General features: G+C 36.1%; 1 long non-coding RNA gene across 1 annotated transcript; it reads right to left on the minus strand.

The window, feature by feature from the left end:
• Positions 1-816: 816 nt before the first annotated feature.
• LOC311432522 lies at positions 817-40,704 on the minus strand. Its single transcript, XR_014690115.1, has 3 exons — positions 40,632-40,704; positions 4,112-4,189; positions 817-2,395 (listed from the first exon to the last, which is right to left on the minus strand). It is a non-coding gene; the product is annotated as an uncharacterized lncRNA (long non-coding RNA).
• Between the last annotated feature and the right edge of the window lie 31,385 nt (positions 40,705-72,089).

Below are 72,089 nucleotides of genomic sequence, written 5' to 3' on the forward strand. Positions count from 1 at the left end.
TGAGCCCATTCTTAAAATTAGACCTACCCCCTAGAGTACAATATGGTATCATATCAGTTGTTTTGTCTCTGACATTCAGTTGAAACTAGTCCCTTCAGTCCATTTCCATTTAATGAAGTCCCTGAACTGACAAGTTGTGTAGACACTAAATATAGTAGACACTGTCATGTAAATACTCATACTAGCCCCACATTTCTCCTCTCATTATATTTCCATCTATGACTCTCTGGCACTTGGTTCACTACAAGTAATGTTTAATTCCTGTTAATACACATCACACAAGGACCAGAAAGTCTGAAGTGTGTGTTTGAAATATGTTAGCAATCATGTTAAAGATTTAAGTGTGATCCAAAATAGAGCATAATCAGAAAAAAAAAAAAAAAAAGAAAAAAAAATCATTTTTTTTATTCAGGATAACAATTTTGTATTTTGGCCAGCTATTTGGTTACTAGCACAAGGGGCTAAGCGTAGTGCCAAGACATCAGATCTTACCACATTATCTTGCTTGTTGAAAGACCAGTGGTATAGAGAAACCTTGTGTATCAAGATAGACAAACCAGCTCAAGGAAGCATGCTGGGCATTCTGATGTCTTCCTTCAATGAGCACCGTTCCCAAATTCCAAAAGTTATTCCAGACAAATTAGTATAGTATTTGGCCCATTGTTAGAATACTATGCTTAGCAATCTCTAGCATATAACAATACCCAGTGGATTTTGTGGGTTCAGCTTTCTACAAAACTATTTCTTTCCTTCATACAAAAATGGACAAAAAAGAAGAAAACACACAGGCATGGGAAAGTAAGTTAGGCAGGAAATAAGTCTGTATTCACATTTATTTTCCAGAAGTATCTTGGGAAAAACAAAACAAAACAAAAAACAAACAAACAAACAAACAAACAAAAACTTAAAAAGCTGAACATTTTAGCTTAATTTTAATTAGTATTTATTCAGAGTCCGGTGGGAAAGAATGAATGCCATATAGCAAATCTGAAAGACCTGATATCCTGAAACTTGTTGATTAAAGTAAGAGCTGAAAACATGGGAATTGAGAGTCCTTTCCTATTTTTTAATTTGTGCATTTATTCTAGGCCACAATTTGACAATAGTTAAATAAAGCATTAGGGAATTTATATCATGTCAGAACTCCTAGGAGAGGAATCCTATGCAGAGTTATGTTTAAGGCTCTGGAGGAGATGAACCTCTTCTGCTTTAACCATTGTGTGCGTGGTCAGTATGCTTGCAGTATATAGTTATCTCTTTTATAACAATAACCACAGTTTTGCTGTAAAGTAGAATTTTCTAGTTCACATCTACAGGATCTATAAAAGCAAATTCAGTGATTATGGTAGACAGGCCTCTGTTAATTTCACCTTTAAATAGAAAAGTAATTTCACGGTAGTTCTGTGTTAAACTATATAATTTGGAAAACTCATGAAACAGATGACAGTTCATAGAGTGTGGGTGCAACACAATTAATTGATATTCATTTCATACTTGCAATACATGATGAAAACTAGGATTCAGAACGTTCAAAACTAAAAGGACACAGGAACTAAGAGTGGTTCAATGAAGTCATAAAAAGAAACAAAAAATAACATATGAACTGACTATATATGATAATAAAAATGAATGCTGTTAGCTTCACACAAAATTCTTATTAGTTTCTTATTAGTAGCACTAGATCAAGCCCTAGAGCTTTAGAAAGTCCTCCAGTGACAAAACATTCATTTTTACCTCTCCTCCACATAAGTCCCCAAAAGACTTCTAAAGTTTCAGAAATCACATTCACCAACCACTATCATCAAAGGAAAGGTAGAGAAATACTCCATAGTCACTACCTCTTTAGGTTCAGAAGAGAGTTTATCATCTCCAACAGATGATGAACAGGGAGCTTCCTCTTGGCAAAACTCATTACTAAAATTATCTGCAACACCATATCATTAAAGAATTATATCTCCTAAGAATTATGACCCCTATCACTCAAAATCTTTTTTCTTCCTTACATTGCACCAGATGGGAGGGTGTTGTTCAGTGTTGGCTATGGGTTGGAGCCCCAGTGCCATAAACTGGTGCTTTGACTTAGATTTCCAGAACTCAATCTTATCTATACTGTCAGGTGCTGATAGTGTACAAGACAATTTCTGCTTTTTTTGTTTGTTTGTTTTGTTTTGCACAAGCCAAACCATGCAAAGGGATTAAGTAGTGTGACTAGATCAAGTAAAGTGAAGGAAGAGTGCTATGCACACACACTCCAAACAGACTGTTACATTTCTGAGCAGTTTACACAGTCGGCTTTCTGGCTGGGAAGGGTTACAGCGTGGATCTTACTATGTTGTTCATGAAAAGAGTGCAGGTGAGAAAAAGAGGTTCCTCTGTATCACTCTTCAGTATATATCTGAAAAGAAAGGAAAAACAATTCCAGTGAGGATCTGCTTTATGCGACATAGCAATGCTAACAAGATATTGCTGAAATGGTGCCTTGTTGATGCTTAGTGGGATTTATTTTTTTTTCTAGTTATGGGTTTGTCAGTAAGATGGTGGAACTATAAAGCTCAAACTATTTGCTGAAAAATTTCAATGTTTTTAAAAATAAGAGACATTTTCTGTGTGTAGGAAACTATTTGATACATATTTCCATTCAAACAGACTTCAGCTTTGTAAACAACATAATTATCAGCCTATTCTCCAAGCCTGTAGCAGACTGAAAGGGTGGAGATAGTGAGTTACTCTTTTATTGTTCAAAATTAACTTCTCCACCTAATTTTGAACAAGTAGCTGAGAATAATTTTACAAAGCCAATTTCCTTCCAATTTTACTCTTCTAAACACATTTGTATTAGGCTGACTCTCAGATACCGTCTCAATGTAAGGAAGAACATACACGTACATCTCTCACTTAAATCATTCTAACTCCCTCTCAGTGAGCCTCCTGTGTGAATAATAAAATCAACTTTATTCTATCCTGGACAGGATGCCTTATTAATTGATTCCTAACTTTCAGATGTTTTTGAACACACCTACGTTTCACACTGAATGCAAGCCCCCAGATGCCTATCTGTATTACCTTCTAGGGTAATTAGGTTTTAAATTCACGCAAACTGAAAACTTACCAGGTTTTCCAATATCAGCTGTTTCAGGATTTCTAACAATATTTTTTTAAATTTATTGCTTTGATTTATATCATTCCAAAGGTCTGCATTTTTCCTTATCCTATTTCCTTCCAGCAGCTGTTAGCTACCTTTGATCTGGGAACATAACTTGATAGACTAGGTTGCAGCATTCTGGTTCCTCTCTCCTAGTACCAAAGAGGTCAGCCATCCACATGCGTTTACTTCTTAAATACCCAAAGGTAAATAGCCATAATTTTGACAGTCACTGCATATACTATCTTTCTGCTCTTCAACCTTTGGTAAAGCTTTTAGATAATATTCTTTTCCAATTAAAATAAAAATATTTTCCTACTGATTAATTAATTTTCAGGATTAATTTTCTAACTTACTGCCACAAAACAATTTTCTTTTTTATTTCGTACTAAGAATCCAGACTTTCTTGAGCACAGAAGAGAGAGAAACAAATTTTTTTAAGCTCAAGATCTAATTTGTGAATATGGGGGGGGGGTATTTTATTTGTTTGTTTTTTTCTACAATCAACTGTGACGACAAATGTACAGAAGTGAGAAGAGAGATCAAGAGTCGAATTTTAGTGTGACAATCTTACAGCACTGTCCTTTGGGATCTATTGATCAATCCCAGCTGTGAAACTAGACTCCTGAAGAACAGGTTTATACCTGTTCTGTGAAGCAATCCTATCCTGACCACATCTCCTTTTTACTTTCCTTTCTTTGTTAGACTAAAACAGAAGTTATTCTTTTCCGATTCATATCCAGTTGCCACATGTACAATACATTTATTCCTTGTCTTTCATGTTTGCATAAGAATCCTGTAGCACTCAAGTACACACATTGAAAAATAAAGATTAATCACATAAACTGAAAACTCAGAAGAAAAGAATCAACTGAGCTGAAAATGTTTAAAGTCCTGCAAGGGTTTAAAAGGTTACAAGCTGAAAGGACAAGGGTTTCTGAAAGCAGACTTATGAGTAAACAACCTCACCATGACCTCGTGCTCATGTAAGAAGTGAAGAGGAGGAGATGGACCCATCAGGCAGGAAGTTACAAGAAATCTGCTGAGCTAAAAAACAGCAGAGAAAATAATATATGAATATCTGCAGTTGAATCTGAAGAGGAGGAATCTCCAAGGACTAACTGGAGAGAAGAAACTACATTACAACATTTTCCTGGCCTATAAGCCTTAGTGAGGAAGTAAGCAGAGCCCAGACCCAGTGCCAGATCACCGGGATTCACTGAAGCTTTCTGCCTGCCAGAACATCCTCCAAATTGAGCAAGAGGGAACAGAGGCAACAATGACCCTTTTTTTTTTTTTTTTTTTTTTTTTTTTTCTTAATCTTTGTTAACTAGGAGCTGTAAAGCAGCAAGACCTAGGGACTGACCTGGAGATGGTCCACGTGAATCTGCTGAGCTGTCCACAGGAAGAAAATTCCCAGAACAATGCACAAGAGGGCCGAGCTGAAAAGGATTTGGATGGCTATCTAAACATAGAGAATGAGGTTCAACTCTCCTACTAGACAGGATACCCAGTAATGTTTGAAAGGAATTTCTGCAAACTGACCTTATTATTTTTCTAGCGTGAGAAAACATGCCAGGTACCTAACAAGTGAGGAGACAATACCAGTTCAAAGAGCATCTGACCTCAATATAATGTGACACCAGAAGCAATGACTGTGGAGAGAAGAGATTGGAATGGAAATCTGTACCTATTTATATTCAACCTAACTGGAAAGGGGGGCCAAAGAGCTACTGAGGAAATGTGGTTAACTACAGCACTATGCTGAAGTAAAAAGGAAGTATGAGAGCCAGTTTAAGAAAGAACAAGAGTTAGAAGTGAGCAAAAAGCCTGCAATGGAAAAAAAAATGTTTTTGCAAGAAGCCAGAAGGTGTTTATTTTAGAGAAAAAGCAAGAAGACACAGAAATCCAGTAATGAATCCAGTTACTGTTTTAAGATGCAGAATCCCATGATGTATGAACTTGTAAATAGTTAATATAATTAAATAAACTCAACATTCTTGGAGCAATGGATTGCTTTCATATGGTGATCCAGACACATAATAGTACATGTAACAAATTCTGCCTAGAGTAATGTATAGGTTCATGTCATCCATTCCTTCAATTTCAGACAGGTATTATACTAGAAGGACTCATCCAAAATACTTGCAATGCCATATATGCCTGTGCTTTCCAAGCTGAAAATAAATAAATAAATAAATAAATAAATAAATAATAAAAAAGAAAAAAGAAAAAAGAAAAAAGAAAAAAGAAAAAAGAAAAAAGAAAAAGAAAGAAAGAAACACAGGCAAAAAAAAAAAAAAAAAAAAAAAAAAAAAAAAAAACAGAAAATAAAACAAAAGAAACAAACAAAAATGCACAAAGCACTTTTGTGTTTTTTGTCTTCTCATATAATTTAAAGTTGTGAAAGAAAAAATTAGAACTGACAGAAGACGGTGTGGGAGCATACAGGCGTTTCACACTACATACCTTTAGCCTACTGACTGTCTTCCTCCCTGATATTTCCACATTGAGTAGAGCAGGCAATCCTCAGGTAAATCAGAAGTGATCACTAGACGAGTCTGCATCCTCCACTGAGTATATATAAGGAGTTTGGAAGGGCAGGTCTTCCAGGGTGGGTGCTTCAGTCCACTGCATGACTATTCCCAGATGATCCCTCATCCTAGCGGTTCAGAGACTAACATAGGACAAGGTTTCAGGAGTCAACTTTCTATATACCTTAATTTCCCAGACTTTTGTCTTTATTTTGTACTGTAAATATGAGGAAGATTCCTATACATAGAGACAACATAAGGTCAGCATTTATGTCCCGCAAATGAGTCCCTTAAAAATTCTCCTCTGCTCTTGAATCAGTTTATAGAAATATTTGTTCCACATGAACATTTGCCTCTCCATACTTGTCCCAGCTTGTTATTTAATTCTTTGTTCAAAGGCTTGGCTTCTCATTTCACAGCAATTGTTAATATAAAATATAAATATAAAAGCTACAGGGTGTATGATGTATAATTACTTCCCATACTTGAGCTGGCAGGTTTCTTCCCCCCACACACAGTTATGACACTCATTTAACAAAGAGATAAAGAGAAAAATCATCTTCGTGGAACATTGTAAATGTCACTGAAGCCAGTCAGCGAGACAGAAGAGCTGGTATGAGATTAGAGTGTAAATAATAACCTCACAAAGGTGAAGCACATGGAAGCTGAATGGAGAAAGTTCATAGAAGCTCATCAGGATGCAAGTGGGTCATCAGGTTGGTACAGCATACAAAGGGAGTAATGTATGTGCACACATACACATGTGTTTGTTTACTGTAGATGAAGGAACAGAGTGATTTCAAAGCTCTATAACTCAAAATAAAATGAGCTGAATTCATAACACTTATTTGTGTGGCAGTCTTTACTGCACATGTCATTTCTGCAATGGTCTGGGCTCCAGATGGCTGGATAATGAGAGTCCACTGGCCTGTCCTGGCCAAGGTTCCCAAGTCTCTTCTCACATATGTTAACTTAGGGAGCTGCAGCTGCTGTGTCAGTAGGCACACAACAGTGTGGGCTATATATATATGTTTGAAACAAGTGCAACCTCTGCAAATTACAAAATCAAGGGCAAGCATGAATGCTATAGCAAAAACTGGACTAACCTGGACTGGAGAGGACTTCCATTACAGGGAGGGACTTTCTTAAAAGAAGCATTTCACTGTTAGACTAAGAAAATTGTGTTACAGTTCACAAGAAAATTACAATCTAAATTTCAATCATTCGTTCTCTATTAATTGCCAATAGTTGACTGCTCAGCAGTCAAAACTATGGGGAACAGCCATAAAAACAGCATATCAGTACTTGGGTACTTTAACCCCATTCATTCTTTTTCAAAAATGCTGTCAGGCTGTTGGCTCTGCTACAAAAATAGTATGAGCTAAGGAAAGACATGTGAAATCAAGCCTGAAGCAGTATTTAAAGGGAAACAGACTATACAAAGTATTAAGGCTTGTGGTGGTGATAGAGACATACATGTGCAAATTCTGAGTCTGTTGGCTAGCACAGAGAAGAGATTTTCTGGAGGCAAAATAAATGCCAGTCCTGCTATTAATATTAGTAATTAATTCTGGATCATCCTTTGCGCCAACTCCACCTATCATTCACACTTCATGGGTTGTTCTACTTAAAACACCAACTGCCAGCTTTATAATGTTAAAAGTGAACAGTTGTTATTAAAATAGAAAATAGCAGCAACTCATATCATCAGACTACCATAGCATTGCACAGCTTGGCACAAATCTTGAAGTCTCTGCTGTACTGAGGCCCAGTCCAGACCACACACAGAGCCTGAAATAGAATATAAATAATAAATAATATTTTTTTTTAAATGATAAAAATAAGATGGTTTGTCTTAATCAGAATTTGCAATATAGCCATCTGCTTTGCCTAATCTGGAAGTGGCAGAGCTGATCAAATATGAACTTTCCATCCCAGGGGAAATTCTGATACTTACTTTTATAATTAACTGTGGCAGAAGTTTAAAATTTCTCTTTATTCTTTTTCATCTTTTTCAGCTGAATTATTTCAATATCCCTGAATCAATGTATTTTATCTGATCTGTCAAATCCAAACTGAAATAAAAGGATCTATTCTCTCTACTAACAGGGATCCCAGGGGACTGACTGCCAGGCTGCATGGAAAACATAGTCCAGATGCACAGCATCTTTTCTATTGGGAAGAAGAGAATATGAAAGATCCAAACAATTTCTATATGTCTTTTCTAAGCTTAGGCTGAGACAGAAATTAAACACTAATTGACCTTAAATATTTCCATCTCCTACGGAATCTTCACACACCAAAAAAAAAAAAAAAAAAAAAAAGGAATTTTGATAAATCCACATTTACTGATGAGGAAAATCCTGTCCAAATTTAATCACCTCACAAGTTAAAATTACTGTCAATTCTATATAAATGCAAATAACAGATGTTTTAGTACATGTACACATATCTAACATCAAAAAATACAATAAAAAAGCAATGCTGACAATTTCAAAATCAAGTATGCAACAGTTAAACCTGCAAATCAAGCTAGTCTTTTCAACTCTATTACAGTTCTATCATGCTTGTGCATTAAGATACAATCTTTAATTACACAAATGTTTAGTATTTTTTCCACAGATCCCCCTGTTTCATTCAGTGCATGGAGTGAAGGTGATGCAGAAATGAATCAGTGTTCTGCAGTGAATGAGCCCATTGTCTGTCAGTCCCTTGCCTCACTCACTGCACAGCTTAGATGGTGTCCAGTAAATGAGGCAAAGGGCTGCAGGAAGCGGATTGTTCATCCTGTGCTCAGTGTGCCTACTAAAAGTGTGTCTACAATTACGACATTAAACATACTAATTGTAGTTCTCAAGCACAACTAGCCCAAGCTGATGTTATCTATAAAAACAAATGATTGTTTTCTAACCTTTGAAGAGCTACATTTACAATGTTCATTTATACACAGATCAGTAGGACTTCTGCACTTGATATCAGACTTCATCTGGCTCAAGCTTTCTGCAGAGAAAGAGAGCATTCACCGAGAAACTTTAATTCACGCACAAGAAGGAAAAAGAAGTGGAAGAGGGTTTGAAATAAATTCCTATAATACTTGAACAAAAGTTACTCAGCCATTAAAGAAAGTGAAATCCAGTTTATACCACTGCTGCTAAGAAGGCAACTGTTCATTTCAGTATCAGAAAGCTTGTTATGTTGTGTCAAGCTGACGTTGCTGAAGACTACTGAAGTGCTGATATGTGAACCTAATTTGGAGGATTTGCAAGCTGTGGAACTAGTAAGATCACAGATAACAGGGGTATGGATCTATTACACACTTTCTCTGGTTTCATCATGACATAATGCTCCAAAACTCAGAAAGTAAAATACAGAGTTGGCTCCAGTCCAAGCATCCCAATATGTTAACTACGGAGTCAGTTTAATGGATGCAGTATCCAATCAAATTCGTTTTTCATCATTTCATTCATTTAAATAAACAAAATAAAGAGTATTGAAGGCTAGAAGTCCTTGTCAAACTCACAAAGCAAGCTTCTTCATAGAGATTGACTGCAGTGTAAATTCAGGAGGGCTATATTGCCTTTTTCCTTCTCCCCTCCAGTTAGCATCATTTAGCACACCACAAACTCTGGGTCACATACAGTCATATGGTTTGCAGAACTCCACTCCTTTTCCCTTCTACATATCACAACTTTGCTTAGCCCCTGCCTTCTGCTGCAAAGTACTTCTGGCTTGAACAGAAAAAATAATGTCTGCAATCAAGCAGGATATTCTGGTTTAAAGTTCATTTAAGCTTTGGCTGCTTTAGAAAAACTGTCAAAAACTAATAGAAACATGTTGTATTTACTGTAATGATTTTTATGTTGTAAACACCTGGTCTTGATGGATCAGATATTTTGTATAGGCTATATAATGATGATTTTGATTGCAGCTGGCTTTGAACTTCAAACATTTTACTAACAGACTATTACATGATCCATATTAGAAGTTGGGTGAGAAAGGATTTATTCATAGAAAATAATAATAATTTATTATTATTATTATTTTCCCTGTGCATTGTTCAGATGAAAAGACAGTCTTTAAAGAATTTTCCAAGCAAACAGGAAGAGAGTGGCACCAGAATAACAGTGTCCCAGGACTATGCAAAGCAACTAGGCTCAAATCACAATCCTGAATCTGATGCATCACAGGCTGAGCATCTGCCCACACCAGGGTTACCCTCAGCACCCCAGCCATTTGGCCACCATCATATCCAGGGTTTCTGGCTTGGGTTTCTCTTATAGAAATTCCATGTTTAACCTACAAAGCCTCTCATGAGAAAAATTTCATTGAAACTTGCATTCTTCCCTGAAAGGCTTGATTTGGTTTCTGCACTTTCCACTGAAAATAATCATGGTAAAGTGTGAACTGCATTATAATTTTTATCTCATTTTTTATCTTGGCACCTGAATTACAAACAAATTTACTTGCAAGCATAAGAATCTCTCAACTCAATTTACCAGTTTCCTCAGCAGCCAACCTCCTGAGTTTTGTCTGATTTCAAATCTTGAATCTGATGACTTGGAATAGTGATATGAGTAATAAGACATTTGGCTTCTATTTCCAATTCTGTCACTGAGTCTTTATTGCAACTCAGAAAAGTCATTTAACCTCCCTATCCCACAATTGCTTGATCTGCTAAATAGATACAGCAGTATGCAATCTGAGGGCATTAAAAAGCTAAATTAAAAGGCTTAAACAAAAGTTTCTAAGTGTCATTTCCCCTCATCCTCCCCCCCCCCCTTTTTATGCTAGTTATAAGATCAAAGAGAGAGATAGAGAGAGTGTATTGTGTTTATAAGCAGCGAACATCTGATGAGATTTATAGTGATTGCCAATATCACTGTAATGCCCTTTGAACCCAATGTCCCCAATTACAAATATATTTATAAAGCATCCTATGAGCAAACAGCAGCACAAAAAACTTCCCAAGGTGCAAAGTTAAGTATATTCAAATCCTGTTAACTTTGGCAGGAGTGCGACAATTACTGAGAACCACAGTGAGCTTCCCAGTTCCCAAAGTTTTCTGATTATTGCTACCACACATTTTCAGTGACAGAGGTAGACTTTTTGTTACTGATCAAAACCATTTTGCTTTTGTATTTATGCTTCTTAGATTCATTAATACCTCCCCTAAAATTAAGATGACATGACAGCATGAACATGCATTTCTTAAGTTCCAAAAGTAATTGGTTGTGCCAGGCCACACTGATGCCACAGTTGCGTATCAGATCTTCTAGCAGTATGCACAGATGGAAAATAAGCAACATTACTATCAAATCTGCAAGGAGTCATACAATTGAAAATTGTTCCCATACATCTTCCATCTCTGATTTAAATGTTTGCCTTATGTCTTTACAGTGCATGTCAACAGGATCTGGGAGCATACACTTATTCAAACTGTCATCATAATGCTATCAATGCTATCAGAAGTTCATACCTCCAGTGAAATAACTAAATGAAATAACCTTAAACATTTTTCCCAGCACAAGTAATTTCTCTCTTATTCAGCATTGCTACCTAGTGAAAAATCTTGCATACTTGTTTACCACTATACAGTACACTGGAGTGATGATTTTTTAATAGGAAAAATCTTCTACAATGTAATTTCATGTTGGTTTTCTATTCCCCTTACATTGTACTTCCAATGCACACCCCCAATCCACTTGCCATGTTTCCAAATTTTTCATATAACATATACAAATCAATGTCTTATATCTAACCATACTGATCAGCTTAGACCTAGCTCATTTTCATAACTGCAGATTTCCACAGGTTCCAGCCTAATTACTGTGAGATTGCAAGAAGATCAACACTTTTCAATGATTATTTTTTTTCAAACCATATGTAATATTTATTTAAAGGAAACCTTCCTAAATTCTTCTTGGAACAAGAGCTAATATTCTAGTATTAGTATATAAGGACCTCAAAACTATCTTTGATTTGATGAGAATTTGCTGAGACAGCCATAAATTTACCTCCACTTCTGTTGTATCATTATATTTCCACTTCTTGCAAAAATACAAATTCCACCTTAACTCATTCTTTGGAGCCCAGTTTTTGCAATGCCAAATAGGTCTTCTTTCCAATGGTGTTGAATAAACAAGATGAATACTCTTTCCACTGATTTCATCATGATAACGTACTCTCTCCCATATATTTAAAACTGCAAAGAGCTGTCAACAGATGTAAACACAGAAATAAGAAACCAGACTCCAAACATTTATATTCTGTCCTACTCAAAGCAAAGAGATAAAAGCTGAAGCCACTGCTGTCTCATGAAAGATCTATTACCATAAAACAACCTACTTCTTCAGGAATGAGATTTTCCAATATTTACTGATGCTTGGTAACATGGTAAGAGCCCAGATAACCTAGATTGAAAAAGAGGAATATGGACAACTAAGACAGGCCCAGAAGAAAGGCAAAAATTCATTCATTTTCAAACATTGTAACAATGCTTCAGAGACAGTACTGCTCAATCTGAGAGCTGAATTTTACACTCCTTTAACAATTATCTAAGAATTGCTAAAGAAATTCCCTGGTACAGGTATTGGTGACTTCAGCCAGGTCTTACTGGGAGATTACGATGTAAACTGGGAGGGCTAAAATTGAAAAGTGTTGTGAGTAATCTTTTTGCTGTCCTCACTAGTATTTTCATGGCACTTATCCAGGTCAATTGCATCCCACATCCTATTATATCCCAATCTTTTACCAATAGGTCTTCAATTTAAATACACAATGAAAATGTTGTCTTGGAGCATCAGCTTATGATAAGTGTCAGGCACAGAAAGTGAAGTCACCTTGATGAAATTACTGGTCAGCAATATCAGATCTTCTCATTCCCATTGTTTCAGAGCATCTACAAAACTGCTTCAAGTCTGGGAAGAAGAATATACTTAATAACTGCCTTCCTCTGGAACAGTGAATCTTTCTACAGTAAAGATAAGGTGTTTTTCTTATCAAACAATAACATGTTCTCACAGACCTTTCAAAACTGGAATGGATCCACTTGCCAAGTAACAAGCTTTAGAAATCTTATCACCTTTTATTACAAGATCAAAGCACACTTCTTTGAGCTGCCTTTGTATAATTTTATGTACCAAAAGAGAATAACAAGTCAGAAAAAAATCTACTAAAATAATCTGAACATACTTTTCCCTATGTGAATAGTATTTGAAAAACAAATACTCCAATGATATAGCTCAGCATCTTACTGAGAGTGCTCAGATACTGAATTAAGGAAGGCAATAAAAGAACTAGGACTGAAAGTATATACATACAAAGGTATGTATATACCATACAAGAAGAGTATCTCAAGGTGAAATATCTACAGACCAGAAATACTCCCCATTTAACCATATTTATTGTTTGACCTCTCACCTCTAGGTCAAAGTTCTGAATAGTTACAGATTTAAGTTTCCAAACAAAGCTATCCAATATTATTTAGGGAAATACCCTTGCAAATATTCTTACATACTTTTGCATGAAGATATATTTTTCTGTCATTTTACTGGGAAAATCATATCACCTAGATTTAAGCTATGATACATTATTCAGAGTTAATTTATGCACACAAGCATTGCTTCCTTTTTTTTTTTTTTATCTCTTCAATGCATCTGGAATTTTCAGGGACTAGATATTTATTGTAAAAACAAAACAAAACAAAAAAACGCTACATCTAGACTGGAAGAGATCTAGTAAGTAAAGATTTTATATAATTTCTATCTTAAGACTCATATCAACTCTTACTAACATTATAAACCCATCTGCTTCATTTGACTTTATCCCTTTGATTTTCTCTGATGGTGTTTCAAATCCCCTGTCATTTTCTGTTTTCAGCCACATGTCTACCATATGTATTGCATAAAAATAAAGGTTATTTTTCTACCACCCACCTATAAAGACTATTTAGCTACCAGAGAGTGCTGAAAATTCTGCTTGGGAGTTTACTCTAAACAGAAGATAATCAACCTGTGAAAAGCTAGTCTACAATATACAATAAGAATCTTAAAAGTTGGCAAACAGAAGATAACCACTTGACCAAACAAATGTTATTTATTACCTACCCTGGAATGAGAATCAGGTCTCCAGAGATGAAGGGCTAGGGCACTTCATCCCTGATTCTAGGCCTGGGAAAACTATTTGCCTCTGCACATTGTTTACTGAATTTAATCCTTTCTCTGCTTCCTGGTTGTCCAAAATTCAAAGAACACTATTGCAGTACTGAAGTTCTAAAAAGCTTTAGGTTCAACTGGATGGATTCCACTTAATGCAAGCGTCACATGTTCAGAGATTGCCATTATTTAAGATAGAAAGTATCTTCATTCTACAATGTTCCTACAGCAATCTAAGTTTGGATGACACAAGAAACAAAAACAACAACACTATCCATCATCTCAGATTTCCTTCCTTGAAACATTCTTACAAACATGGCATTCAATATTCAGTGTGAAAGTATAAGTTCCAGGTTTTGTTTCGTAAAGGTTTCTCTTGCTCACCATAACGTATTCAGAATACATTACTAAAATTCATTATTTCCAGGAGTAAGTTTCTAAAGAAATGTTGTTGTTTTTTTCTGCCATGCTACAGCACAGTTCAGGAGTGTGCAAAACAACAAATAGAACAAATTCTTTAAATAACAAATGTGTACATTTTTTGTTTATATGTAGTTCTGTATGGCAAGAAATTTCTCTTGTTTTAGTGAGATAAATCTGATGACACACTCTTGAAATATATTTTTTCTGTATGTCACTTTTATCTCCTTTGTAATATTCTCTAATGAGACTGCCAAAATGCTGTTCTAATTTGGGGGATAATTTTCTATATGAGAAATGACAGAATAAAAATAAATGCAAAGTTCCAGGAAATAATGAGTTCCCAATTATGTGTCTGATTACTGTCAGCTCAAGGAATGTACAGAGCTCAGAAATGGAGGACACCACTTTTCCTTTCACCAAACAGGGAGCCCTGAGTTGATGGCACAGAGAGAAGGGTTTCAAGTAGTTTTAAATCATCTCCAGTTCTACGTTACAGTTATTTTGAGGTCATGTTCACGTTTTTAGACTGCATAAGAATCTCTGGTAGAGACATCTGAGTCTTATCTGCCTATTTCTGGCTTTGTTTGAGAATGTTTATATTATTCAATGTGGGAGACTAGAACTCATGACAAGGAACATGATAAATTTTCTTAATCAAACTGGGTATCAAGAGGTGGTCTGTCATCATTTCCCTTTTGTTGCACTGTGAAAGAAAGCAAATAAGGAGCATCTAGTGTGATCCCCACTTCTGTTTCAAGTCTCCCCACCAAGTCATTAAACATTCTCTGGCCTTTGTCAACAGCCTGGTAAACATCCAGAGAAAGAATCAGAATAAAATAGTTTATTTAACATTCCTCTCCTCCAACTGCTGATTAGGATAAATAGTTTGGATAAAAAGCCTATCTGATCCAAAAATCACAAAAAGAAAGGATTCAGCTATCAGCAAAGTTTAGATTTGGTTTCAAATATTTTTAAACAGCAAAAGAGTTTTTTGTGCTCTTTGATATTTTCTCCATCCTCAGCACATCATGTTAGCACCGTGTCAAAGCAAAACATCAACATCAAATGATCACTGGGTAAACTCCAGTGAACTGGAGTGAAAGGCTGGAGGCTGAAATTCCAGGCACAATATAAAATTTGGAAAGAACCCAGAACAGAGTTCTTTTTAAACTGCCTAAAATGCTGAGGAATGATACTTAGCAAATGCCTTCATTGACTTAATAGTTTGGAAATTGTTAATTCTGGTCAGATTGATGAGTCCTTTGAGCCAGGATCATTTCCTCCAACAGGGAAAAGTGTCAAATGCTTCAAAGAAAAAGAGAATCTTCTTCCTCCAGCCACCTTCATCCTCATCCATAATGAAAACAAAGCAACACTATGCCTAAAAGAAACCATCTACCTAGCATGCAGTAACTTGCGGTCAGCTCAGGAAATGAAACAGAAGAATTCAGAACTGCTTTATATTTTTAGGGTGGACAACGTGATTTTGTAACCCTAACCTCCACACTTCAAAATGCTGGGGGGATGGATAGCCCCCAGTGGTTAATTATGTGCCCTGAAAAATATTTATTTTTATCTATAGTAAGCTTGTTGCCATTTAAATTTTCCAACTGTCCAATTGCTGTTGTAATAGCTTATAGCAAAAAGAAGCAGCCAAATGATCTTAACAGCATTTAGAATGATAGTGTCAGATGTTTTGCTGCTGTAGACTAAAATAGCTCTATTGCATTCAAATATCATTTAAAATATTGAATAAGTAAACAAGTCTTAAATGCCCTTTCTCTTTTTGAGCTTTATAAGAAACAGTCAATCAACGTTTCTTGTGTTTTGTTTTTGTGTGTTTTTTTTTTTTTTTATTATTATTATTATTTTATTTTATTTTTGTATGTCAGATATGTTTAATAACCCTTAAACCTTGGGTCAGATCATCAGTTAACATGAATCAGCAAAGCTGAAGTTATTTGATCAGTTTAAACTGAGAATGTTGCCTGTGGTTTTCCCACAGCAATAAAGTTAGACCACATACCCACTTCAGCTGAAATTTCTGAAAACATCCAAATGATCTGCATTTTTAGCTCCATTTAACAGGAATTGGGCATAATCTTATCCATCTGATGGGCGATTTCTATTTGTAAAGCACATATCCCCATGTTGGACACACTCACCAGAATGACAGAAGGCAGAAGACAGAACTCCACAAAGGAATGCTTTTTTAAATATGATCTTTTATCAAGTAACTGTAAACATCAAATTTGACTACACCTCTCAAATAGCAATTGGTGCTGAAACTTGAAACAGTGAACTAATTTCTAATTTTAAAATTATATACTATTAAGTTTCTCTTGAGAACAGTTATACTATGTTGGCACATTAAATAATTCATAGATTTACTTTTCATGGTTAATATAATAGTAAAATATGATTAATATTTTAAAATATTTTAAAATAAAATATGATTAATATTCAACCTAAGAGTGAAGAACCAGTTAAATATAGGTCAATTTTCATTTTTCCTGTTGTTTATGAAAAGAAAATTAAGATTACTTTTTTCAAAACCACTTATAGGAAATGGCTACAAGCCTGTACCATTGACTGAAGCAGAGAGATTGTCACTAAATTCACCACTGAAAATAATTCATTTTCCCACAGTAATTCTGAACATCAAGAGAACATAAATGACAATATGACATGGATGAGGAAGTTTAGGCAATGTATACCTGTTCAGCAGTCCTGTGAGTTTTTTTGTTTGTTTGTTTTGTTCGTTTGTTTGTTTTTTGTTTGTTTGTTTTGTTTTTCATTGAATGTTTCCATAGGTATTCAAAATACACCTCTATGTGACATTCTACATCATCTGTCTGCATGAGTCTTCTTGTTTCTCCAGTCTACAATGCACTGTAAAAGATGTAACATGACTTCCCAGAGCCTTGGAATGGAATTTTTTTTAAATGTTAAAACTTCATGAGTAGTCTCAAAAATAGTCATCATCTTCCTGAAAGCTACAAATACATTCTCACTTTTAGTAAGTCTATCTTTCTTAGAGTTAGGAGAGGTGTCTGAAAACATTGGAACAAACTGCACAAATGCTGGAACCAGAATGCAAAGACAGAAATATAGTCTCCTGAAATAAAATGTTTGAAAGGCAACTATTCTCACAGCAACAGGGATTCCTAAGGAGGGTTTCACCAGGATGGAGAGAACAATACCTGTTGGCTACTTCATGCAAATAATTTCATGTATGTAATTTAAAGTAGGGCCTGGAAGATACATGTATAAGGACAGTGTACTCTCATTTCAGTGAGGATATGTGGGAAAACTCAATTCTAGTATTTTGACATTAATTTTGAATCAGAATGAAAACAGAAACATTATTCAGGAAATAGAAAGTTTGAGACTTCTCACTTCAGAGTCAACCTCCTGTACTTTGGCATTCCATTTCATAAACTACTCCAAGAATTCTCCAAGGCAACTCAGCCCTAAGCAAAGCACATAATGGGAGGATGGTCTGGACTTGCACAAAGAGAGTGTGGAATTCTAGCTTCCAGTACACATCATTACAGCTCATCCCGCTGATTAAGGAAAACAAAATAATAATAATAATAATAATAATAACAATAATAATAATAATAATAATAAAAATCAAATCAAATAAAGAAAAAAATAAATATATTGACTTATCTGGCAAATACGAGGGTGAAATTTTTGGTTTGAGTTCAACATTACTACCTTAATGTTTTAATATTGACTTCTCATATTCACCCTCTTATATTTAAGACATATTAGTTGAGTTTTAAAAAGGAATTTCTGTGATAGTAAGGTTTGTTTACATTTTTTCAGCTAGCTCCATTCATCATAGTAGATCTAAAAGGAAAGAGAAACAGCAGCTCTATGCTTCTGCAGAAAGTGAGGTATCCTGAGATACAATAATACCCAGATAGCAAAAAAGAGAGGAAGCTAGCTACCATTTCTTATCTGCAATAGTGAGCCTGGACCTGGATTTCCCTAGGAACATTAAAAAACAAATAAACAAATAAATATATATGTATTTTTCCCCAAAAGTGGTATGATTTAAGGATTAAGAAACAGAACATCAATATAAAAAGTGCTAGTTAAATTGGGTTATTTCAGTTTTCAACTGATAACCTGGAAAGAGTTTGTTTTAAATCGTTGTATGTCATCTGCAAAATCACTGCATATACATAAAACAACCTTGGGGAAATAGGGAAAAGGGAGAAGAATTGACCAGTGGAATTCCTTGTGAAAGTATGTTTAAATATACTGAGGTTTAACACAAACCAAAAAGAGCCAGGAAATTCTAATGTAAGCCTAACAACTCCATCCTGAACCCATGCTGTTGAGAAAAATAAAAGGAACCATGCTGAGATTTCAGAACAGATCTGCAACTTTAACTGAGCTTCCTGGTTCCTCTGACTTTGTTAAACATGTATAATGTTAACATTTGAATAGTTACTGTATTTATAACTGTTAGTAATAACTCAATTTTGCAGCCTTACTATAGGGTAGGTTCATTTGCTGCAGCCAAGACACTAGGTTTAAGCACTTTTCATGATGTTTCTTGTGTAAACAAACATCACTGAAACTTTGTGAAGGATTGGTTTTATGGCAGCTTCTTTATATTGTGTCATTCCTAAAAAAAAATAGGTTCTTCCAGTTTGTCTCCTTAGGATGATGCAGCATTTTTCATTTTAGTAGATTTTAATAAATCATTATGGTAATAATTTTATATGTATGCCAAAATGATCATCTCTGATTATTATTTCTACATTTATAGTGATATATTTGGATTATTTATGGTCATTAGAAATTATTAGTAAGCTGGCGTTTTCAGTTTTGCTTTTTTATCTTGATGTTTGATTTTGGATATGCTATGAGCATAAATGTGCCTCTTCAATGTGCTTATCTGTGATATTGAAATAATAATTATGATAATGATGCTTATTTTGCACATTTTCTTTCTAATGATTATTTCATTCACATTGAACACTCAGGGAAAAGAAAGTTTAAAACTTGCTCAACCAGATGAAAAAGGTATTTTAAAATCCTCCAATGAAAGTGAGATCATTCATGCTCATATTCTGATTTAGCAATGACACTCATCCAGTCAGAAGACAGCAGCAAAACCATGCTATTCTGCCAGCCAACAATAAGCAATATTATTATGCAATATGAGTGTCCAAATTCAGACAGCTCACCACAGCTTGGATTTTATTTTATCAGCTAAATGCATTTGCATATATTAAAATAATAATAATAAATTAGTATAAATTAAAAGAAGAAGAAGAAGAAGAAGAAGAAGAAGAAGAAGAAGAAGAAGAAGAAGAAGAAGAAGAAGAAGAAGAGGAAGAAGAGGAAGAAGAGGAAGAAGAGGAAGAAGAGGAAGAAGAGGAAGAAGAGGAAGAAGAGGAAGAAGAAGAAGAAGAAGAGGAAGAAGAGGAAGAAGAGGAAGAAGAAGAAGAAGAAGAAGAAGAAGAAGAAGAAGAAGAAGAAGAAGAAGAAGAAGAAGAAGAAGAAGAAGAAGAAGAATCTCACATTTTTCCACTAGTATATTGAAAGCAGAAAATGACCAAACAATATTTACTGAATTATCTGTTGAGTTTTCCCTTCAACTCTCATCAGCAACTGAACCTTTTCCCATCAGACACGGACCACTTCAACAGTTCTCTTCCTAAATTACGTGCCCATATAAGCTGATTCTTAATCATCCTTCAATCAACATTTAAGCACCTGACTAGCTTTATAAAAATGAATGCCTTTGTTTCACTCAATGATTTAAAAAAAAAAAAAAAAACTTGTTTTTCTTCTGATTTGACCACCTGTTTGCTATTATGCTGAGTTCAGTGTAGGTCTCAATAAAAACATTTCTACTGTTGGCTGACCAAATGGACAGTGATTACATAATAGCTGCAGCTTGATAGGTGCAGAAGATGAGTATGTGGAAAAAGTGGCAACGTGTTTTGCAGATTTAAACAAAACGAAACAAAACAACAACAACAAAATTTAAAATGATTTGTTCAAAAGCAGATATTCAGTCATTATTATCATTATGGTTATTTATGTTTTATTCTGACAGACAATGTATGAATATTAAGCATAAGAGAGTCCCTTTCCTGAAATCAAAGGAGGCAAGGTATCTCAGAATAAAGTAGAACTCAGTGCTGGGGGATAGAACTGATCACAGAAAACAAATCAGAGAAGGAACAAATCAAAAAAGACAAGGGCATATGTGAAAAAAAAAAAACTCAAAGGATGAGAGGAAGCAGGAGAAATTTGGAGCTAACAGTCTATTTGCTTAGTGAGAGAATCTAGTCAAAAATATGAAAAACAGCCAAAATCATCATCATTTTTGTTTATTTTATTAGGTTTTCTTTGTCAGTAAGTATGAGCAAATGCTGCTGAACTTCTATACTGAAGAATGAAAATATTTTCAGACACAGAAGCCTCACATATATCTGTTGTACCTCCAAGTGTGGGACAAAATATGATCCAAAGGTGTAACAGTTCTACAACGAGTGAACGAAGAAAAATTATACATTCCACAAGTCTTTTAAAACATAGTAGTGGCATCTAGTGAGCAAAACATCAATTTCTATTGGGAAGAAATTCAAAAGTGGTATTGAACATTGAATTAGCTAGAAAAAAAAAAAAAAAACAGCACAAAGGAGTTAAAAACACCTCCAGTAATTAAAGTACGAATCACAGTTCTGACCAGAAACTATATCACATGAAAGATCAACATGTAGGTTGCACCATAATAATGAATGTAAGAAATAGAGACATTCCTAGACCACATTACTTCTGCTCTGCCAGCAAATTAAATAAATAAATAAATAAATAAAACTAAATCTGTCTCCTTCACATTCCCAGTGGCTTGTTGGCTTGTTTTAGTAACTTCTCTCTGCCTACATAGAAAAAGACAACTATATTTTCACAGATGGAAATAAGTAACTCTCTTCTGTCAGGGTTTGGCAACTGCTGCCCCATATTGGAAGATCTGGGAACTCTTCAACTTCAGCAAATTGTGCAAAATGTATGTATGTTGTATACAGCATAGTTTGTCTTGCAATATAAGATACTCAGTAAAGGGACCTGATTCATGCAGCAGTTTTGAGAAAATTCTAGAACTGCAAGGACAGCTTCAGACCACTTTTTTGAAATGCATAGTGTGTATCAGTACATACATGTATCTTTGCATCATCTTATTACTGAACATGAAGCAATGTAGTGAATACACAGTTTTCCTAAGAGCTGTTATTCATCCATAACATTTGGAGTCCTGAAGCTGCAGAGCTGCCCAGTTCTACATGAATATGAAGAATAATTCCACACCTATGCCCTACAGCACACCATTCAAAAATGTGTTTTTCAGTCTCACAATATGGACTATATAATGCATTAGGTGAGAATAAACAAAAAACAAACAACAACAATGTAATATAGCAAAATAATGGCAAAATAAGTGCTGTGATACCATAAAGGAGTCTTGCTCTAAAAGGTTATAAAATTGCTGGAGGGCTTTTAAGGCTTGCTAGGGGCCCAGATTACAAATATATTATTTTCTGCAATTAATTGGAAAGGTGTCCTGAAAATAAAGGAATACAATTTGGCTGTTTGGAATACAATAGCCAAATTGTGTAAAATGCTTCATTTAAATGTCCTGTTGGTGGTTCTCCAGGTATTTATCAGACAATGTATCAGCTGCCTTTTACATACAAAGAATGTAAGGAGTATATTGCCTATTTCCTCATAACAGATTTTTGGCAAAGATGGAATCAATGCCCATTTCTACTTTCTCCATTTGTGCTTAAGCATGAGAGTGCTTGACCTGGCATCTCATCCAAAGTTGCACTATCAGATCTTGATATTGATTATTTTTCTAGCTTTTAGTCTTATGCTTTTTTTGCATCTACTGGGTTCCATCCTTCCTTTTCCCTTGGAGAGGGGCAAAAGCAAGCAAGCAACTAATTAAAGAAAAAAAAAAAAAAAAAAAAAAGTCAAGAAAATCCTAAACATATCAAGTTAACTTTCTGGTTTACATCACCCAATGTGTTATCATTTTACTGAAGCCTGCATGTGAAGGACTCACTTTCCTCCCAGCCCTGGGGCAGTGATTGAAACACAATGTACTCCTATGAGTGGACTGCACCTTTGGAAGGTCTGGAATAGCTTTTCTGGAACTTCTCACTTCAATCTATTTTGAATAGATTTCAAAGTATAGATAATGAGACTGGCTGTAGCAACAGAAGCTCTAACATTCTCCAGGTGGAACATGGGACTATAAACCTGGAAAACTGCAGACTTGCCTGATGTTTATATACTAAGGGTGAAGTTTGTACCTTATTGATATTGTTGGGAATTTTTGTTACCACATAACATATTTTCTGGTATACGATTCTGAAGAGATTAATGTTAACACAATGACAAACAAACAAACAAAAAGTTCTTTGGATGTATAAAACTGGGAATATTAAGCAATGACAAGAAAGTTACCTTCAGCTTCTGTTATGCACAGTATTCATAAGACAAATACTCAACCTTACTTGTGTCTATGTTTTGGGGAGGATATCAAATATTGCAGTTCAAAGGAGGGTCACAGAAATTTTATGGGGCCTGGAAAACAAGATTTTTCAATTAGGGCTTTAGGAGAGCAGCTTAGCAGACAGAAGCTCGCGCACAAACTACAGGCACACACACAGAGAAATTCTGATAACAAGCTCTTCAACCCTGTTGACAAGGAATTTGCAAGATATTTTCTGGACACTAATTTAGTGAAATTCAATCCCTGAACATGTTTGATAGGGAAAGTGATTAAACATACGCAAAGCCAGGGACTGTGACTTAAACTTTTTAAAGTGAAACTGAATCTCTGTAATAAAATTTCACTTTCATTGAGCCTTAAGGAAAATTTCTCTTGGCCTCTTCGTTCCACAGATAAATATGTTTGAACATAGATGAAGGAGTAGTGAGGGGACACTGAGCCAATCGGAACTGCAGTTCTTTCAGATGTCAGAACAGATGGGTCTATATATCCTACATCCTACAAGGTGAGGACCTTAGATACACCCATAGATATTGCACCTCCATGTTATATTACACATTTAATGCTTCAAATTTTCAGTTTCTCACAAAATAGTCAGGAAGAATTATTTCCTCTCTGCTTTATACAGCAGAATTTTTTTTTTTTTTTTTATTGTCGTCTTACTCTTACATATCAGAAAAAGACCACAGCAGGGGATGGGTTGTTATGACAGAAGAAAAAGAAAAAGATCTTTCTGGACCCTGGCCAGTTCACCTCACTAACTTTCTCTTTCAGATCACACCTGTGGGCTCTAGAGGCTGGGAGCTCCCACAGGGGCTCCCCAGGGATGATCAGGGCTGGGACTGGAGGTTAGGACACAGACAGAGCACATCTGAAGGCTTGGTGCAGGACTAGGGCTGGGTGAAATCAGACCAGGGGGAGCAGGGCAGTCCTATCTCTGGGAATCAGGCATCTCCTTGAAGACATAGATGAGCCAACGCCAGGATGGACCATCAGCTTGTGGGTGGGTGAACCCAGCTTGGTGCCCAATGTAAATAAAAAAATTAGTGAAAGGATTGAAAGGGTAGGCATCCCTGCCAGATGCTTATGGAGATCCAAGAAAAGAAACAGAGTACTAAGCCCCTCCTGTAGTAGCCAAAAGAACAGATTCTGGCTGGGAAAAGATGTTGCTTTCCTCCATTGGATGGGTGATGCAACATCCTTGCCAGGGGGCAGACCCCATTTTTCTTCTTATCAGCTGGAGAAACTGGACACGGCAAAGGTTAATCAAATCAGATAGTCTATGTCCATGAATAGGAGGCAATATTTCAACAGTTATTGAAAAGAGATTGAAACAGTAGGGTCTAAATTCTTTGGTTGTGAAACCAGTGATGGCCTGCCAGTTCTTCGGCCAACTCTGTCCTTGTTTACAATGCCCAGACAGGTCCAAAGTATGCAAGATGATCTCAGTCCCCAGTGGGAGACCATTTAGCTGCTTAAGCTAAAAGTAAATGAAAATAAAAATAAAATAAAATAAAATAAAAAGATGCCACTTTGTGAAACCTCTGCATTAGCTTCAGACTTGGGGAGCTGAAGCTGCCAAGGTAAGTTCCATCCAGGCTCCATCCAGCAAGACCAATTTCCAAATCCCTTTAGACAGCTGTAATTTTCCAGGACCTGCTTTCATTCTTCAAAGAGTACCTGAAAACTCAGTTGTATCCCTTTCTTTCTATCCCAAGGATACAGACAATGAGCCTGACAGAACTCTGAGACAAAAACAGGTGCTGAAAATACTTGTGCTTCCTTAGCTATCTTTGTTCTAGAGACTTATGAGAAAGTAAGGATTAACAAATAAAATAAACCAGCTTTAAGTCTTTTTCTGTCCATTAGAACCTTTTTTTTTTTTTTTTTTTTTTTTTCCCAGGCTACTGTTAGGCATCATACGGGTTTCCAATCCCTGTGCAGAATCTCTCTGCACAGAGACTTTGCAGAATAGTATAGAAAGTATTTCACAGAATCACAGAATTTCTAGGTTGGAAGAGACCTCAAGATTATCAAGTCCAACCTCTGACCTAACGCTAACAGTCCCCACTAAACCATATCCCTAAGCTCTACATCTAAATGTCTTTTAAAGACTTCCAGGGATGGTGACTCCACCACTTCCCTGGGCAGCCTGTTCCAATGCCTCACAACCCTTTCGGTAAAGAAGTTCTTCCTAACATCTAACCTAAAACTCCCCTGGCGCAACTTTAGCCCATTCCCCCTCATCCTGTCACCAGGCACGTGGGAGAACAGGCCAACCCCCACCTCACTACAGCCTCCTTTAAGGTATCTGTAAAGAGCAATAAGGTCGCCTCTGAGCCTCCTCTTCTCCAGGCTGAACAAGCCCAGCTCCCTCAGCTGCTCCTCGTAGGACTTGTTCTCCAGGCCCCTCACCAGCTTCGTCGCCCTTCTCTGCACCCGCTCAAGCACCTCGATGTCCTTCTTGTAGCGAGGGGCCCAAAACTGAACACAGTACTCGAGGTGCGGCCTCACCAGAGCTGAGTACAGGGGGACGATCACCTCCCTAGCCCTGCTGGCCACACTGTTTCTGATACAGGCCAGGATGCCGTTGGCCTTCTTGGCCACCTGAGCACACTGCTGGCTCATATTCAGCCGACTATCCACCATCACTCCCAGGTCCTTCTCTGCCTGGCAGCTCTCCATCCATTCCTCTCCCAGTCTGTAGCTCTGCTTGGGGTTATTGCACCCCAGGTGCAGGACCCGGCACTTGGCCTTGTTGAACTTCATGCAGTTGACCTCAGCCCATCAGTGCAGCCTATCCAGATCCTCCTGCAGAGCTTTCCTACCCTCGAGCAGATTGACACATGCGCATATTTTGGTGTCATCTGCAAACTTACTGAGGGTGCACTCAATGCCCTCATCCAGATCATCGATGAAGATATTAAAGAGGACGGGCCCCAGCACCGAGCCCTGGGGGACGCCACTAGTGACTGGCCTCCAACTGGACTTGACTCCATTTACCACAACTCTTTGGGCCCGGCTATCCAGCCAGTTTCTAACCCAATGAAGCGTGCGCCAGTCCAAGTCAAGAGCAGCCAGTTTCTTGAGGAGAATGCTGTGGGAGACGGTGTCAAAAACCTTGCTGAAGTCAAGGTAGATGGCATCCACAGCCTATTTGCAGAATACTCTTCAAAATGAAATGAATTACTTGGCAAAAAGAGACGTTTTTCACAGTGGAAATACTGAAGTTATTTTGATTCTTTTTTTTTTTGTCATCTAATTTCCTTTGTTTCTTTAATAGTTTAAAAAGCCAAAGGAAAAAATTGTCACAATTTAAGTGTGAGAGGGTCTCATAATTTATAACTTTTTGACAGCAATCAAAGGGAATCACAGGAAGACTGAAGATTGGAAGTGCTGATACCTGGAAAGATACATATAAATAACAGCACATGCCAAAAGGTATCTCTTTAGGTTGCAATTCATTTTTCAAACTCTTTTATTAATTATTGCATGATGTTCCCAATCCTTGGAACACTTCCTTTCCTCTTATTAGTATCAGCAGTATAGACCTCTTAGAAAATATCAACTGGAAGTCGGGAAGGAGTCCACTAGACTACCAAGTCTAAGTTCCTCACTTTGATCAAAGCACAAGGTAACATTTTCATGAATACATGCTTTAGCTACAGAGTAGCTTAATGATCCCACTTCCATCTCAGTCTTTCAAATTTTTCCTCCCTCTTTCTCTCCCATCCATACCCCTTTTTTAAAAGCACAGATAAAAGTTTAAAGAATGCCATCCAAACCAAATTTATTGCTTTAAAAAATCATATTTGAATCAAAAAGTAGGATTTGAAAGGTAAAAAAAATACAGTATCTAATAAAACCAAGTCATTAAAACAGTACCAAAGTCCCTTTTTTTTTTCTTTTATTTAATAGAAAAATCTTGATTTTTTTTCTCCACCCTCATCTTTTCAACGCTGTACTAGTTCTGGAGAAGAAAGTAAGTAAAATAATTGTGGAAAAATGAACATGAGCAGATAATGCCAAACAATTTTGTGTCTTAGTTCAAATAGGGAGAGGAAAGACTACAGTAACAGACAAGTTCTGTGACCTAAAATGTAATTAATCTCACTTAAGTACATTACAGAGTTTTATCTTTAACAGCCAATGTTCCTTTAAGAATTAAGGGAGTATTTTGACCCTAAGGATAGAATCACAAAGAAGCCTCCCAGCATAGTATGATTAATTAGCTTTTTTTAAAAAGTAATGGGTAGAATCAAGATTAGACTGCAGGACCAAGTACAAAACAATAGCTTGTTTTATTCCCTGCAGTTTTAATGCATGGAGATGACAGTCTCTTCACAAATGTCTCACTTAGATGGTGCTCCAAGCCCCAGGTCAGAATTAGCAAAAAAAAAAAAAAAAAAAAAAAGGGGGTAAATCAATGACATGTCCTTTGGTTTCATGACAGTTATTCACAGATTTGAAAATACTAGGATTGTATAATCTTTTCCATGGATTGTTCCTATAGTTTCCAATGACAGTTACGGGAAACATAGAATCATAGAATGGCTCAGTTTGGAAGGGACCTTAAAGATCATCTAATTCCAACCCCCTCTGCCATAGGCAGGGATGCCACAAACTAGATCAGGGCCCCATCCGTTCTGGCCTTGAACACCTTCAGGGATGAAGCATCCACAACTGGGCAACCTGTTCCAGTGCCTCACTACTCTTACACTGAATTTCACATAATGTTCCTGCTGGAGACTCGTGGTAGACAGAATCTACTGACTACTAAAAAGTTTCTGTCAAGTTTTAGTTTTTTACATATATGTGTTGCCTTTCAGCAGATTGACTTTTATCAATGAAGGTGATCATTTTGTTTGATGATGAGGAATGACTAAAAGATGTGGAATTGAGTAAAAGGATATGGAAGAATATGGAAATGAGTAAAAAAAACAACAACAACAACAACAACAACAAAAACTATCAAGCAGCACATTTAAGCTCACAAGCCTATGGTGAAGTTATTACAGCACTGTACAGGGATCCATGGAATCTCCAGTTTAATTCTAACCATTTAGCTGTTAGATAACTTAGATTGCCTGTTTCTTTATAAAATAGGGCTCAGGATAGGATATTTCTATAAAGTGTTTTGAGATTTCAAAGTCAATATTATACATAAAGGTTACTTATTTTTACTATAGCCAAAGCCATTAGAGGAGAAATTTATTTTCTGCATAAATCAGTCACAGTTTGCCAAACTTGTAAGATTTCATATTTAAGATTTACCATATATGGAACAAGGCTCTATTTGCAAGCTGTCCTGAACAAGAATTCTTTTTCTGGTGTATAATTTCTATTGTTCATGTCTATTTATTGTAAAGGAAATAGATCGTATTGTACCAGGCACAAAGGTGGTATTAGCTAGTAGGTGCCTTTGCTATTGAAGTAATAAATTATCAAGTTTTTATATCAGCTTTACTAAAGAGGTAACTGTGTTCATACACTGAACAAATGGAGCATTGTTTCAGAGAAGAGATTCTGATTCAGAAGGGATTCTAAAGTTCATTGCATTGAACAGATAAAAGAATCACTTTCTCTTCTGTACTATATGATAATATACAATTACACATAGAAAAAGCACACACAACTAGACATTCCCACCTGAAAGAGATAAAAATTGAACATCTATATTTGGAACATCATAATCTTTCCACATTTCATCTTAAAATAAATGTTTCTAATGCTGTTGTATTGACCCCATAGCAATGAGAGAGATGAAAAAAAAAACCTTGTTGTTGTTGTTGTTGTTTTGTTTTTTTTGCATTGAATTGTTAAATTAAATTGTCTACACATTTGCACACTAACTATGCTTCTTTTTTTCTCTCACTTTTTGGCCTATGTCATTTTATTTCCACGCAAAGAGTTTGGCCCTTTGGTGCATTACAGAGAATCCAAGGGACTAACCTTTCAGTGTTGGGAAACAGCTAATGTTCCTGCCAGTGAGCTAAAGCTGGAGTATCCCTTTGTCATGGCCAAATTTATGACATGGATCAAAAACTATAAAAAGCTGTGTTGCATCCTGCCATTAAGGAGAATTAATATTTTCAGTGGTATGTTAACCAAAGTTTTTCCAGTGTCTCTCGTTAAAAGCAGATTGTTGACTTTTCATCCTGGTGTGCCAAACATTTTCACTGAAACCCTAACAAGACTTTCATCTTACAACCATTATTTCTTAATGGACTTGGATAGGGGTAGTGTATGGGAATGGATTTCCTTTTCAGCTCAGCGCAATGGCCCATCATTAGTGTGCTGGGTCTTGGAGAACCATTACACATGCAAACATTTAAAGTATTTCCAGGGTAACTACTTTTCTTTCCTGAAATGTAATTCATGTTTTATCTATTATATTTAAGCAACATTTGGTCACATTTCATGTTTCAAGTATCTCTAGTATGATCACTTCTCATTCTGCTGTATAGTAAAGTCATAATGAGTGAGATCAGGCACAAAAATATTTTTTTATGGACTGTATTTTGTAGAACTTTCCCCTCACCTTGGGCAATAAATCTGTCTCTAAAACCATGAACCCCAAATGCTGACCATTTGACAAGAATACTGTATGACGACATCACTTGCCACTTATTTCTTATAATTGAGTAGATTATTGCCTTGGAAAAAAAAAAAAAAAAAAAAAAAAACACTTACTGTTTGCCCTTTTAGTGCTTCTGTTTTTAGTGATATTCTATTCATTCCTGTTTTCCTACTAGTAATGCCCTCATATCTGCCACTAAACAGCACTCATTTGCTTTGCAGGACTGTATCTTTTTTTTCAAGCTGACAGAAGCTGTGTCAACTGCTTTCAAAAGCTGCCTATTCCTCCCATTAAGCCCTTTCATTCCTAATATGTACTTCTAAAGATTCCTTAACAATTACATACACAGATGCAGTTTTAGAAACTTTCAACCTTTGATGGTATTTTGAATCATGGCCCTATTGGCAGTAAATGAACTCAAAGTAACAACCCTGGAGTGTGATACCATCAGTTCTAAGAAGCTGTGTAATATTTATATGTCTTCATTCAGACTTTATATCAAATGTAACAGGCTTTGCAACCTTCATTAAGAAAAGCTGGCACCCAGAGGTTACCATATGTTCCTCTTTTTAGACTAGAGTTTAAGTGCAGATGTATATTTATTTTTTCCACTCTACAGTCCTCCCTGAACTGTTCTTACTCCAAAACTAATGAAACCATTGCTTTAATCCCCACTGGCCTTCAGGGTACATCATATGGTCCTTACTACTTAAGACTTCTTTTTAGTGTGCTTTCTTTTTCCTTATTTCTGCAGTATTTATAATGTCCCTGTTCAAGGGGCTTTACTTTTTCTAGGGGCAACGGGGAAACTAAAACCTCAGTTCCACACTGAAGGTGCAACTGAAGACAAATCTGTCTATATCAGACAGTTCATTCTCCACCCTTTCCCACTTGCCTGGAATTTTCTCAATTATCTGGACATTTTCTCAATTATCTGGAATTTTCTCAATTATAAGGACAGCCTTCTTTAATAACAGACTTGTTGGGCACTTTTAAATTGGGCTGCTCACAGTTTTAAACCAAAGATTCTTCCTGTAATCCAGCTATTGTTTATTTATACAGCATAGTTACTGAAGACATCCAAATTCTGAACCCAAGGTTATTACTTAAGGCTTTGTGATAGGCACTAGCCACCTTCCATATAGCAGAAGTATGTATCTGAAATGTTTATTATTAATCTTTCTGCATTGTAATATTTCAAAATTTACTTCAGGCCTGATCCAAATGGTCTTTGAATTAGTGAAAGCACCACAAATGCAGTGGGCATTTTTTTCCTGATGAGGAACATATTCCAATTCATTTGAACTATGGACTCTATCCCACTGCCTTGATTCAGACGAGTAACCTTTAGTCAGAATAGCAAATGCAGGGCATGCTGGAGGTCTTAGGGTTATTGCTGAAAATAACAGCTACACATTTGGCCCAATTTTCTTCTTTCCTTTTATGCAGTGGATATTTTGCAAGAGATGAATGCCTCTGTGCTTGATACTAGTCTATAAGATTAAATTTTTATACTATATTTTATACATCGGCAAATCCCACTGAACTCATACTATTTTATGCTTCTTCTTAGAGGAGACTATTATATATGTAAGCTGAATCTCTTAACTATATCAAATCCAATATAAACACCCTCTTTATAAGACACACCTCACTCTAATGCTCAGTGTGGAACTCCTAACAAAAATTATAAATGGAGCGCTTTGTTCAGGCATTTAACTCTTTCATTCCTAATATCAAATCACAATGCTTAAGCTGTTTTTATTTTGCACTTGAAAATAAATATAAAGGGAAGCCGTAACTTAACCCATATGATGTGTTAGAGCAAATCTGGGGGAAGATTTTAACAAGACACAAAAACTTAGGATGTGACCTAGCCAAAAATCTGACTTTTTTAATCTCATTTTTTCAGAAGGGTGTAATGGAGAGCTGGGAACTAATGGGGGGAAGGGGAACGTGCTAAAACTTTGCTAATTGTTGGAGCATTCAAACCTGTTTTCATTTATTTGAAATTATTACATAATGGAAGTGGGACGCTATAATTCAACCCAAATGGACGACTTCAATAAGCGGGTGGAAATGATTCAGTACATTAAAGAGAAGCTGCTTCAATAACAAATCTTTATTATAATCAGGAGTGAAGTGGTTAATTTAAGTTTTTACTGAAAAACAGGCTGGCAAAAATGTTTCCAGGGATGTGGGGATTTTTTTCCTTTTACTCAGTAGGGGTTTGGAGAGGAGGTTTGGAAGGGAAGGAGGGCTTTGGTTCCAGGATCCCCGCATTCCCACGAGTTCCATTAAGGAAGGGGGAAGGGCTTCCTGCTGAGGCAGCCATCTGCAGCTTTCTGTGAACAGCAGGAACCAAAGGCCTGGTAAAAGGAGAGTAAACCCAGGGTGACAATTTTGTCTGCATTCAAAGGCAAAATGTGGCTGATTTTTTTATTAGTGGTATTATTATTACTACTATTATTACTATTAAGGAGGAGGGAGGGCTTCTCTGGCAGAATTAGTGGGTCTATATTGGTATATTAATTATGAGTGAACAATAGCTTTGCAGGCAGAAAAGTGGCTAGCGCAAACACACCCTGACAGCCTCTCCTGGAATGTGCTGCCGACAGCAAGCTGGGATTGTCATCATCCAAGCTACTGTCGCTCTGCTGCAAACTATCTGGAGTCCATGGATGCATGTCTGAGGTCCCCTTAAATTATTGCTTTCTAGGCTAGAGTAAATTAGACCTGGATTTTTGTAAAGTGCTGTCACTTAATACCTATTTTATTAAGGTTATTTTTATGCCCATAATTTGAGGCTAACACATCTGTTATTTCCTCCACTGCCTGGCTTTGGTGAATGTTGCCTATGGAAAGTAACAAGAGTGACACTGGAAAAAATAACAAGGGTGTTTTAACTTCCAACATCTGGAGAAAACAATATTAAGGAAACAGGAACAAATAGGTACGGTAGCCTACAAAGCAAAAGTCCAATTTTTAACAACAGGACATAGTTTATACTGTACAGTAGATTTTTATTATTTTAGTCTGGGCAATCTAATACAAAAAATAAGGTTGAAAAATCTCATTAAGGAAGCTGCAGTTCCAGTTCTTGTTTAGGTCATCCTAATGCCAAAACCCCAGGTACAAAGGGAAAAATAATAATAAATATATAAAGGTACTAATATCCCTTCCAGAAAAGGGTTTCAAAATTCCATCCTAAAAACTTCCTGTTATGTAGTTTTCAATTAAGTTTTATCACTGCAACATATATGTCCCTGGCTGCTACCTACAGAGATGCAGAAAATTCTAAAGTATCATAGGAAACTTCAAATCTTCAAAACTGAATTAAATATTCCTGTGGAGTGATAAATAACAAGATTAAAACAGCAGTGGTAGGGGGAAACAATAAATAAATAAATAAATAAAATAAAATAAAATAAAATAAAATAAAATAAAATAAAATAAAATAAAATAAAAAAGAGAGAGAGAGACATATAAAACCTCTTAATATTTGTATTCACAAGATTGAATATAATAAAATAGAAAATATATCAAGAAATATTTTAAGGAAAGGGATGTATTTACAATACAAACATCAATTTGGAAATACCACAATTCCATACCACTGTTTTTTTCTTTTTAAATTTGATAGATTTATTTTTACAATGTGCATTCCTAAACCCTCCCATTTGTTGTCTGAATTCCTGTTTGTGACCTTGGAATTCCAAATTTATGATGTCATCCTCTGCCTTTTTTTTCTAAGGGCATTGTATTAGAAAATGAAAACAGTATGAAAATACTTCTCTATACCTTCATACCCTCTCCATTTCTCCTGTTAATAAGCATAATCTTGGCACCAATTAAAGAGAGAGAGAGATAGAAATATATATTTTTTAATGGAAAGGTAACTTATACTTATCATACTCTGTAAACCAGAAGGCCTTACTTTGTTTCACAAACATTACGGGATGTGTATAGCAGCAGCTGATAATTTCTAGCTACTGTTTTGGGGTATGGACAAGATTTCTGCTTTCATTTAATATTTTCTTTTAAAGAAAACAGTACATAATACTGCTGAAGATTTTTTATTACTTTTTTTTCCCCATTTAACTCTCCAAAAGGAAGACTCTGTTTCCAGTTGCAAATGATTGTTTTTGCAGTTCTACTCATATGAAGACTATAGGTAAGTAAAACTGTTTCTCCTGCCAGTAATGAGAAGTAGATAAATAGTAGTTAAAAGTAGTTAATAACAGATGCTCCTAATGGCAGAACCATTTCTTATGACAGCAAAAGCCATTACACACCTAAAATGGTTGTGCTTTCAGTTCCCAGTACAAGTAATACCTGCCCCAGGTTAGTAACACACCCCTGCATTTGAATAGATTGGCTTTCAATGCTAACAAGGCTAAAGGTACACCTGGGTGTTTTTCTGAGAAGGTTTACTTCCTAGGTACATAAGAGTGACTCCAAGCATGGGTGAAATAACTCTGTGTGCTCTACAAGCTGGCCAGGCTATGAAATGACAGGTTGCAACACAGGAGAAATTCAGAGAGTCACAAGAAGCTACAGTTAAAAATAATACCTGTTAAAAGTTTAGTGCATCAGGAAAGCTGACATAATGAATGCTAGCCTAGTATTTTAACAGATTTTACAATTGCTCAGCACTTCACAGGATTAAGTTCAAAATTATCTCTACAAATAACATTTCCTTCATGACCCTAAAATACAAGTTTTTCTAAAGAAACTTGGGGGCCCAAAACCACATAAATCAAATTTTAATTAATTAAATAAATAAAATAATCTGCCTCAAATACCACCAAGATGACAATGTTTGTAGAGTGTTAAGAAGAGAACCTTTTACTATCTTTACATCATAAAATATTGTTTTTGTCATATCATATGAGGCTGTAAATATAATGCAGTACCCCAATGCTGAAATCAAAGTGCTTCAGCAACATAGCTGTTTTACCATTTTACAGAGAAAAATAAATAAATAAATATAAAAATTTAAAAAAAAAAAAAAGAAACCTACACCTTTGCATTAATAACTTTACAGTTTAAATGTTCAGGAGGCCAAAGTGATTATTCTGAGGCAATTAGATTTTCCTAGCTGTGCCCATTTCTAAGCCCACAGCAGTTTCCACAGAGATGCTAGTTCTGACATGTTTCCCTCCTGGAGAAACACCAGATACTCTTACAGAATTTCTAGACATTTAATGTCCACAGTGTGGATTGGAATAATATACTAGGTGGATTATTTCTTTATATATGTTTATATCAACTTCTTCTATGATTGTTCTATATTACTTAGTGCAGAAAACACTTTGTGCTTGAATACATTGAAACGTAGCAGGCATTACTGAAGAAAGATACATCTGTTTGAATAGCATCTATTTTTTTTTTCTCAGTTGGTTAATATTGTAATAGCTTTAACTCTCAGAGGAATGGTTTACCTATGAATAGCACCTCGGAACAACATGTACCCACATATATATGCATTCACAAAAAGAGTAAAATTCAACACTGAATATATAGTTATCAAGAGACCTCTCTATCACTAAGTCCTTGATGTAAGGCTCCAGTGGGATTTGAAAAATGTATGGGCTCTTTTCCAACCCTGTGAGGTGAATTATATCCAGTGAGACTGTAGATATGCCTGTGAAGACAGGTGCAGGCAGTTCCCTCAGTTCCTCTGTGTCTCTGGTCCCAGTCTGCTGCAATCCAACTCCATCACAGAGGCTACACAACCACATTTAGATGAGAGGTAGGATGTATTGGCTTGAGCACAGTCACACTTCAAACATATTAGCTAAGAGTCTACCAACTAGTTCATGAAATGGGTCTTTTGTACGCAGAATGCTGCTTAGAAATCAAATTGCAGAAAGTAATGATGTCTTTCTAAATTTGTCATACAAATTTAAAAAAGAAAACTTATATAGCAGTACAAATAGCCTTAAAAGTGAACAATATGAAATTGTTCAAAATTGAGTATCAGTGAGCACATTACAGTTTTGAAAAAAAAAAATCCAGTGAGTTTATTTTTAAAGATACACAGTCGCATCCAGTCTTCACGGTAAAAGAAATAAGGTCAAGAGGCCAGTTTTTCTTTTAAATCCTGATATCCTTCCTCATTTATAATATATGCCACAGAATGAAGTGGAAGAGGTAAATGGAGCAATGAACACCAACTGCTTTACTGACAGTTTTTGTAGTACCAAAGCAAACTACACTGTTTTTACTTTTAATACTGACAATTCACCAGCTGAAATACTGACCAAAGGCCACCAGCTCAGTAAAGTACCTAAATATATTTTCAAGCATTTTCTGAGTGTGTAAAGTAAAACAAAAGCTTAGATTAAAGCGTATGCTGAATTACTTTGCTAAATTAGAACTTTGCTCCACATAAACTGCAGTTGCAAAACAAGCAATTACACTACAAATTATTCTGAAATTATTCCAAATGCTTATCACAGAAATCTAATTAATTCATAATACTGGAAAGTCAACAGGCAGACCAACATCTGTCAACTTGTGTTTGGAACAAGATTGCTGAGCTTGAGCTCAGCAAACTAACCAAGGGGTCTTTGTAAAAGCTGTGATATTTGAAGGAACTGTACAGTGCAAAAGAAACTGAAAATATTTACTAACCCAAAAGCTGTTGCCCACTAGTGTTCTCAGCCAAGAGGCAGTGACACCCTTTTCATGTTCCAGTGGGATAACAACTCAGTTAAAAAATAAACCACGGGAAAGGTAAGGGTCATTGCTTCTGTGTTTGTATTAGACCTGGTTTGTCCTTAATTTTAACATATGAACCCCAAAATATATCCATTTCCTTTGTACCATGGGAAGAGGAGGTCTTTTAAAGCAAAACAAGTAATTGAAAAAAGCTATTTTCTGGCTTTAATAAGAAGTAAGTCAACATGATATAAAAAAGCCCTATGTATTGCAACACCTGTCACAACTTCAAAGAACATAAAAGTGGCTATTGTGAAAACAACAGGTGTCTGCCTAGAGATGTAAAGTCCAATATGTGGCAGAAGCACAGCAACTCAAGTAATTGCTGCTCAAAAACACACTCAAAACCCCTCTAAAAGCAAAACAGAGAGGAAAGGAAAGGAAAGGAAAGGAAAGGAAAGGAAAGGAAAGGAAAGGAAAGGAAAGGAAAGGAAAGGAAAGGAAAGGAAAGGAAAGGAAAGGAAAGGAAAGGAAAGGAAAGGAAAGGAAAGGAAAGGAAAGGAAAGGAAAGGAAAGGAAAGGAAAGGAAAGGAAAGGAAAGGAAAGGAAAGGAAAGGAAAGGAAAGGAAAGGAAAGGAAAGGAAAGGAAAGGAAAGGAAAGGAAAGGAAAACACCTATGATCCACAACAGTGGATACAATTAAACTGTCCATTTTCATATTATCTCAAAAGTAATATATCATCAAAGTATGCAAAGAGATACAAAAATAGGTTGGAACAGAACTGAGGTTGAGAAATCAGGCATTCAGGGCCAGGAAAGAGGGAAATGAAGATTGCTATTTAATTTTATTCTTTAAAATATGGCCTTACAAATGATGTAAATAGATAAATACAATACAAAGCGGATCATCAGGAAAAAAAAAAAAAAAAAAAAAAAAAAGAAAGAAAGAAAGAAAGAAAAAACAAACAAAACAAAAAAAGATAAAGCTTGCATGATCTGGGAGAGATATGATCTCAGAAAACTAAGTTTCCTTGTCAAAAAGGATTTAAAGCATCCCAAAGTCTCTAAACTGATAAATCTCTGATACAGTTCTGAAAACTGAGCAGAGTTGTCCAGTTAGACCAATTGAGAACATACTTAGTGACAAGAGCATTGATGATATTACAATTTTGTCCTAAAAGCAAGTTGCATATTAACTACAGTTTGCATAGGAGACGTTACCTTAGAATATGCTGTGGATAAAGGTATCATAGCTGAAATCTTAGGATGGCTCATTTATAACAATCTGTTCACGATTTCTTATTTTTGAGTCTACTGTGTCTAAATCTCTGCTAAGGGCAGACATTAAAATTTGGGGGTTAACAACATGAAATTTAATTTTCTTTTTTAACTACCCAAGAGGGACAGAGAGAGTAACATCCGCTTAGTAACCACACTTCCTCTGTGATGCTAACTGTGAAATATGTAGCTGGCCCAGGCTATTAACAAGAAGTATGCTCTTGAAGCATAGAAACAGACTGGATTGTTTGAAACATAGCAACAGACTGGGTTGCAGGGTCGTCCCTCACTGCTACCTAATTTGGCTTATTCAAGGATATTCATGGTCTGGGTCCCCTGAGGAACTGTCTTGATGACTCATATGAACACCATATCTGGTGTGTTTATCATCATGCTATTGTATATGAGAACAGAACATCACTTGCTTTATAGATAGGCAGATGTGTGTTTGATGTAAGGTTTTCAGGAGTGATTAGGTAACATAGACATTTATTCTCATTTTTTAAAAATGCCTCAAACCTGGGGAGCCTGTCTAATGGCTCAGCAAAGTCACTGAGATACTTTGGAGCCTCTTACCCTGGATTTTCAAAAATGTGAGCTTGCTCAGCAGATAAATAACTGTTTGGTTCCCACAAATAAGAAGACAGGAACATCATTTAGAACCAGTTCAAACCACCAAGGTTATATCTCATAGAATCAAAGCAGTTTCTTATTTTTAATGAGCCACCTTTTTCTCCTTTAGTACAACTCCTGAATCTCTTAACAGATCTCTCCTCAGTTATCAAATTCTTTGACCTGGAATTCTAAAATTTGCACTTTACATGAATATTATCTCTTCAAATCAATGGATTCTTATTTGGCTCAAAATAGAAAAAGGGGCATTCATTACTTTGTTGTGTTTTGCAGGAGGTACAATGCAGATTTCCAGCTGGATGAACTTGAGAAGAAAACCCTCTGAAGCTATCACAACCCTGTCAGATGTTTTGCTACTTTGCTCTGTGCAGCTTAGAGCAACTTCCATTTTAGGCTGCTTCTTACTGAATAGACAGCTTCAGATGTTCTCAGGATGAAAACTTAAGGCTGTACTTAATTAATCATGTTAGTTTTGTCCCAAATGTTTAACTGCCAACAACAACAACAAACAAGACAGTTATGAAATCTGAGTGAAGGTAGATTGAATGTTATCATTACTCTGCAGCATTGATGGGAATTCTAAAACTAGATTTGTATTAAGGCTTTATTTTAACTTATTTAGAATGTCAAACTTTATAAGAGCAAAAAGAGAATATACAACAGCATATTTTGAAGCAACAGTGGTTAAAACCTCTCTGCCTGCTTCAAAATCCCCAATCAATGTTTTCCTTTAAAGTTATGTTCCATGATTCAGGCTCTTGAGAATTTAAGTTCTTTGCTTCTTTGCCTGGCTTAGCCAGCTCAGTCAGGTCTTTGTCAGCAACTGGGAAGCATTGCGAGTGCGTAGCTACATGTTCATTAAGAACCAAACTGTGGTACATTTATTCATGATGAGCAGGAACTTATTCTCTCCTTATTAGTTTTAACAGGAGACCGTTAAGAGAAAATGCTGCAAAAGCCCAGCATTTAGTTGAGAAATTGATATATTTTCCAAGTATCAAACAGGATTGAAGTCTGCAAAATACAACTCCAAAACACAAGTTTCAGGTTTCATTGCAGCAGCCAAGAAGGTAACATTTCCTGATCTCTTGAGAGGAATTCTCTGCATCATATGCAGCTTTAACTTTTACCTAACAATACACTAGAAACTGTACAATATTCCAATTTCAATGAAAATAACAAACAAACAAATGAACAAAAAACTGGTCATGACAAGGGGATATCTGAGGACTAGCTCTCTTCCCAGCAGAGAAGTCTAGAAGTCTAATTCTATTTTATTCCAATAATGACTTCTTAACAATATACTCTATATTTCTCGTGTGTATAAAAAAGAAGATAAAGAGGTCTGTTTTACAGAAAAATCATTTGACCCAGGCTCCTACATGACACAGACTCCCTGAGAACCTCCCTGGAAGTGAAACACAGGGAGGAAACAGGTGTGGGAATGAGCCACGCACACATTTCCCTCAACAGTAGCCACAGCACCTGAACCCCACTCCTGCAGAAGCAATGTCTACAACATAGCATCAGATAGAGTTACAGTAGAATAAGAACAGCATAAGGTACCTTCTAAAAAACGAGAGTAGATGAAGGTGAAGAAATGTTTACGTAGAAAAAAGACAGCTAGGGAGAGAACAAAAATAAAAGCCCACAGAACCAAGGAATAGCAACTGAGAGTAAAATTATTCAAAAATTGATACCTAGTTCTGTAAAAGTAGTTAGTAATTAGTAAAAGTAATAAGTTCTGCAAAGTAATTCTCTCTAATGCAGAATATTTTTCATGTTACATATTTGTTAATCCTAACAGAGTTGCTAAACTCTGACTTAGTTGTATTCACCAGTGGGCATTCACACAGAATGCTTCAAGGATCTTTGATTCGTTGTATATTTCTATAGTATCTATCAAAAGGGAGTCTTGTTTCCTGGGTCACAAATAATGACAAGAACCCACTGACAGTTTTGCCTGCTGTCACTGATCCCTAGTATTTCATTACTACATCATAAACAGAAGAGATTCACTTCCATGCATTTCATAAAGGTTACAGCCAGTCTAAAAATACTCATCCGCAGCTTTCTCTTTTCTTGCAGACTAAAACAATGCACAGTATGATCACTTTCTAGCTACTCTAATCATTCTATGAAGTTTCCATTTTTGACCCTAAGTTTTGTTAGTGACAGTGTTCTTGTCCACCATGTTTCTACATTATAAGTATGCATAATCTCCACCTTTTATTTAAAATCATTCCCATAACCCATAAAACATAACTGCTAGAAAAATCTGTTTTTTCTATCTTTTGCTTTGCTGAGATCCTCCTGGACACATGCTGCCAGTTTTTAAATTGAAAGGAAAATGGACTTTCTACACAGATGGTAGTTTCTAATCCTTACCAAATTAACTGCCCTAACTGTGCAATATTCTCTGCATTGCAGTATTCACTCCCATCATGATATCCATCACCCACCCTCTTCCTTCCTCCACAGACTCTCAGAAGATTCACACTATATCCATTTCCAACTCTCCTCTCAGATTCCCAGGCAAATGCCAATCAAAGCTTCCTTTGTTGGTGATATGTACATTCCTCCATGAGCTATAAAGGGTAAGAATTTCCCAGCTTTCTACAGGCTATCATAGGCACGTGCAATATTATTGTCCCATAGTTTATCTTACCATACCCCAGAGAAATCTCATCATCCTGTTTTCTTTATATGGACTACAGATGTCTTAGCCAAGCTTCCTCACCACTGAGTCACTGACCAGAATTGTTTACGTCTTCATAATGAGTCACCTTCAGGATTTGGCTCATTGTCAATAAATGGGCTGACGGCTTCATTTAGCCTCTGTTTTGTCTCATTCTCCTTCATCTTGTCAAAGTAACTGTACCTGTTGGGAGTATGAATGCAAAATGGCTCCCTCCTACTTTTCCTTTTGCTTTCTTTGTGCTACTTCATGTAGACTGATGTCACTTTCTATCTCAAGATTGACTACTGTTCCAAAACTTTGACTTTCATGTTGTTCCAGGTTCCTGTGCCATAGGAAATCCAATTCAGATTTCTTTTTTGCATCCAAGAATATCAGTTGACATTCAAAAGTGCTATATCTTTGGTCAGATGTCAAACTATACTTAATATGTCTTTCATCCTCCTCATTTATAAATCAGAATATTGTGAATATTACAAAGACCTAGAATGCTTTAGAAGTCATGTTGCTATTTTATTTTATTTTATTTTATTTTATTTTATTTTATTTTATTTTATTTTATTTTATTTTATTTTATTTTATTTTATTTTATTTTATTTTATTTTATATTTTCTGTATGATATCTATTCACTTTTTGGAACTTGTAAATGACCAGGAATTCTTCTGGGCCAAGAACTTTCCTTTTTTCACTATCTGTTGCCTTGAAGGTTCCTTTTATGAATGTTCTGTATTTATTAATTCTTTCCTTTTCTAATCAGTATGTTTAGTGTGTCCACTCAGCACCTTACTCCCCTTTAGATCTAAACTCTTTGCAATCAGTGGTTGGCTGGGCTCCCAGAATTAGTCAGATTCATTTTCTGTTTCACCTTCAGGCTTTCACATGCTATTTCAAAGCTATTATAGCTATGTTTCCAAAACAGAAGAACAATATTAATATTTTCATTATTCATTATTTTCTATATGTATCTTGTAAATGTTTTAATATTAGTTCGTTTCCTTTAAAAGCATTAAAAAAAAAAAAAAAAAAAAAAAAAAAAAGATTGAAGTTCTTGATAAGGTTCCTTCCTTTAAGAGTCTTTCACAATTTCTTTTTTTCTAAAGTGACATTTGCCTTGTTGTACTAAGGAAAAAAAAAAAAAAAAAAAAAAAAGTAACTAAATTGAGGTGAGATGTAAAATACCGCCATGAATTAGAAACAGGTTAAGAAAACAAAACAAAGAGTCAGAATTAAGAATCAGTTTTCAAGGGAAAAAGTTAACAAAGTGACCAGAACTGACCCCAGATTTCCAAGTGAGTGTAGAATATAAGGATGCAAGTAAAAACATTATTATAATTATTACTAATAATATGAATAAATCATACCTAAGTGCTTTGCAACTAAATCCATGGAAATCACACCCCCCAAAATCATCTCCTCTTAAGTTTCAGTCAGTAATGTTCAAATTAAACCTGATTATAATAAAAAAAAGACACAGCTTTTTTTGGAGACAAAAGTGTTGTAATCTCATTTTAAAACTCCAAATCAGTTGTGTGAAGGGTAAAATATCTTTGAAGAGCTACAAATCCTGTGTATATGATACACAGCTGTTCTAAAAAGTGAATCAGTTATTTAAGTCTTCAGCTTTGTCTATTGGTCTTAGCTACAATTTCTTAGGTATACCAAGGTTAACCATACCCACACCCACACCATCCAGAAAAGGGGATTTTTGTGTGTCCTCTAGTGCCTGTTCAGACTAATGTGTAACTGGCCAGGCTTATAATTTTGTTTATTTTTAAATCAATCTAGATGAACAGAACCTTCCATTTGTCATTATTGTTTCTCTTTTTGTAATTAATCTTCTGAGAAGTTACAGATTAAACTTACTCAAGCAAAATGGAAAGTTTAGATAATAGTTTCTTTCATAAAGTGCAGATCAAATATAAATTCACATTTTTGGAATATGGAAATATTCATAGTGATGAAAGTTATACTAAGTGCATGTGGAATGTGTGCTTCATTTTTTAAGTGTGTGGGTTGTGGTTTTTTTCGTTTGTTTCTTTTTTTTTTTTTTTTTTTTTTTTTTTAACAACGATGCCAGTGAATTTGTGAATTTCAAGATGATGAAGTTTAATGGGCCCTGGAGCCTGCTCAGATCTAGCTGCCTCAATCCAAATGCTAATGTGCATTTAGAACTGTGAGCAGAAATACCAAGAGCCTGAAAGACTCATTGATCTGGTGGGAAATATTATTTGTGGCAGTGAGAGTATCCATTGGTTTATGTGATTGAAGGATTGAGAACATTGACCCATATGAAGTGTAACTTGGTTGTAGATTGAATTCCACTGTGGAACTGTCTCTGACATTATAACTGGTTTTAGATGAGGCCAAAAAAAGTGCTTTTTGTATAGTCTGATCTGCCTGAGGTACAAATAAAGAGAGTAATCCAGCACTCACTGTGCTGGATTCCAGAGCTGAAGAATGATCTAATAAGAATGTTTTGTATTCAGGTCCTGCACCCCATTTCAATGTTTTCTCAGTGTGGTGCAGGATAAGAGACCTGCCATTAAAGGCAACTAGCTGTTTGTACACTCTGGCACATACAAATATTAAAAGAAAATAAACTTATTATAGATGTGACAGAACCAATATTCCAAGTTTTGTGGGAGAGGGGGGGAACTTACTTCATGAAACAACCATTCATGAAGATCCTGATGGACTTCTGCCTTAAAAGAAATAGCAATTTGTGACCTCACATTCTTAACAATGAAACACACATGCACACAAATACATTCATAGTAAAGAAAACATGATTTATTCTGGGCTTGTCTGATCTGACAGTATAGAACAAGGTAATTTCAGTCATGCAGTTTAGCTGAGTGTTATGCTATCCAACAAAATATAAAACAAAATGTAAAGCATTGCTACATTATTGAGAGTCAGCATAATTTATAATTAGATGTGTTTAGAATGTTTCCTCATTTGATATGCTAAATAAACAAGTATTTTTGAAAATACAAAACCCAAATAATTTATGGGCAAAACAATTAAATCCTCATTCCAAAACTCAAACCAGCCAAACATGAATTCTGCCCTCAACTCTGCTACTGTAGGTAATATAAAAACTAAGAGACTGCTTAGATAAGGCATAATTAAAAGACAAAGTCTGTTTAGACTGAAAAGAAATTAAAATAAAAAGTCTGAATGGACTTTTCAGTTATTGGCTAAACACTTGTCAGGGAGAATAATGCAGATCTAGATTCTCTTCTCAGGCCAGTTGTAAAGTGCCTTCATATAAACATATAAACAGTTATATAGTGCCTTCATATAACATATAAAGCATATGTTAGCATGAAGCACAACACATAAAAATAGAAAAAGTAGTGTCTAAAATTGAATGAGAGAAAGTCAGGATGGAAGTGGGATTACTAACAGTTTCACAAGGTTTGCTACTTAAATTGATTTTATTTAATTTTTTGATTAATGCCATGGCTCTAGAACACAGAAGTATGCTATTAAAATCTGCAGCCAACACAAAGATAAGAGCCATACATTAGAGGACTGGGTATTTGTGAACTGAAATGATTCACTGAATGTCATCACATTCAGTGATGAGAGTTACAAAGTTTGTATTGAAGTCTAAGAACTCATTTTGAAAAGATTCAGTAAGGTCTGCTCTGGAAATATCAGATGATTGCGGGAGCAATACAAGCTACCAAAGCGATGCTATTTTAAGGCAACACTAGAGGAAGAACAGTAAATTCTTACTATGTAACTTTGAGAGACCTCATTGGCAGTACAGCTTGTATTCAAGAGCAATGAATTTAGCACTAGAAAAGGTGTAGAGATGGAAAACTGGGATAGCCAGAAGAATTTATCATATGAGAAGAAACTGAGTTTATCTGTTGTTAATTATAATTAATTAATTTTAAAATATATTATTAATTAGTATAATTAATTACAATTAATTTAAGGTGGGAAAGTAAATATCAGGAAAGCAGAATACATATTTATAAGCATAATACATACACATTTAAAGCAGAATACATATTTATATTTATATTTACAGATAATACTGGCACAATAATAATCCAGCAAGCAGTGGCCATATACTACTTGCAACTGGAAACTGAAAGATAGTGTCTCGCCATTAGCAGAGTAACCTTCTGATGGAAGTTCTTTTTCACAGTTGAGGCACAAAAAACAACTGCTCTTCAGAAAATAAATAAATAAATAAATAAATAACCAACTGTGAAAATATATGGTATCTATATCAAACTATTTGAATAGATAATGCAGGAGTACAATTCCATTCCTATGTTTCTGTCTGATGAATCCACTTGGAAGGATAAATGCCCATCTGGACATAATTTTTGTTTCTAGAGGCCCATTAGCTCTCTGAGGAAACAAACTACATTACAAAAGCAACTTTTTCTTTGTGACTGAGGTCTTCTGCAAATTAGAGACAGGAGCAGAGGAATGAACAGGTTGACCATTCCCTACTGGATAACTATGAAACCCTTCACAGCAAAGGATACCGTGTCCCCTTCTGACCCAGCTTAAAGTCCATTACCTGTTAGTAATTTCAGCCTGGCAAAATGAATTCTTGTCAGGTATTCAAATTTGAGGGCCAAAACTCAAGCTGTCTAAAATCATGCTTGACTAGTCTGAAATGAAGATGAAATCAACATTAAAGAATCATAATGGTACAACTGAAAAAGTATTGAACAAAGTTGTCAACTTTTATGTATACATAGGCTTTGGGGATACTTAAAAGGTTTCTAAGGTTCCTTAAAAGCTAACATTAGTTTTCTACTTAAGGTCCTCTGATGAACAGCATTCTACAGTAAATTTATGTCATATAAATGAATATAGCTATGGTTAAGCAGGCTTACAAAATAGTTCTAGATAAGCATTTTGTTCCAATAGTTTACTCATGTCTGCATGATGGGATATACGCAGGAAATCTTTTAGAAGAAAACAGACTATTTACTGAGGAATATTGTTTTACCAAAAAGATGCAGAAAAAAATAACCAGAGTAAAATGATATTTAAAACAGATTGCTTCAATGTGAGAAAACATAACGCAAGTCAATTCTTAACACTGTTGAAGAAAGGAATAAAGTAATTCTTATTCTATACTTGGGCTGTGCCATCTTAACATTTTTTCTGTGTCTAATTAATTCTTTAAATTTAAGCAATACATTCTGACCTAAAGTTCCATATTTTCATTTGAACCCCTGAAGGAATTCATCAGAGAATGGCCCTTAGACCTTATTTTGCTAAATTCAGGAAAAGTCAGACTTCCTTCAAGACTAACAATTCTTTCTTTCTTTCATAAACAGTGAGTTAAAAATACAAATATCAGCTCATTTCTGATCCTTTGCATTGCTAGGATTTTGTTCTACATGCTCAGATCATTCATTCATTCAAAAAATGCATGCTTAGTAGCTGTTCAAAAAGCAGATTAAATCTTTTAACACATTATTAATGCACTGCCTCAATAAGACCTTAGTTTACCAAAAAGGATATTTACTGTAAATATGGCACTAGAAACAGCTGCATCACATTTACACAAAAAGAAAACATACTGGATTGTTTAGAAAAAGAGGCATAATATAGTGGCGATTGCTTTTCCCTATACTTCAGAATTAAGAATTTGAAATACTGTGCTTGAAGTCCCATAAAGCTTGGTATGCTTTGGGAACAGCACACTGAGCTTAATTTGGGCCAGGCTCCTTTTTCCACTTTGAAGGAATAAAATGAGACTTTAACAGTTCCAGGAGCCTCTAGGTAGTTGTGAACTGAGGGCTCTAAATTATTCACATGGGTAGAGCTCAGCGCATATTTGAAGGAGTCTGACTTTAGAACAAGATTGATCTGTCTCCCCTCCTATCAATGCACAAACAAAATAGAAATTAGTTTATTCCCCTCTCTGATTTTCTACTATATAAGTTTTGAGGTTTGATACCCTTCTTGAACTAATATATGCAAGTTAATTGCAGTTATGATTCATATCATTTAGGGACATTCACAATTCAAAAATTAAAAAGGATAAGAATTTGGAAAGTACAGTATGCGACGGTAAGTATGTAAATGGTAAGTTTCATCAAAAATGTTGGGGAGCCATGTAAAATTTAAGTACAAAATGTATTTAGGTACAAAGACAATAGGAATCTTCCCTACACATTCACCTCCCAAAATAACAGGGTTTAATTTCCCAGCATGGATCAATTTCAGAAATTTGTGTCATGCAGAACTATGTAGCTCAAGGGCTTTTAGCCAGGAAATTCTGCAAATTTGTCCTCAGATTAAATGGTGCCATGCAACCCAATCACATTACAGCTTTATTTTAAATGCTTGCACTTGGCAATGTCTCTGGCTGAAGATGCCTTGTATTTTTTGGCTCCTGCAGAGTTTGTACTAGAAAAACATTTTGGCACAATTGGCATCTACTGTTTAATCTCTTAAAAGGGTATAGAAATAAAATCCCTTTAATTGTGCTTAGGTATGCACAGGTCTTGAAATGTTGAGGTCTAATTTCTATAACATGAACTAAATATACAACATGGACTAACTTCCTACCCAACCAGCATGATCTTTCCTGATCAAAGATGAGGACGCAGAAGGAATGCAATTAAATTGCATCAGAGAAGCTTACTGCTCGGCATGTTGGCAATGCTTGACATGCTCATGCAAGGGTTAAAGACATGTCTATGTGGCAGCCAAGATTTAAAACTTGTTTGAGGATGTGTGTGCAAGCTGCAGCTAGCTGGTCTACAAATGATAAATATATAGCCACAGCAGAGCAGAGTGTGGACTGAAAACTTAATCAGAAACTTTGTGCAAAAAGGTGGCTAACCTGCACTGAACTCCAAGCAACCACAGATAACACTCAAGTCATAGGATTTATGCTCCTATCTAACCATGAGTACGAAAAATCTGACATTGTTCTAAGTATATTATGGATTCAAACAGTGGGAGGGAAACAGGGAACAAAAGGTTGTTACTGGACCTTTTCACATGAAATTTTTTCATCAGTAAAACTTTAGTTTTACTGTTAAGTTTCTATTACACTAACACTTCTAGCAAAATCTCTAGCATTTCTAGTTTCTTGTTGCAGTCGCTGAACACCATTTAGAAACATCCCCTGGGCTGGGGTTTTTCATATGAAATTTCAGAAGTGTTTTAGATGTGTTCTTCCTCAATTGATTAGATCCACATACTGAAAACAACCTTGAAAACCTAGAATACTAGTGCCTGCTTACTTCAACAGACCCACCCATGATTGTGTGCTTTAATTTTTCAACAAGATGTGGAGGTAGGCCTGAGGAAACCCATAAAAATGTTTGGTTTGGCTTTCTGGCAGCTCTCCCCTGCTAGAGCACATGAAAAGTACTGAGGATGCAGGATCCTGCTAAGTTTCCATAGAACGTCTGACTTGAACACCACAGAACATTCTGTACATCCCGTAGTGGAGTATCGGATTGCTCCACTCACCCTAGGGACTGCAACAAGCAGCAGCAGCAGCAGCAGGTCATCAACTGGAAACTGGAAACCTGCCATCTTTTAATTAGTTTCTCTCTACTTCATAGTAATCCGGTTTAAAGTCCTATACAAAGCAAGGTCAGATAGTCCTATATAAAGCAAGGTTAGATTTGTTGTACGAGCTCAAATAATGCCAAGACAAAATTTTAATTGTGTAATTAGCCAGCAATACCTTTTTAGATGGAGTAAATATCATCTCCTCATTAACATTAGGAAGTATAATGTATGGCTAGGTTTTGTTCTTTCCTATTCTTAATGATTATCCAGATTAAAAAAAAAAAAAAAAAGCTTTTTTTTTTTTTTTTTTAAACCAAAGACAACTGCTTTCTATATGACATAACCTGGATTTGGTCTCAAGTTCCTTCTAGATAGTCTTTCAGATACAAGGAACAAATTCTCAGTCTCATATAAAGACATTTTAAGCTACTCCACTTTCCAGTGATTTCAACCAAAGTGGCTTATGAGCAATCACTGAAAGCCTTTTAAGAGTAAATAACGCTACCTTATACAAACTGTACACAAGGCTTTAAAGCAGAGGATATCAAAGGTATCAAAATCTTATCATCATTTCACAGACTGTTGCTGAACTGAAAAAGAAAGATTAAGTGTTACTTAGTCACACAGCAAATCAGTTCCTGATTCAGGAGCAGAAAACAGGTCTCCTGACTACTGATCCAATACCATGGAGGCAAATGTCCTCATCTAAAAAAATTCTTCCTCTAAAAGGAAGAATTCTCACATCTGGTCCCTTTCCCACTTTCAGTGTCATACCACATTGCTACTTGTTCAGAGTGTTGGTTTGAAATGCGATCCTTGCTGTGCATTAAATAATAATGATAACAATAATAATAATCAGTAACTTACAGTGAGTGTGTTCATATTAATGCAAATTAATAAGGTTCTTCTGTAAATAAGCTGCAGTATATTGTGTAATAGAATATAATCCTAGTAATATGAGCCCTTGCTACAGCTCTCTGCTATTAAATCATTGCCAAAAAGTGGGGAAAAAACTGCCAACCTTATGTGCAAATTATGAAGTGTGTAGATTCACAAGATTCTGCCTTATTGACAACAGTAAACTGTTTTTGAAATAGACTGATTTCAATAGCTGATTTCTTTAAATACCTTTATTTTACCTTGCAGACTTTGTCCATTTGGGCAGGAAATTAACTTTTCAGCTAGTGATCTTTTTCACAACACCTCTTAAAATGATATTTTTGTATGGAATGCTAGCAAGAATAGCTCTGCATGATCACACCCCAAGAATAAGTTTACTGTGCCTGACAATACCCCAAATATTTCAGTAGGTGCAACACATACAGGCACTTGGCATTGAGTCAGAACTCCAAGTCCCAACTCACAAAACAGCACAGAGCTGCACAAAGAACTTGGCAGGTCTGGGGCTTCAACCTCACCCCAAACAGACAGGCAAGCAGCCAGTCTTTCAAGAACTACCTTGGGCTGCTGTAGAACTCCCAGCTCTCAGCCTAGACCTTTCGTTGACCACTGGATCATCCCTCCTCTCCAATGAATTCTGTTCTAATGCAGGATTCTTGCGGGATTCTTCTCCACAGTCTTCTCACTCCTTAAAGCTCACTCTTTAATTCCAGTCCTCTCTGCAGGATCCTGCTCTCCATCATTCACCCACATGGGGAAAAAGAGATGAGCTTGAGGTTTCCCAGTCCCACAGTAGGAGATTTCTTTCTCATACTTACAACATTCAGACTTGCTTATGGCTTAACAACCATGACAAGTAGTATAAGTTTCTCCAGAGAGAAACAGCATTAGTAAACAGGGATAAAAGAGAGCTCATTACTTTTTACTAATGCTTTCTCAGATAGGGGCAAAATAGAAGCAGTTCTCATACACCTGAAAATGATTCCACACCAAAATCTAGTTCATATCTTTGAATATGTTCTTTGCACTCAGTTTAAAGAATATTTCTCACTGCACAGACTGTATCTATCTCAGATCTTCCTGATTTTGTAACCAAAGCTGTCTTTGGAAAGAACTGAGTATAATTTTTCCAATGAAAAGTGACCAAATGGAATATGCTCATGGAAAGTCATTCTAGTGAAATGCCCCCCTAATTCTTTTTGCCATAAAACAGAACATTTTTGGTAAATGCTGAAAGTTGTTTATTTTAGAAAATAAAAAATAGTTCTTCACAGGTCATTTATAAAATCAAGACACAGTTCAGATTTCAAAATTTGTGGGAAGTTTTGGGTATTTTTTCCATAGTTCCTATTAAATCTTTGATGCTTGTCTACATGTGCCCTCTTATTTCTCATTAATAAGCAAAAGCAATGACATCAGAAATTGTTAGAGATCTGTCATACAAGACCTTAAATACTTTTATACCTCAAGAAAGGGAAAAGGAATGTAAACATTAACAATGCCCTGCAATCTAAGTGAGAAAGTGTTTTACCAGTGTCAATCGAGAGTTTTCACCTGTTCCACTGAGACAAGTAGATTTCCTCATTGTTCTTTCAATTTTCACTCACTTGCCAAAGGGGGGGGGGGGGGGGGGGGGTGGGGAATCTCTTAAAATTCTCTTCTTACTGGAAATCCACCTTCATTTTTCTTTTTCTTTTAGAGTGCACTGTAAAATCACCTATACTTACTATCCTGAATTAGACCACATGAAAGTGAGGAACTAGTCTCTTTTCTATTAAACTAAGAATTTGCTTGCTTTTTTGTTTTCAAGATTTGTCTTACTAACAAGTGCAACAAACACAGAGAACACATGTGAACTGACATTGTTTATGTCATGTGGTGACCAGAAGTTGTTAGATAAATAAAATGTCTAAACCAAACATAAGAATCAAAAAAAAAGAAAAGAAAAAATTAAATACGTAAGATAGCTGACAGGCCAAGAATGAGATAGAATAGGTGTATCTATACTAGTAAATTAGGCATGTCAATCCTGGCTGCTATGAACAGGCTTGTCCTGGCCTAAGACCATACTATTAAATTCTATCACCCTCCAAGTACAAGACTGCATGTAATGTACCATTTGGAAATGGTCACTGGTGCAAGCCAACTCCTGCACCATACTGAGAAATTGTCCAGTTCTACTAAGTGGCCCAGATTAAAGCCATGCTGGGGTTGATGTAGCAATTTAATAGTACAGTTGATCAAATCCCAGCACCCAGAAACATTGCCTTGACTTGTGAGTATGGTTGCAGCCAGTGAAGCCATGCTGATAACAGGTACACAATGTCATCTTTCTTCTCTGAAAAACATCAGCAATGTTTCAGACATATAGCTTGTTGCATTACTAACCCTCTATTTTCTCTTATTTAATATGTTCAAGGAAAAAGGCAAGTCAGTGGAAAGTCATCCTCTGAAAGATGGAATCATCTGAAAGGAAACAATAAACAAAGGAAGCAGAATCAAAATGAGAGTTAAAGATATCACATCTGAATTTTCTGCAGGGCTGCCTTGGAAAGCGTTATTTTTAGGATTATCTTTGAAATCCTATGGAGAAATTGCATGCCTGCTTTTGCTGCCTTTTCAATTATATATTAAAAATATAAGTACTGAAAAAGAAAATAAAGGTTTCTTAGGCATTCCTTTGCACTCAAGGTCATAAGTTTTCCTAGCCATTTCTAAAAATTCTGTCTGATTTGGGATTATTATAAGGCTTGAGTAGAAATACCTTTTTCCCTTTTAAACTTATATCACAAGGTAGATTTAGCAAAAGTCATTTTATTGGTAAGGAAAAAAAAAAAAAAATGTAATGGTGGATTTAACTTATGGTTATATCATTAGGAATATATATTTCAGGGCTGCGACCTTACAGCTGCAAAATATAGCACTACTTTTACTTCACAAGCATTTGTCCAAACATTTTCTTTCATTTTGATCCAAATAGTTTCACACCCAGTGAGTTAGTCTTTGACTTTCAGGTTTGAGCAAACTGAAAATTTCAATCAGTTCCTCAGCTAGGAAAAATTGGTGTAGCTCTACAATGGAGCAAAACATTGACTTCAATGGAGCTACACCAATTAACACTGGGTGAGGATCAGATCCTGATCAAATTGAAACTCAGTTGAAATTGCTGTGCTTCACCTGGTGTTTATTCACACCTCACATCAAAAACATGAAAAGCTATGAATTTTGCATGATTCTTATCCAAAGCCACACACCATATATGCTTAAAATTGAGTTCAGGTCATTCAGGAGTTCCACAATGCTAAGCAAATCTTTTGATAAATATGGTTTGCGTTACTAGTTTGTAACAAAACTCCACACCACCTGAGTTTTGTGTGGTCTGGTGTTTCATTGTGAACATTTTGCACTGCTCTAATGAAACAAATTCTGATACAGACTAAGGGACAAAAATAAAAAATAGAAAAAAAAAAATAAAAATAAAGAGTTTCTATTCAGTGTTTTACCCACAAGTTCTTCAATATGCATACAAACTGTGACCACAACATTAAACTTCTGATGTCTAAAATTTGAAACCTAATTCCATGTTAAAACACTTAAATAACACTGGTATGATCTAGTGATTCTATGCAATGGACTCCAGCTCTCATTACTGGTATTACTGCAAGTCAAACCACTCTGCCTTAAGACTATGTAGACTCGGATTTCATCATAGCTTGTAAAGGAGCCGAAACTAGTTTTTCAGAGATATTTATAAATAAAAAGTATCTGAAAATGCAGGTAGCCATCTAGGGCCAGATCCAGTGTAGGCACTGGGCTCTTTCAATTGGGCTCTTTAGATTGGGTCCTTTGTGTAGAGCTCACCCAGTACTGGCCATGAAAGAATTCATTGACATGAACATTTTCACTCTCTCAGGAGTTTTGGTAACAGTGACAGCTTTGGGCCTGTGGGATCAAGAGCCTGGAACAGAGGGTGGCTAACCTAGACAGAAGTATTTGCATGCACCCATACATTTTATTGCATGTACAAGAGTCTGCTGCCTTGCCTTTTCCATTCAGAAAATGTGTATACCACATGCACAGTAGGCCAGATGCCTCCATGAAGCTTTGAACTTATTGTATTTGCCCTGGACAGCTGATTTGTGCATGTGAGGTAGATTTGATATACACACACAAAATGCATGTCTAAGATTTCTGGATTGCCCCAGGCAAAGTTTTCAGATAGAAAAAGTAGATATATTCAGGGAAACTGTGACAAATGGCAGCTTTTTGCTAGTGAGGCAATAATGCTTATAGCTTCTTTCACTGCACTGAATAGAGTAAGACAAAGACAAGACAAGAGCAAATACTGCCATACAGATGAGCCTATAATATGGTGAGCAGCAATAAAACCCTTCAGGTGAGGTGAGTATAGTACAGGAGTACTTCCCTGTGGGAGAGTGCTCTAAACAAGTTTCCATATGCAGTACCATGCTGAGCCTTTCCGAAAAGATAAGACAGGAAAGTATTCTTTGATATTTCTAATCAGACTTTGGAGGAAGATGAGTACCTACCTGCTCAGAGTTAGGTAGGTATAGTTATACAGACAACCAAAACTCTAGCCACACAGAAAATGTAAAGTGTACAGTGAGAGGCCATCTGAATTTAGGCAGTTTTAGAGTTAGATGTCAGTAGGGAAGAGACAGTCTCCAGGATTCATGTAGCTCAGTTCCATGCAAGAAATCCCCTAATCTTTTACTGAATTTAGCCTATGATATATTACATAAATTTAAGAAGAACTTAGACACCTACAGCTTCAACAGGGAAGTTTCATACACTCTTGATTTTGTTACTGTGCCTCTCTCAGAATGCTGCCATCTTCACACAGCTGAGCCACACAAGATCTATTTGTACCTAGACCTCACTGTGCCACTTCAACCTATAATTGCTCTCTAAAATACATAATTTGGCGCAAGACATCTCCTCATAAGGCACAGAGCCAAGGCCATCTCCTTGAAAATCCTTAGTGGAAAGAAAATGTATTATGTTATATATGGTTCAATATTTATATTGTTCCCAAAGCACAGGACACCTCGTGAAAAATGTTTTCCTAATCTGTTAGACCTCCAATTTAAGTATTCTATCTTTTAGCAAACAGATCAGCTAAAGAAATTCTGTGTCTTTCTATCCTTTCATTTAAAGATGTATCAGCATGAGATTCATCAGATGACAGCAGGAGACCATACAACTGTATGACTCCCCAGATTCCAGTAAAGGTATTCTTTTAGGACAAAAGAAACCAAGGGAATGAGTCCATGGATTTCTACTTGATGATCTCCAATGTCTTTCAAATAACCCTTGTGTAGCTCCTTTGCTGTGATTTTCAGATGTGCTCTCTACATCTTTGCAAATCTTATCCTTAGCACCCAATTTCCATCATGTCCTGGTGTTCAGTGGTTTTAAATGTAAGCAGTAACAGTCTGGCTTATATAATGATTGGTTCCATGTCATTACAATACTTTGATAATCTTCAGCAGGGATCTGACCATTAAATCAAGTTGTAAATTAGACAGATTGGATCAGCATTTTTCTATAGAGAAATAGCATGCTTCCTTAATCATAATTGTTGGCACGATTCTTCAGGCATGAAGACAAAAATGTATGATACTGAATGATGGTACAGATGCCTGAACAAAACATTATAATGAGTCACTGATTTCTCTTGGAAACATCTAGTGCTCTTTGAACTGTAGCCACCTTGGTACTCTAACTTCCACTGTCTTTCACAGAAGAAAGTGATGTAGGAACTATGAGAAAAGAAGATAAAAATATCTAAGCTTTCCCCATTTAAATTTCAAAATGTGAGAGATTGAAGAGAATGTTTATTCTATCCCTTGGGAAAATTAGTTCTGTTACTGCCAGCACCAAAACCAACATCTTATGTGGTCTAGTGTAAAATGCTTCCATGGGTCAAAATTACTTGATGAAAACTATTTCCAAAGTCTTTCTATTTTTGGGTCTTCAGTGTGTCCTTTTACAGAGCAAGAGAACTCTAAAACTTTTGTATAGTATAGTGTTTAATTTTACTTAGGCTACCATCCCTTCCCAGTCTCATAAAAAGATTTACGTACAATACATCACAGAGACTATAAACTAAAGACAAAGACTTACACAATGCTGCTGAGGTAATCCTTTGTGCTCTGCACATACCGGTGCTGTATAGTATTTGAGGAAAAGCACAATAAACTATTTCAGACATCTGTTTTTAAGGTTGCAGAACACTACAATGTAAAAAACAGACACTAAAAGCACTCATATTTCCACTGACTTCAAATGATCCTGGATATTCAGTGGAGAGCACCAAACTGAGTAACTGCTCTCCCAACTGACAACAATAGCATGACGTTAAATGAGACAGATACTCATGCTGCCACTGTGTTGTACTGTCATGATTTCTTTGCTCTCTGCATGATGAAATAGCTGTTAAGCAGAGTTTGACAACAGTGCATTTGCCTTATCATATTTGCTGTTAATTCCACTATTAGGTACTACATCAGATTTCAGTGCCCTTTTTCAAAGAGCACAGCATCAGCTTACTAGAATTTATCTTGTCTCTAGTCAATAGACAGCATAAATTCTAAATAGAAATGCTTATTACTGCAGTTCTGTGCTTTCTTCCAATATATAAAATACTTTATCAAAAAATAATTCAGGCATCATGTAGCAATGAAGCTGAAACAAAGCAGCTTTCAGGCAGCTGCTCAGCATTCCTCCTTCTGCCTTGTTTTCTTTTCCATAAATGAAGGGAAACAAAGGTTCCTGTTTGTTCTCTAAACCTCTTGCCCATAGCACAGCAACCTCAATAGCAAGCCAAATGCACAGTAGCCATAAATGACATAGCTGGACTTAGGTGAAAGCAAATGCTTCACTAAAGTACATCGCTGCTTTCAGGGTAGTAAAACAAATAAATGCGTTATATCATCTCCGTAACTTTTAAGAGTCACTCAGATTCTCTATCATCTGGAGCAGGATGTTTAAAAAGCTTTCCTGAAGTTCAGGTCTGCATATTCAAGAGAACACAATGCGGTAAGGATGACTTCCATATTTTTGATCCAAAGTCTAATTTTCCCTTAGTGAAAAGAAGAATTCTAAGACTCTTGAGCTCCAACGAGACTTCCACAGAGTTCATAAATGTTTTTTTCTTGTTTTTTTTTTTTTTGTTTGTTTGTTTTTTTTTTTTTTGTCTGCTGAACCTTTCTACCCTCCTTTGTATATTTTGGGTCTTCAGTTTGTGCATCATGACAAAGAATGCTGCAAAGTACTCTAGAACTTTGTGAAGCAAACACAAAGCAAACATATTCAGCTTCTTTCCAGTACATTGCTCAGCAGTGGGCTTCCTGCCAGAGCTCTGCATAGTGATTTTACAGTATTCCAGATCCCAGTATGAATACACTTGGGAGGTTGTTGTTAATTTTGGGTTGGGTTGGGTTATTTCTTAAAGGCCTCTAAAAAATATTCTTGAATATTCTTGTAAGATGGGGCCTGGCTTATGTTTTCTATACTTACACAAACTATATAGAAAAAAATAGAAAAATAAAGCAGTAACTACTCTATACCTAATTAGATGAAAACCACGCTGTATTTTCCTTCTTTTAGTTATCTGTGAAAACCTGCCAGCATCCCTGCCTGCGCTACAAGATACCAGTCAACAGTTGTTAGCAAGCTAGACCGTGGGAAATGAATGTCCTACGTATTGTGTCCCTTCAACTGAGGATAGTATTTAATTACAGCCTAGGTAATAATGCTTGAAAGCTTGTCCTTATTCACCCTGGTTGAGGGGCAGGTAAGTGCATATCTAATGTCTAGAATGAACACAGGCCATGTCAATACCCCAAGTAATTTCAGAGTAAATAGGAATGTGCTTTATAGCTAAGGGTTTGTCTTATGAACCATTACATGACTTGGGACTTTAAAAAGCCCTCTATGTGAGTTTTGCTCCAAAAGCATGTTTAACCAAATCCATATTCTGATGGTAGTACGCCAGTATGGGGACAGATCTAACTATTGTCCAGCCCCCCACCCTTCCTCCCATGTGCTTACTCTCCCAGGGAATGGGATCTTGGAGGCACTAACAGTACATAATTTATTTTTTAAACAAACTTCCCAATGGTGTGACCTATTTTGATGAAAAAGTCAGAATAACCCAGACATCAGCTTAACACGGGGCTAGCCTGAAAAGGACCCAATGTCTTTATGACCAATTATGGTCAAAGAAGCTTTTGTTTTGATAATAGCAGGTTTGACAGTATCAGTCTTCAGAGGGAGGATGTAATGTTTCCTACATGACATACCTTCTATATTGTGTCTTGTTTTCCTGTGTTCTCTCTTTTCCAGGTTCTATTTGCTTCTCAAATTTCTTCTTGGGTGATATCCCATTTTTGTTTCATAGCTTTTTGTCCTTAGAATAGCAGATCATTTACATTATGTGTTGGGAAAAAAAAAAAAAAAAAAGGTTTATGGATGTTGTCTGTCTCCTATGAGTATTGGGACTAAAATTTTAAGGACCTTCTTAAGTGTCTAACTTAAATTAAAAGAAAAAAAAATGTGTTAAAGAAACTTTAAATATTTGGCACTAGGTTCACTACTAGAGAACTTGCTCAATATTTCTAGTTCTTTTTATGGTTCATTATAAAAGTTTTTTATATTCCATATATAGACAGAGCATCTGAATCTAAGCTGATTTTTGTTCTCCATTCTAGGTATTTTATAGTCATATAAACTTTATCTACCCAGAGTAAGGATAAGAAAGATAGGTGCTCACCTATGCATTCTTCTGGAGGAGGAAAGTCAAATATGTCCAGCTGCTGGCAGTTGAAGCTACACCTGTTGTGCCCAAAGGAATTACTGCAGGTTTATTGTGACTGCTGAAACTATCACTACCAGCTGGCAGGACTCAGCTACTCAAAGTGTTATGACAACCAGCAGAGGTTGAGACTAGCAGCCAAAATGTGTCCAGCTATCAACAAAGCATTTCACTACAGTTCTGTCTCTGCAGGATACTCTTCAGGTACAAACAAGCCCACTCTGCCAGCAAACCAAAGTGATGGCAAGATCACATGAAAACAGCACTGAAGTAAACCAAAAGCCCTGCAGAGGAATACATACATTAGTACAGGCTCAACTTACAGAAAGGTAACTTTTGGAGGGAACTGACTGGCTCCTTTTGGAGTCCACACTAGTGATCTTAAGAATTCCCGCAACAGAGCATATCTGACCAGAGCTGAAAGAGGAAAGGCAAACTATTCTATTTGCACAGGAGCATGGGAGTGCAGTAGATGCAGTATAAATGACTTGCCTTCTTCCACAGACATTTTGCAGCAGTTAAAGAAAGTCTATATGGTGCAGGATGTCTTTCAAAATTCATGTGTGTCTTTACCTTGGAAATGTTTGATTTTCCTCTGCATTACAAACTCCTCAGAACAGGTAACTTTTTACCAGTGTGCAATCATCAAAACACAAAGATATGTGCAGAGGCATATGAGCAGGGAAAAGGGCTGCACAGCCATGTGGATGCAACCACGCCATGGGTCAGTTATGTAGGACATCCAACCAGTGTTTATAAATGGATTTCTCTAAAAGGTCACCGTGTCATTAAATTTGTGTCTGACTGAACTTATTACAGTGTGGTCTGGACTGAGTGGGGACACTCATCTACATAGCTGAAGTCACAGATGCTAACTTTTCTGGAGACAAATATGGACATCTCAGTAAAGAAAATTACTTGTAAACCAGTAAAAGTGAATATATCCCCATGACACTAATTGTTCTGCTTGGAGCAGACTCATGGGGATGGTAATTGTTAGTAGTTCATAGCACTGATTTCTGTCTGAGAATCTGAATTAGTCATACAAGGCAGCAGGCAGTAAGGTTTTTTGCAGTGCAAGCACCACTTCTCATCATTGTCTCAGCACCCTACCCTCACTTTCTTCCCAGCTTGCCAGCCTTGCCTTGGCATGCTCCACCTCTTAAACAAATTGCATCTTCTTCCAGATGTTTCCACTGTAGCTGTCACAGCTGAGAAAGCTGGGCAGTATGAGTAGCATATGGGATTCAGGCATGTTTGTGCCCATGTGGCATCTTTTTTTGACTGCTTTTCTTGGCCGTTTCTATATAAAGAACATTTTCATAGGGATCAAGTTTCATTTCTGAATAATTACATATATGAAAATGAACTAATTGAATTCCAACGAATAATTCAAGCAGCTGTAATATTTGAATCTATAATCTGCCAGAGTGTTATATGATCTTATTTCCATTTGATTCCTGAGAGGAAGTGCCTTACAAGCACTGGTACATAAAGTTGTCTCTAAACACAGACACCATCCATCATAAATGTTTAATGTCCAATCATGAAATACAGCACCTGTTTTAAGTGATCAGCTACTAAAGGATATGTATAAAAAAGAGGACGGAAATAGGAGTTTCTTTCAAGGAAGATTATTTCCTGCTGTTGAATTTCTACATCTCAATAAGAGCCAAATTCACTCTTTGTTCTTGCAACATCTTCTGTGTATAGCTGAAAACTGAAACAAAGATCTTAGCATGGAATTTCAGTTACAACACCAAATATTTCTACCTTGTTTTGCATGCACAATGATTTAAAACCTTGGCTATCTGTGTACATGCAATACACTAGAAAACAGAAGCCACATAAAGTTGCTCATTTTCTCAGTGATTTTTGCATCAGTCTTGTCCACTATTCCCATTGTTTTTGTTTTTGTTTTTTAAATACCTGATAATTTGTAAAATGTGATTTTTATCACACACACACATGTTCACCTGCAAAAAATACACTCCATGGAGCCTCTATAAAAATTTCCCTCTAATCAGAATAATTTATTTAGAGGTAAGTGGCATGTGATGAGTAATAAAGAGTCAGCATTAAGTTGAAAAAGTCAATGGCTTAATAATAAATAAAATACAGAGGAAAATAAACATTATAAGATATAATAGAGAATAGAAGGAGTAAGGTGTGGTGGGGGATGGAACCTCACAGACTGTTTTGGAATGATTCACATGCAGAAAAATGGGGAAAAATTCACGGTGGATCAGTTTCTCAGGGTGTTTGGTCCAAGTCTCACTGGCAAGAGTGCAGAGGCAGACATTAGAGATATGAAGCAAGGAGAAAGACATAAAAAAATGGAGTGAGGGGAAGGACTTTGTACCACTTTTTCCTTTTGGCCTTTATACTCTACACACATTTTCCTTACCCTTACTCATACTCGTATGTCTGGGGGAAATGTTGGGATTGGGAAGTGATCCATGAAAATGAAGCAGCTTGAAAAGCATTATATTAGTCTGTGGAATAAGTAATACTTCAACCAAATGAAGTAATGGAAACCGCTTCACCCAAGTCATTTAAAATTGGACTGAATAAGGCACTGGAGATTATGCTGAAGGGAACAATTCTGCATTGGCAGGAGTATGGACAAGATGACTTAATAGATCTAGTGTCCATGTGCCAAATCCTGAGATCCGGATCCAGTTTTTATTACTCTGTTGTTACTAAAGTTGAACTTCCATTCACGTTATTGGGAGCTCAACTTGACAAGGAAAAAATAACCAGGAGCTTCAGTATTTATGCATAAGAGCATGAATAAAAGCTATTTCCATATAATTTAAAAAAATAACTTGCTACATAATAATTGTAAAGTTTGACTGCAAAAATAGTAGATCTGAATAGAGAACTCTTTGAATTATTCCTTACATCCTGCTCAGGAAACTTGAACAGTATCTAGCTTAATTTGTCAAGACTCACCAGAACTTTTGATTGTGTAAACCCTACTGCTGACGTGAAATAAGTCTGTGTATGTGTATTATTCTGTTACTAAAATGGGTAAAAAAAATCTGTGAATAAAATATTGTGATGAAAATTAAAGCTTAAGTTTGCTTTGTTATTTAAGCATGGGAACAGTATTAGAAGTTGTCATTAAAAAGTAGAGAATATAAGTATAACCAGAATCATTTTTCCCTTCTCTTTACTGAAGTAGCTTCTTTAAATATCAGTGGGGCATTTCAATGTCAATGGCAGGCTTACGTTAAATGGAATCTGTTTTCCGTGGTGTAAAATTTTGTGTAAAAGAATCAAGGCTCTTCAGAGATTGTGCTAAATTCTGATTTAACTTCAAAACACAACAATACTAAGTCCATGAAAATTATTCCAAAAATGTTATTAATACTTTTTAAATGAGAGACTTGAAGGTGTTTTTGGACAGAGACCTATACGTTCCTGCAGGTACACAAAGGTTGGATGCAGTTAAATAGTTCATTTTTTCACTTTGTTGCCATTCACATCAATAACTGTTGCCTACTAAGATTATTCCTCACATAGAAGAAGTGAACCAGTACCATGTGGCATACTATGAAATGACAGAAAAATCAAATGCCAAACTGAGTATATTGGGGGAAAATGTACAGAAATACAGATGAGGCAGCAATTTCTTTCTTCGTTTTGTGATATACAGAGAGAAAACATACACTCATCTTATCAAAGTTAAAACTTCCCAAGATGGGCAGCAAGACTGGGAACTGTAGGACAGTGGAATTTCCTTCTATCTAATAAGAAAACTACAATAAAAGCTAGTTGGAATCATACAAAAGATTTTTACACTATACTGGAATTTTTCAGAGAAACATTCCTAAATTTGACTTTTTTAGGAATTCTTATTTGTGCTAATTCTGAGCACTTGTTTTTGTAAGTAAGGAGGAGATTTTTCTCATATCTTTCTGGATTAGGGTTATTGCCCAACATGATTAGGATAAGAAAAATTATTCTCCCTAGAACTATTTGGGGAACCTGGCATATAATCTTTAAAAATATCACTAAATTGAAATGAAATTCACTAGTGAGCACATCCAAATATCCAAATATGAAAGAAAGAGCTGCTGCCTTATAGCAGTTGGAAAAGAGATGATTGTGATAAATTAACCATGGAGGGATTTACAGTTAGTACCTGGGAGTGCAGACAGAGTAATGCATAGCCTGATCCTGTCCAGATGAGGGCATCTGGTGGGAGGTCACCTTTTCATGAAGAAAAGGATTAGCCAGTGTAGCCAGCTTTATTGCTCCTGGACACACAGGTCAAAGATGTTTCCAAGGCTAAATAAAAACAGATAGGTCTGTCAAGTCTGAGCAGTCAGTGGGACTTGGGCATTGGTTCCTCCTTTGCATGCCCCTGCAAGTGAATGCTTCTTCCTCCATGGCCCTCCATGCCCACCTGGGAGGGGCACAGCATTGGGCACATGGCATTTAAAGAGAAAGAGAAAAGGGCAGTGCTCACTATGCCTTAAGCCCAGTAAATGAAAACCCCCAGCTATAACTTAGCCTCGGCTAGGTCTGCCTGTCTGGGACACAATTTTCTCCTTTCACAAAGTACTTTTTCAAGTACTTTTCAAGTACTTTGTCAGGCATGGAGAAACCGTCACATGTCGGAGACTGAAAGATATTGAAGGCGCTGAGGAGAAAACAGAAAGTGGTCTGACAGAACAAGTATTAGGCACTGAGTATTGGTTGCACAATTTTAGAGAACAAGTATTGTTTTAAATTGCACCACCTACCTAAGCTGCTTTGATTGATCATAGGGATGGGGAGAAGGACAATAGATGTGCAGAGACAGATAATTAATACTGTACTATTGCATTAGTACTTCAGTAAAACCAAAGCATGCGTCAAGTCTCACCCCAAGAAAAGTTCAAGCCCAGGAAAAAAAAAAGAGCAGTAGCTGCCTAGAGAGCTTATGGTCTATACAGTGACTGAAACTGCTGCATTCCTTCCCAGCTTCAGCTATACCCTGTAGATGCACCTGATGGCTTGGCCCATCATTGTTTTTAAAGTAATAACAACAAAAAAAGTCTTTCTGTTGCTTTAGGTATGGAAGGCATCACTTTCACAGTATGCTTCATCTGGAACTGTGTTTAAGTAAACTCAGGAGAGTGTATTCTATATAGGCAATGCAAAATCATGTGTGATTTTTTTGTTGTTGTTTCAATAGACAGGACTTGAGTAATGTCAGGGTTTATGGTTTTTATTTTATTTGGAGGGACTATGTTTTAACGGAAGCAGGAAGCAGTCCTTGGACACAGTAAGTCACAATGTATAAATAGCTCTACAGAGAGTATAACAAAGACTCTTTTGTGCCTTTTTTTTTTTTTTTTTTTTTTTTTTTTTTAACCCACAGAGCCAATAATATATGCAACTTAATAACATAAAAATACTTCATCTCTACTTATGACACCTCTACCTTATATAAAATTATTAAGACATCCATTCAGAATTTCTACCAAAAGCACATTACTTTCAGTGCATTGTTTAGGAGGTATCCTACACTATTTGAAATTATTTTCTTTTAGTGCTTATAGAGAAATTCAAGAAATTTGTCATTGTCTGATTACTAAATAGAACTTACAGTTACTTTGTCTTGAATTGGAATACATTTGTGGAAATATGCTTCTCCATATGGTTTCATATTTTTTCTGCAAGGTGAATACAGTGACAGGATTTTTTTAAATTAGACTATAAAATTTTTTATTAAATCTAAAACAGTAGATTTCCTACTTAGTAAGCATTCTGGACCTCATTTTAAGCCATTTGAAGGAGGTCTGAATTTTATTGGATTTTAAATACATCCTTTTCTCCTTCAAGGGCCTTTTAAAGGATAGTTTAATCTGTCTAATTTACATTCAGGAATTTCTTCTTTTACATGCCAGGCTCTGGGACTGTCAAATCTTTGGGCTTTTCATTCTTATCAGACATAATAAAGTGATCATATACAACCAGTAGGATATATACATATACATATTTATCCAAATGCCATTTTCAAATTCAATTTATGTCATATAGGATGCCAATTTTTTACATTTAAGAAGCTAGACAGGTTTTCCAAAGTAAGATTATCAATAGTAAGTATAAACATATGTCAGTTCATTAACTCTTTAAAAATATGCAGCACATCAGGCTTCATTCCCTTCCACATTTTCAAATACTATAGTAGATTCTGCTTGAGGTTCTGTAAGGTCCTGATAAAAAGACTCCAAAAAAACAAAGGAAACCTTTTGCTTTCCTAGTGAGGCTTGTGGTCAAGCAAACTCCAATACATCTGAACACTTTATTGAGTGGGCTTGATCACATGTTGAGATTTGGGACAGATAAGGGGCCCATGCAGACCATTCTAGCCACTGGTTAGAATAGCTTCCAGTGAAATACACTCCAGCTGCTCCATAACTTAAAGAATTATTATGTCCTACTTACAACCAGAGACAGAAACTAAATTTGCCTATTGTCAGTCAATCATTCCCTCTCCCCCTCTCTTCTGCAAATGTAATACTTCTGTGTAATAAAAAAAAACATTTTCCCATTTGGTTAAAATCAACACAGCTTCTACACAAGGTGTTGATTTGCATTTCTTAATCACGAATATCTTTTTCAGTGTTATGGTAGAGCTTAGGAAGTTTTTTTTTTTTCTTCTTTGTACTTTGAAAAAGAAAGGTTCTGTTATTTCCAATTTTAGGAGCAACCAAATCTAAATCCATGTTAATCCCTAAAGTCAAGTAAATTCTAACAACTTCTTAGAAGTCATACTAATGTTACCAATGACTTTCTTCCTCTGCTTAGCGTGATGCAAATTGATACAGACCAGCGAAAGTGGGCTTGATTTCCCTGTGCAAATCAACTAGTATACCAAAAATCAGTAGTACACCCAACTTGATTTATATGTTAAGCGTCTTATTCCTTTCATACACTGAAAGCTTTAAGATTAATAAAATATTCATATATTTCTTAGGCTTAGTGAAAAAGCAAGTCAGTCTTTAGTGGAGCTTTGTACTCTGATGGGGATAGATGTGGATTCTGCCAAACCCAATACACCATTCTCATTAACATAAACCAGATGAAGTTACACTTTAATCTACAGTTAAACAAAAGCTATAAGGTAGAATTTGTTATCTCATGTACACTAAAATGTTTGGACATACAGAAAGAGGAAAATCCCTCCTTTTCTCAGTCTTCAGACAGAAGGAAAAGGATCTTGGGGACTGACTTGCTTGTTCTTCAAGCTATTGCTACATCATTAAATCAATCTTTCAGATTTTTCCAGCTCCTTCTTTTTTTTCTGCCACCAGCCAGCCATACAGTACCCATTCTCTTGTGAGGCTATTTGATCCCATATCTTATCATAATGAAAAATAATTTAGAAGTCTACAACAATTATTTTAGATTCAGGGTTAGCTTAATTAATAAAACTTACACAGAATTTCCCAGCACCCTTTCACAAGAATGCAGTCCAATTTTCAGTCTTACATACATTCAGATCCAAATATTCAAAAGCTTTCAAGCAATCTTAAAGGAAAATATTAATAACATCTGAGAGGACAGAGCCTGTGTCACCACTATAAAATGCCTGCAAATGAGGCACTTCGTATAAGCTCTGACTGAAAGGTGGCCAAGAAAAGAGAGCAGGACTCAAAACATTTTTCTACCTCCTTCAAGAGCAATTAGTCTGCTCCTCCCAGACACCTTTGTGTTAGCTCATTTACAGCAGCTGGTCACTATGGTTGTTCAGTGAAATCCTTGCTCACTTCCTGCTATAATCCAATACCTGTCTCAGCCGACAGAGAAGAAAAGAAAGTGGGCACCTAGGTCATCTTCACCTGCTATTGCCTGGACTTGCATGGAGGTTGAGAAAGCCTCAGTATTTTTCTACCTCTGTGTAAATGCCACAAGTAGCATCAAACTCCCTGCAGAGGCTATGGGCCAATGTACATCAAAGGTACCTCAGTAAGTAAAAATAGGAGCTAGATCCATATTCTGTTCTGTGTAGTCATCAGCACATGTACAAGTCAAGAGAGAAAGTTCTTCCTGAATATACAACCTGAGATTTTTATATTGCATCTCCTAGTTATAGAAGTGTTTGCAAGATTTATAAAACTGAATACATGAGAGAAAGAAAACATATAGGCTTCAAAGCTTCTCGTCATGAGTCATGTCAGAGAGAGATGGAGGCTCGCTTGTGATCTCAATATGCTAGTGTCGATAGTTCCTGATTAAGTGTGTTTCCAGCAGTTATGATTTGGAAAGTCTGTACCACCTCCACCAGAACAGAAATAACTATTAAAAAAAAAAAAATCCCTCCAGTGTTCCACAATATCCACACTTCCACCAGCAAGTAAATAAGATTCATTTTACATTCACACTTGAGTTATTGTTAAGCAGCCAACAAAAACAAAATATGAAGCCCTACTGAAGAGCAGTTTTAATTTGACAGCATTTCTGAAGCATCTGGGGAAATCTGCTGTCTATGAATGCTGCATAAATTCTGCCGTTGTTTTCTACAGTACTGCAAAAAGAGAACTTCCAAGTGTCGTTCACAGCAGGAAATGCCTTCAGCCTATTTCTACCCACAACCAATAATTCTTCAGTTAATATCTGGTGGGCCCCTCCAAGCAGTTCAAAATAGTATATACTTTTTTCAGTGGTCTGGTAAGAGCCATATGACCTATAAAAATTGGTAGCATGAGTTGTGCCATCTCATAATGACGTGTTCTCCTGTCAGTTCTATTTACTATATTAGTGATGCAAGTTGTGATCAGGAAAACAAAAAACAAGGCAAACAAACAAAAGAGTAGCATATAGCAATTAAGAAATGTTTTGATTTTTAAGTTTTCTTTTCCCTTTTCTTTGAAAAATTAAAATCTTATTCAGACACTAGTTGTCTTTACTCCATCCCTCCTCAAAGCCCTCAGTAATAAAATGTTGATGATGATTTTCAAGATTTAGAATACAGGAATGGTATTTTTCATTCCACTTATCACAGAATTAAACCTGTTACCCTTTCATAAAAAAAGTCTCACCCTACCTATTTATAATGTAGTATATTATCCAAGACCAGATTTTACATATTGTTGTATGTACAAACTTTCTATATGCCATAAGACTAAAAAAAAAAAAAAGAAAAAAAAAGATATTTATGCAGAAACATAACATAAGCCCAGTCATTCTCTTAATAGTAGATAATAAGTAATATTGAAAAAAAATATGAAAAACACAGTACGTGTAGCATGTGTATATAATCAAAATGATACCACAGACTACATAGTCAGTAATGAAAACTTCACTGATCATCTCATTTTCATCTTGTCCACTAACATTTTGCACCTTTAAAGCAGGGATATTTCTACTACACCTATAGCTAGAACTTAAATTACCTTAATGATTGCAATAATTTATGCCATTTGAGGATCTGGCTCTAAACTTCTAGCCACATCTCAATGAAGGTAAAAGAATCCATATACTACCAAATAACTTTATCTGATATTATGAAAAATGTATTGGGAAACTAAATTAAATACATTTAAAAGTGTTTTGGTTTTGTTTGTTGTTCTTGTTGTTGTTTGAAAAGAAAGGTGTATGGTGGAAGATACTTTTATTTATTACAATATGTTTTTTCTGGGAACTTTTTAAAGTTCAAAGACATAACAACACACACACACACACAAAAAAAAATACAGTTAAAATAGATCATTAAAATCTCATTGTGATCTTATTGTGGCATGTACTAGAGTTATTTGGACGATTATGAAATAAACAAACAAACAAATAAATAAATAAATAAAAATGGATTTTCAAGCTACTACAATTTGTCCTGTTCTTTACATTTTAACATTATTTTCAGGATTAGGCATTTCAGAAGCAGGCACTACCTACCTGGTTAGAAAGAGATTAAGTTTTCTTATAAAAAACAGGTAGAAATATGAATCTTAAACTCACAGCTATGTCTGTTTTAACTGTGCCAACCCCATTTGTGTTTCAGCACATCGATGCTGAGAGCTTTGCACTGATTTGAAAGGTCAGAGATTTGAGGATCTACTCATTACAGTTTTCTTGTTTCTGGTTATTTCATCATTGTTCTGCTTAAATGTTCACCAAATAGACCTGGGTTTATAATCTTCAAATTCCATTCTTTAGAAAATGAAAGTGTCATATTCTTTAATTCATAAGGCTAAAAAAAGTCAAGTCAAAGTATGAAAGTACAATTTCTCAACGTGTTTGCTCTATCTTTAGTTGTTCCATTTTTGAGTGACTATTTGATTCAGCTCAGGCAGCCACCACTCCCAGTTCCTGAGCCCCAGCCAGGTCTCTCAGGCCCATTCACAATTCCAGCACTAACTTTCCATAATTATTTTATTTCCTTAATCTTCCCAATGGCTGGTTCAGCCCCAGGTGGGCCTCATTCCTCTCCAAGTTCAATAAGACAGTCTCTTACTCCCTCTGCTCTCCTGTCTCCTCCAATTTTGATTTTTGCTGGCAGCTTCACAGTATCTCCTCTACTCTCTCTCTTTTACACACACAAATAGACACATGCATGCTCAAAGAATAACATGGGAAGTGCCTCAACCATTTGGAAAGAAACAGACTGCAGTTTTCCACACCTAGAAAAGAAGGGAATGAAATAAAGAATGACAAAAAACAGAGTATCATGGAGAAAGCAGGACCAAAATACAGAAGAGTTTAAATATAGCCGCAGAAAAATTGAAAATATAGAAGCAGAAAATAAATAAATAAATAATTTAAGCCCCAAATAAATTAAAGCTCAGTGTAGCTGCTGCAATTTCTACCCATCTGCCAAAAGTGTTCTCTAGAAGTGTTTAAACAGATACAAAGAAAATAAGAAAAGTTTTATCTTTTACAAATATTTTTGTCAACATGAAAATAGTTTCTGTTTATCATACAGTATTCCCAATGTTGAAAATTTTGAATGCTGGAGTCTTCCCGCAGGTTTTTTCACATGTGAACCTGAAGTGCAACACATACCATTATGCAGTGCAATTCTGCATGCTACACCCTGCTGTAACATCTAACTGTGGTCTACAGAGACCGGTCTGTCGGCTGCAGCTTAATAGGATATTTACATTTGTGGCTGATGTAAACCTATGGCTAAGTCTAACCTGTGGAATCCAGGCATGCTTCCCAGCCATGTGCATGTGTGTGTTTTTGTGCCCATGCCCCAGCTGCACCTTGGTTCCCCATTAACTCCCTTCCTCCCTCCACCCCCACACCCCACTTTCCGGCCCAGCCAGGTTCCCTCCCGGATGACTGGGGACACAGCCATGGCACACACCCCACAGTTCAGACAGAGCCTCAGGGAGCAATCTTGCATTACGTTTGCAACAGCCTGAATCACAGCTTTGGCTAGGGATAATTATTTTGTGAGTTGAATGTTGTGTGAATGCTGTCCGCTAATAGTTTTGCTATGAAAGAGCACATCTTTTCGCACTCTCACAAGCTCTGTTCACTCTCATAAGTTCAGTTCATTTTTTAAAGAGATTACTTTAGAAGCTTGTGGCATATTTAGGCAAAGGAATATGAGCATGGACCAGGGCCAGTCTGGTAACAAAGAACACACTGGTTTGGTATAAGCGACCAGATCATTTATATGGCCAAATCACCATGTACTAAGCTGGAAGTGTACTCCTAAGCGTCACTAGTTCAGGCTTGGCCATCTGTATTTTGTCAACAATAACAATTCACTTTTTAATGAATGTTTAAAGTCTCAGTTCCTGTGGGAGTAACAGCTATAGAGAGCATCGGCTATTGCTGAAAGAACAGGGATTCTAGGAATAAACAGAATATTGTGGAATGGCAAAAGAGAACCAGTGACCTCATTATTCTGGAAAATGTCTCCTTTTGAACCACAAGGAAATCTGACAATTGAAAAAGTTTAGTCTTGAACAATGGAGTTTCACAGAGATAGGGTGAAAGCAAAATTGAGCCCCTTGTGTACTTATGGCAGTTCTTTATTATGTGCCATATATTATCATGTTATGTTGTGCTTTTCTTTATTGTTGTTGCATCTTTATTAAAGATGGGCCAGAAATAAAACACAGATGTAAACATACCTGCCTTCCAAGGCTCTTGGCTTTAGCTAAGAACATGGCAACTGAAAGCCATCCTGAGCACATTTGTTCTAGAAGATTTATATGCTTCTCTTAAAACCAACCAGCAAACAAACAAACAAAACAAATGGAAACATTTAAAATAGCAAATAAAATCTCACTGTCATAAAATAATTATATATCATGTTTCTTGTTGTGGTTCAAAGGGATCTGATCATGCAGGTATGAGGAATGAATTGACTTTAAAGAAAAATGAAGGAGGATAGCAATTTTGCATTCTAGTCTGCAGAATACTAAGAACACAGAACACATTCTTGTCTTAAAGTCAAGGATTTCCTTTGTTTAGGCCTATTAGGCAAATTACAGATTGGTGTTTTCCAGTCAGACACTGAGGTCTGCACTGGATTATTGAGCTGTAGGACACAAAACCATATAAAGTAAGAGATGTCATTATTCCAGTGACAATGGAGGAGAAAAATATCCACTGCTGACAGGCCTACTTGCTCACAAGTCCGTTGGTGTCAACATATACAGCAGTAGAGACAGAATAGCTTAGGAAAGAGTTTGTTACATCTGGTTGAAAGGGAAGTGTAAGAGCTAAAGGGGAGCAAAACACTGTGTGTCAATATTTGCCCTACTGAGGAACAGCAGACACATACTGGAACTGAAGGATACCATACATAAAGAAGTAACCACATGCATTATTTCAGCCCTGTGCCCCAGCTGTAAAACATTATTTGAAGTAATAAGGTTATAATGGTTGCACAGCTGTGGAAAGGTGAGGGTCATCTATTTTACATACATATTCAAATTAAGACTGCAGTGCTGCTGGCACAGTGCAACATCTGTGATGTGTCCTCAAAGGTAGGAATGTGTAGAAAGATGGTCAAAAATCTCTTTTTCTTTTCATATTTTGAGATGGCTGTGGACATTTTCTCTCCTCTCTTGGTTTGGCATGGTTAAATCTGCAGACGGAAAACAACAAACACTGTGGACACTTAAAGTGCATATCCATAGAAAATTCAGGAGCCTTAATAAGAAAAACTCATCCAAAAAGGCCTAATTTACACCAAACTCAAGTGGTGCCTAAATCCTTAGGTGCTTCATTGTTCAATATTCAAATGTGTTTCTTGAATCCCACATCTGTTCATGTTAGAAATGTCCTGCCCAAATTTTTCTTATGCCTCATCTGGATACAAAAATTAGATGTTTTTCACATATGAATATGCCTAGACAGCAATACACAGATCACATGTATCTCAACTAGCTCTTAATGAACTAAGCTGGGTACCAGAAGCTCATATTTCACTTCCGACTGATTAATTTATCCTCTTTTGATATGTCTTCATGATCTTCCAGTACGTCAAGTTAGAAAAGAATCACTGAGGTTGGAAGGAGCCTCTGAAAATCATTTAGTCTGATTCCTCTGCTCAAAGAAAGGTTAACTACAGCAGGTTGCTCAGAATCATGTTTAGCTGTGTTTTGAAATATCTGCAGGTATAGAGAGTCCACCACCTTTCTGGACAATCCAAACTAGTATTTGACCACAGTGACCACAGTGAAACATTTTTCTCTTACTTTTAAAAAGAATCTCTTCTATTTTAATTTGTTAATTGCCTTTTGTTCTTTTGGTGAGCACCACTGAGGAAGAATCTGGCTCCATCTTCTTTACTCCACTCCCATCGTGTATATATATTACATATTTATAGGATCCCCCTGAGTCTTTTCTCAAGGCTGAGCATGAGCTCTCTCAGCCTCTCCTCAAATGACAGATGCTCCAATCACTTAATCATCATCATGGCTTTTCATTGGACTCACTCCAGTATGTCTATGTCTCTTTTGCATTGGGGAGCTCAGAACTGGACCCAGCATTCTAAATGTGTCTCACCAGTGCTGAATAAAAGGGAAGGATCACCTCTTGACCTGCTGGCAGTGCTCTGCCTAATGCAACCTAGGATGCTATTGGCCTTCTTTGCCACAAGGGTGTATTGTTGGCTTCCACTGAACTTCTTGTCCACCAGGACCATGTGTCCTTTTCTGCGAAGCTGCTTGCCAGATGAGCAGGCTTCAGCATGTACTGGTGT

Source organism: Aythya ferina (genome assembly GCF_964211825.1).
Source record: "Aythya ferina genome assembly, chromosome: 2".
Classification (NCBI taxonomy): Eukaryota; Metazoa; Chordata; class Aves; order Anseriformes; family Anatidae; genus Aythya; species Aythya ferina.